This window comes from Benincasa hispida, chromosome 6 (assembly GCF_009727055.1).
Source record: "Benincasa hispida cultivar B227 chromosome 6, ASM972705v1, whole genome shotgun sequence".
Lineage (NCBI taxonomy): Eukaryota > Viridiplantae > Streptophyta > Magnoliopsida > Cucurbitales > Cucurbitaceae > Benincasa > Benincasa hispida.
The window spans coordinates 657,596-729,684 of record NC_052354.1 but is presented as its reverse complement, the minus strand read 5'-3'; the positions used below and the strand labels follow the sequence as shown (position 1 = coordinate 729,684).

At 34.0% G+C, this 72,089-nt stretch overlaps 2 protein-coding genes across 4 annotated transcripts; one reads left to right on the top strand and one right to left on the bottom strand.

Annotated features, from left to right (window-relative positions):
* The first annotated feature begins 32,186 nt into the window (after positions 1-32,186).
* LOC120079848 (probable disease resistance protein At4g27220) lies at positions 32,187-38,192 on the top strand. Its single transcript, XM_039034281.1, has 4 exons — positions 32,187-34,766; positions 35,498-36,028; positions 37,110-37,997; positions 38,151-38,192. Exons 1-4 carry the CDS (start codon positions 32,187-32,189, stop codon positions 38,190-38,192), a joined length of 4,041 nt encoding a protein of 1,346 aa, XP_038890209.1.
* On the bottom strand, positions 37,946-57,731 carry LOC120079774 (1-(5-phosphoribosyl)-5-[(5-phosphoribosylamino)methylideneamino] imidazole-4-carboxamide isomerase, chloroplastic). Of its 3 annotated transcripts, none has more exons than XM_039034154.1 (10): positions 57,489-57,731; positions 53,610-53,771; positions 53,455-53,513; positions 53,037-53,244; positions 52,611-52,696; positions 52,286-52,398; positions 51,920-52,045; positions 51,789-51,837; positions 51,453-51,614; positions 37,946-38,625 (listed from the first exon to the last, which is right to left on the bottom strand). In XM_039034154.1, the coding sequence occupies exons 2-10, from the start codon at positions 53,734-53,736 to the stop codon at positions 38,326-38,328; spliced, it is 1,230 nt and encodes a 409-aa protein (XP_038890082.1). In that variant the 5' UTR covers positions 53,737-53,771; positions 57,489-57,731; the 3' UTR covers positions 37,946-38,325. The 3 variants fall into 3 exon arrangements, with proteins under 3 accessions (XP_038890082.1, XP_038890083.1, XP_038890084.1); XM_039034155.1 differs by having other exon boundaries at positions 37,961-38,625; positions 51,920-52,053; positions 52,286-52,387; XM_039034156.1 differs by lacking the exon at positions 37,946-38,625 and adding an exon at positions 45,352-45,648.
* Between the last annotated feature and the right edge of the window lie 14,358 nt (positions 57,732-72,089).

The following is a 72,089-nucleotide window of genomic DNA, read 5'->3' as shown; positions in this document are numbered from 1 at the left end:
CTGAGAAAACTTGAGTGCTCAATGCATTTTCACCATTGCATTTCATCCACAATTCCACATCACAAAATAACGCATCAAGTTTTTGGCACACGATCGCATAGACGATCAGGCTTCGCAGCCTCGTCGTCGTCTACGTGATTGTTTACTTATGTTCCTATCGTCTAGTGCACGCTGAACAATCGTCTACCTGCAGAGTTTGCTACATGATGAAGACCTCCTAGCTGTTTAAGACTCGGTTCGCCTGTGAACCGGTTTGCTCGATGGAAAATGTAATAGATAGGTTTTTTTCATTCTGATTTTTGTAAAGGCTCATCCCAGTCCATTAATCCTTTGTTTATTACATGCAATGTATGTCTTTATATGTCATATGGTATGCACATATAGTAAATCCTACCTTATATTATGTAATGGTCATGCATCATCTCTTTATTATAATTGCTATAATTTAGAGAAGCGATTTAATTATGTAAGAGCATGCTCATGCATATAATATAAGAGTTATATTTATGCATGCATAAAAAGCATTGACATGCATTATCTTTATATTATAATTATTATAGTATAAGAGTAAATGATAGCATGTTTGCTTGGTTGTTACGCGTTATATTTAAAAGTTATATATAGTAATGACCGGACATTGCATGAAGCATGACACATAGGTTAATTTATAAATGTTATAAACGTCTCGTTGTGCACAATGTTTTTTAGTTGTTTCTTTTTAAAAGTTAAAGAGAAATTAGAAATAAAAGGAATAAGAAAGACATGCATGCTCACTTAGGTTTAATTCATGGTTTTAAAGTGTTTAAAACTTGGATCACATAGACCAAAGATCACGATTCTAATACGATTAGCAACCCTAAGGCTTTAATCTTTTAATCAGTCTAATAGGATTAAATTGGCTAACAAAAGGTTAAAGTGTAGTAAATCTATCTATAAGGGACCTTTTGTCTAAAGCGGGTTCTATCTAGGCTGAGGTATTTAAGTTGATGGAAACGTAACACCCCTACCTGGGAACTTACTTGAAAAAGTGAATTAGATAGATTTGATGCATGCATGCAAGTTAAGAACAGTCCATTAAAGTGTTTAAATATGACTACTTAAACTTGTTTATATTTCATAGACAAACGTTGTTTATGAGCAAAGTTTAAAAAGACGACTTGGACTAAAATTAGTAGTCGGATTGTCTAGGTTAATGAACCCCTAGGTAGAACATTTAGTGGGAGGTACTTGGGGCATAAGATACTTCACTTAAACCTTTCACGTTTCTTCTAAATAGTCCACACCGTGAGATCTATCCTCGGCCTCGCAGCACCTTTGGTGTGTCCCCCCAACGGATGGTATTTTGGTAGGTCAATATCAAGGTGGATGGAGAGAGTGTTCATAGTAAGTGGGAGTGGGAAGTGCGACAGCATATCCCTCGGTCTCCCTCGTTAGGTTGAATAAAGTTACTGCGTATCGCCTCGATGCACCCTGGGAGTGTCCCCTTAAAGGATGGCAGTTTTGCACATTTCTTAATTTGATCTCCTGTAAGAGGATAAGGTAACTTAGTCTTTTGTCCTAATCTGTTTTTTCCCTACGGTAAGCGCATTAGGGCGGGACTCTGGCACCGAAAGCGAGGGGTTACACTTATGTGGAATAATTAAAAGTTAACGATTTTGGACCGAAAAATGGTGGCTGTTAGATTCAGTTCCAAGAGTTGATTTTGCCTAATGGTTGAGAATGTCTCATCCCAGTGAAAAGGCAACTGATCACCCCACCGGTGGCGTTTGTCCTGCCTCACTAGGGCATCATTGCAAAATAAAAGACTATAACTTAGAGTACTTGAAACTGTTTTTCAAAACTGATTGGTTTAAAAGTGGTTTAGTAAAATCTAATAAAGTTTTGTTCGTATTTTCAGTAACATTTTCAAAATAGCAACTACCACGTTATCGTTGTTAAACGTCGAAAAACTAACGATAATTTCGCAATATGGAAACACATGATCATGACGATACTAATCATCGAGGATCTCATGTTCAATCTCACAGAGGCTTGTCCTCCTATTCCAACTTCTAATGCCACTTAAAATGTTCGAGAGGCATACGAGCAATGGACAAGGGTGAATGAGAAGGCCCGAGCCTACATCTTGGCAAGTCTTTCTGAAGTCTTGGCCAAGAAATATGAGCCTATGGTCTCATCGCGTGAGATCATGGAGTCCCTGTGGGGGATGTTTGGATAACCGTCTAAACAGCTTATGCATGAGGCTCTTAAATACATATTCACCTCCAAAATGCAAGAAGTCACCTCTGTTCGTGAACATGTGCTAAATATGATGGTCCACTTTAATGTGGCGGAGTTGAATGGGTCTACCATCGATGAGAGCAGCCAGGTTAGCATAATCTTGCATTCTTTGCCGGAGAGCTTCTTGCACTTTGTTAGCAATGTGATTCTTAACAAAGTGAAATATAACCTTACAACTCTCCTCAACGAGTTGTAAACATACCAATCTTTACTGAAAAGTAAGGAGAGGCAGAAGGGTGAGGCAAATGTTGCTTCATCCTCCAGGACGTTCTATAAAGGTTCGACCTCAGGAACGAAGTCTGCACCTTCTGCTTCTAACTCTGCAAAGGGAAAAAAGAAGAAGGGTGGTAAGGGAAAAGTGAAGGCGTCTACTAACCCACCGACTGTCGCCCCAAGTAGGCGTCCACAAGTTGCTAAGGGAAAGTGTTTCCACTACAACCAAGATGAACACTGGAAGAGGAACTGTCCTTGGTATCTGAAAGAGAAGAAAGTAGCCAAGGCTAATGCCAAGGCCGATAAAGGTAAATGTGATTTACTTATGCTTGAAATTTGTTTAGTGGAGAATGATGATTCTGCCTAGATAATTGATTCAGGCGCTACTAACCATGTTTGTTCTTCTTTTCAGGGGATTAGATCTTGGCGGCAGCTGAAGGCTGATGAGATGACGATCCGAGTAGGCACCGGGCACTTCGTCTAAGCTGTGGCAGTGGGAGGTCTCCAGTTAGCTTTACACAATAGGTTTCTTGTTTTAAATGATGTATATATTGTTCCTGAACTAAAAAGGAACCTTATTTCTGTAAAGTGTTTATTGCAATGTAAATATACTGTCTCTTTTAATGTGAATAAAGCATTTATTCATAAAGATGGTGTATTTATTTGCACAAAAAATATGGAATCAAATTTATATGTGCTAAGGACGTTAGCCAATAATTCCCTCCATAATACTCAAATGTTCAGAACTGTTGTAACTCAATCAAAACGTCGACAAATTTCTCCAAAAGAAAATGTCCAACTTTGACATCTACGTTTAGGGAACATCAATCTCAATAGGAATGAGAGATTGGTGAAGAATGGACTTCTATGTGAGTTAGAAGAAAATTCTTTACCTGTGTGCGAATCTTGCCTTGAGGGTAAGATGACCAAACGACCTTTTACTGGAAAAGTTTATGGAGCCAAGAAGCCTCTTGAGTTAGTACATTCTGACCTTTGTGGTCCTATGAATGTGCAAGCCCGAGGTGGCTATAAGTATTTTATTAGTTTTACTGATGATTACTCCAGGTACGGGTATGTTTATCTTATGCAACGGAAGTTTGAATCCTTTAAAAAGTTCAAAGAGTTCAAGGCTGAAGTTGAAAATGCATTAGATAGACAGATTAAAACACTTCGATCGGATCGAGGTGGAGAGATTTTGGACTCGACATTCCCAGACTATTTGATAGAACATGGAATCATTTTCCAACTCTCAGCGCCAGGTACACTTCAGCAAAATGGTGTAGCGGAGAGGAGAAATAGGACTTTGTTAGACATGGTTCGCTCGATGTTGAGTTACGCTTCCTTACCGAACTTGTTTTGGTGTTTCGCAGTGGAGACTACGCTGTACATACTCAACTGTGTTCCCTCTAAGAGTGTTACAAGAACACTTTTGGAGTTATGGAATGGGTGTAAAGCTAGTTTACGTCACTTCTGCATTTGAGGTTGCCCTGCACATGTGCTTGAGGATAATCCCAAGAAGTTGGAACCACAGTCAAGGTTATGTCTCTTTGTAGGCTGCCCCAAAGGTACACGAGGGGGTTATTTTTATGATCCGATGGAAAATAGGGTGTTTGTTTCAACAAACGCTACTTTCTTGGAGGATGATCATATAAGGGAGCACAGTCCACGAAGCAAAGTCGTGTTGCATGAGCTTTCCAATGAAACTACTGAAACTTTAACAAGAGTTGTTAAAGAGCCTGCTACATCAACAAAAGTTGTTGATGGGAGTTCATCCAAGTCGTTTCCACCTCAGAGTTGAGGAACCTTGACGTAGTGGAGGGTTGCGAACCACCCATTCGCTATCCTGGGTTTCACGGAAATCCTTATAATGGTAACAACGTTGAGGATCTGTTGCTATAGAAGGCAATGAGGATGTTGATCGGGATGCGATGTTGATGACCTTGTGTTACAAGAAGATCATCAACGCTTCAGTAGTCTCCTTAGTGTTGTACGTAGACGATATCCTACTCATGAATGATGTAGGTCTACTGACTACAGTTAAGAACTGGCTAGCGACCCAATTCCAAATGAAAGATTTGGGAGAGGCTCAGTTTGTTCTAGGTATACAGATCTTTCAGGATCGTAAGAACAAAGTGTTAGCATTGTCTCAGGCATCGTACATTGACAAGATGTTGCTTAAGTACTCGATGCAGGACTCTAGAGGGGCATACTACCATTTAGGCATGAAGTCAGTTTGTCTAAGGATCTGTGTCCTAAGACGCCTCAAGAGGTTGAAGAGATGAGACATATTAGTCTAACCCAGGCCATTTAAATGTTGCTGACTCGTTTACGAAGGCTTTCACGGCTACAGTGTTTGAGGGTCACCTACAGAGCATAGGTCTACAGGATCGCTAGCGGTTGGATTAAGGCAAGTGGGAGATTTTCTTGTACTGGGCTTTTATGCCCTAGTTTATTGTTTTGTACTAAGTTCGCTTTAGGAAAAGTGGGAGATTGTTGGGGTTGATGCTCTAAAGTATCGTGCCCTATAGTTTGTAAACAGTTTGTACGAACGCTTGTGTTGTTAATATATGATATTTACTTCACATCTTGATTTTTTGCTCAGTCACTTATTTTATTTGCTTTACCACAAACCAATAAACATAAAATCCCTGGTTATCTGTATGTGACTCAAGCATGTATGTGGTGACATACAAGTGGATCATGTCTTGAGTGATAACCAAAATGGACTGTAGTATATGGATATAGGAGGGAAACCTTATCCTGGTAACGCTACGGATGCGGCCCGCTTTGTGGAATGGTCACAAATGTTGTGACTTGTCACAGATGGTCTGATCCTGATCATTCGTGTTGGGGATATGCGAGCGGGGGCGTCCTATACAAAGAGTTTGTATAAGACTTGACCACGAAGTGTTAACGTCTCGTTATATAACACCGTTCATGACAGAGACTTCACTTCACTAGGATGACTATAGTTAGCATGATCTCAATCTTAAGTGAGTTGGGAACTCCTACCATTGAGGGCGGTCCTTTGATTTGTATGGGTGCGAGTGGCCAGGTCGCCGATTCAAACCTACCATTTTGGGACCCGTCTGATTTGAAAGTTGGGAACTCAACTACACAAGATGGAATTCACTCCTTCCCCGAGACAGGGGTAAGTAGATTGATGGCTCCCTTAAGGGCTGATTCCGGGGCTTGAACGAGTGGTCCACATACCTTCTCTTTGCCCCAGAGGTGTTCACACATGTAGGACTATGTTGTATTTTTCATTAGAGGAACCAGTGGTACTTAAAGAGTGAGATATAACTACAGGGGAAAAACGATAAATTGGCTCATCTGTACTTACGAGCATCTGTGAAGGGTCATGTACTCATGATTGGTTATATTCGATGGACACAGAAATATATCTGTGGTAAGAAGAGTTCAGTTGTTGGTCTTTAGTGAAATGCATGACAGTTAATGGATGGTGGATCTCGTGGCTAAAGAGTTTAGTTAGCTATTCACGTACCGTTGGAGCTTCGAGCCACAGGTTCATTAGGTCCTCTGGGTAGCTTGGATAAAGTCGAGAACCAGTATTTGGGTTAATTTGAAATGTTCAAATTGACAAGAGGAAGTTCGATTATATATGATATAATTGGACTGGTTAATTATATATGATATAATTGGCTAAATGTATGAGATACATTATATTGGAGGAAATTAGATATAAATATGATTTATATCAAGTAGAGGAGAAATACTATGTAGATATATGGTATAAAAACTATAGGATAAAAATATGATATGATTATATTTATTAATTAATTAATTAGTTGGTTAATTATAAGATAATTATACCAAATTTCACGTTCGGACGTGGGTAAGTGGGCAATGTCGGTTATGGTAACCGATGGGTTAAAATGAAAAATGTTTTCATATTTTAATCGTTCAATCGATCGCCTGGTCATTGGCCCAAGAGATTTTGTGAAGCGTGCGTTAATGAAAGAAAGCGATCGCTCGAGAGCTTATACGATATTCGTTTCTCTGCCTAAACGATCATACACTTAGTGCTAAATGATCGCACACTCTCGCTTACACTATCAGATAGCTTCTGTAAACGATCGTATAGTGTGTCGATTTAACTAAACGATCGTATACCTTTTCCTAAATGATCGTTCAGCAAATCCTACATGATTGTATAGCTTCTCTAGACGATAAGCATTTCTGTTATGCGATAGCAGCCTTCACCCTCCCACTTGCTTATCGACTACATGATTCGTGTTTCTTCCATCATCTACCAAATTCACCAAAGCCCACCCTTTAGGTTTTCATTCCGAGAATACTTGGGGCTCATTAATGGTGGTGTCGTCCTCGTTGCGGTCGTGAGTTCGCGTTGATCGTGCTGCTGCAGTCGACGTTTCCGCTGGGTGTTGGTAGATCACTTGGAGGGTTTCCGCTGAGTTGGAATTCTGAAATTTGAAGATAGTCTTCAACTGGTATGGAACTCTTTCCCTTATGATTTTGTTGTTCATAGCATGCCGTTAATTAGAGTTTATTTGTATAACTGTATGTGTTGAATGTATAATGTTATATTTAAGTCACAGTGAGATCGGAGCGATTCAAACACGCTCATGAAACTCATCGACATGAGATCCTATTATTGGTATCAGAGCCAGGTTCTGATACTTCGATTTCATTTTTTGCAACGAAATGAAATATACATTCATGGTAGGTGCATTTCTACGCAGTTTAATTGTTAAATCTGTTGTGGATGTACGAGATTAATCGATGTTTTCGGGATGATTAGCCTCGGTTTGATTTAGATCCTTTTACAGTTGCGGTTATTTGTAAAGGCCCCTACGTTTTTGGGCATTAATGATCGTTATAGAGTCTGTATTCAAAGTTTGATTGAAGTTTTGAGTCGTTCGTCGAAGTTCTGGGCATTCAAGGTATGACTCACATACATGTAAAGAATTTTGCATTCAAGGTATGACTCACATACATGTAAAGAATTTTCTTCTAATTTGCTTAGAAGTCCATTTTTGACCAATCTCTCAATCCTATTGAAATTTATGTGTCCTAATCTTAAATGCTAAAGATGGACATTTTTCTTAAGAGAAATTTTAAGTCTTTTATTTTGAATTACCACAGTTTTAAACAGTTCAGTATTTATGAGGGCTAACGGTCTTAACACATATAAATTATCTTCAAGATTAGCACAAAAAATATGTACTCCATTCTTGTAAACAAACACTTTATTTACATGAAAATTTAAAGAGTAATGTTCTTCTAGAAGACATTTTATAGAAATCAGGTTCATTTTCTATCCTGGAACCACATATACATTATTTAATAAAATATAAGATTTCTGTAAGTAGAGTCGAAGCCCTCCCACTGCCATAGCTGAAACGACATGCTCAATTTCAAAACGCATCATCATATTTCCAGCCTCCAGTTGCTGTTAGGGACTAATGTCCTGAAATGAAGAACAAACGTAGTTAGTGGCACTTGAATCTATTATCCAGGTTGAATCATCATTCTCCACTAAACAAGTCTCCAAAACAAGTAAATCAAATTTATTTTGCTTCGTTTTTTTCTTTTCTACCAAGTATTTGGGACAATTCCTCTTCCATTGTCCCTCATGGTTGTAATGGAAACAAATTTCCTTTGCAGCATTGGCCTTCTTGCCCCTTCTAGGTAGCAGCTGATGGGTTAGCTATCCCCTTTCCATCTTTCTTCTTGTTCCACTTTTTGGTGCCGAAAGAAGAAGGCACAAAATTAGTTCTAGATGACGATCCTTTGTAGAACTTCTTAGAAGACGAAACAACATTTGTCTCACCCTTTTGTTTCTTGGCTTTCATCAAGGATTAGAGAGTCTGTAGCTCGTTGAGCAAGGTGGTCAAGTTGTAATCAATCCTTTTCATAACAACATTACTACAAAACTGTAGGAAACTTTAGTTGAAGATTCCAGGATGAAGCTAACCTGACTGGCCTCATCGATGATAGACTCATTAATCTCAACTACGTTGAAGTGGACCTGTTGGGAATGTCCTAAACTCACAGTTCATAAATATGGTTAACATATTCTATTTATCAATAAAAGTATTATTGAATATATTATTCAATTGTTATTGATATTGCATTCTATTATAAAAATCCAATAAACGAATCCATGACTATAAATATGAATACTTTAACTTTATGTGGTGACAAAAAAAAGGATCAAGTTTTAGTACATAACCAAAATGGTTTTAAGTATATGGATAAGATTGGGTACCTCATCCTGGTGACACTATTGGATGCGACCCATGTTGTATACTGATACAAATGATGTGATCCAAAATCATTCATGTGGAGACATGTGAGTGGAGGCATCCTATGCAATGAGTTTGCATAAGACCGGACCTCGAAATAGTCATTTTTCTTTATAACGATTGTTTACTGTTAACACTGACTATTTCAAATTCAATGACCTAGGGTAAACTCGATCTTAATCCTGAGCTAACTATGAACTCCTGTTTATTCGAGATTATCCTTTAATCTGCATAAGTGAGAGTAGTCTAACAACACTACTCAATAAGCCTCCCATTTTGGAGATAAGACTGGATAGATAGCTGGGGACATAGTTCTACAAGATGGAATTCACTCCTACCTGACTTAGGGTTAGCAGATTGATTGTTCTCTTAAGCGTTGATTTCTGGTCTTGAACAACGAGGCTCCGACCTCTCATGATCGAGAGAGTTATAGTTTATAAGTTGGACCATAAACCAACTATTCAATGTAGGAACAATTGGAGCTTAAGGAGTAAAATGTATTTACAGGGGTAAAATGGTAATTTTGACCCAACTACAAATACGAACAATTTGTGAAGGATCGACTTACTGATTATGGTTAAAATGGACAGAAATATATCTACAGTGAGAAGGGTGCAACTCTCGAGCTATAGTGGTGTATCTCCATAGTTAACGAATATTGATCAATTTGGTCTAAAGAGTTTAGCCAATTAATCTCAAATCGTTGGAGCTCATGATCTGTAGGTCTATAAGGTCCATTTACTAGCTCGTAAAGTTATATCTTGGATTAGTGAGTTGAGCGGATTTGAAATGTTCAAATTCGAAATTAGGGTTTTGAATTTGAAGTGTTGAAATTCAATTAAGGTTTTAATTAATTGTATTTGATACAATTAAAACGTTTAATTTTGTGAAAATTGAACAAAATTGGAGAGTTTAAACATTTAAATGTTAATTTAAATATTAAATTACATGAATAAGATTCATGTCCAATTAGATGCTTGATTAATTTAATATTTGATATTAAATTATTATTTAATTAATTATATGAATTAGTTTAATGAATTATTTAAAATAAAACATTATTCCATTTATTGAAATTCAAATTTAGATTTGAATTTACAACACACATGGAAATAAAAAAAATTAAATGTTTTACTGAAAATTAAATTTAGTTTTGAAATGAAAATTTACAACACACATGGAAATCAAATTTATAATTGAAATTCAGATATATATGGTTTACTGAAAATTAAATGGAAATAAAAAAAATTGAAAAAATGAAAAAATGAAAATTCCACTTTGAGTGGAATTTTCCAAGTTTTTCCTTCAATTGGAGTGGCTTCATCCAAATCAGCCACATTTTCCACTTACTTACTGCTAATTGAAGTGTCAATTAGCAGCTAAGTAAGTGTTTTGCATGATTAGAGTTGATAAATAAGCTGAATTTCAACTTTGACGATCTCATGCTGTTGGAATTCTGAAACCCTCTCTCCATCTCTCAAACCCTCTCTAACCCTTCACATAATTGTCTCCAATTCTGAGTTCCACTTCTCAAATTCAAGTTAGAGGATAGTAGAGAAGTTTTTTGTGGTGGTCCACTGAAGTTTTGGAGATCAAATTCACGGAGAGGAACAAGAATCAAAGTTTTTCATCAAAGGTAATTGTATTCTTAAAACCTACTTTAGCATAAAACTGTTTTGCATGCTTTTAGACTCAAATTAAATGTAATTAGAGTGTTTATTAATTCTGATTTCTTCTGTTGCATGTTAGTTACTCTATCAGGACCATCATGTTGAGAACGTGTTCTCTAACAGATGCCTCCTCTTGCATACGGGCATTGAAGATGTTTTTCAGAGCGTCATGCCTGAGTTGTGCAGACGGTTGTCTGAACATTCCCNCCATGATCTCATAGACAGTGATCATGGGCTCATGCTTCTTAGCCAAGACTTCAGAAAGACTTTTGAAGATAAACACTCGGGCCTTCTCATTTGCCCGTAGGTGCCTCGAGGCCGAGCATGAAAATTTACTACAAACTAATCAAAGAGATCGATGGATGTACTAACACGTCTTGCTTTCACTTACTATAAAATCTCTCTCCATTCACCTTGGTATTAACTTATACAAACACCACCCGTAGGGGGAGCAAAGGTGCCTCGAGGTTGAGTATAGATCTCACGGTGTGAACTTTGAGGGAGAAACATGGAAACAAAAAATGAAGTATCATATATCCCATTTTCCTCCCATTGAGTGTTTTACCTAGGGTTATTTAACTTAGAAAAATACGGCTACTTATTTTTACCAAGTGTTTGTTTAAATTTGCCCAAAAGTAATACTTACTTTGGATAATTAAACAACTTTGATTAATTTTCATTAAACACTTTATTAAATTTTTCAATGATTGCATGCTTGTAGGAAATCTATCTAATTCACTTTTTCAGGTCAGTTTTCAGGTAGGGGTGTTCCGTTTCCATCTACTTAAAGACCTCAGCCTAGACCAAACTAGCCTTAGATAAAAGGTCCTTTATAGGTAGATTTGTTACAAATTTATTTTTTTAATTAAAAACAATTTAATCCTATTAAACTGATTATAAGATTAAACTTATTTCTAATATCAAGAAATGTGATCTTAAGTCTATGTGAATCATGTTTTAAAACTATTTGATTTTAATCTAAGGTTTGCATGTAGTTTTGAATTATTGATTTTAATTTCTAATTTCATTTAATTATAACAGTTATAAAAGAAATGAAATAAATTAAAACCAATCATTGCATGTGAAACCATACTTAGGTAAATTATAACAATTATAAAATAACCTAAAGTAATTTCATGCTTCATGCAATCTCATTTCATTGCTTAACATACATAACACTTATATAATAGAGTAATGAAATAATTAATAACATACATTCATCCACATTCAAACTATATATTATAACGTTATAATATAAATAATGCATGACTATGTTAGTAATGCATGCAAACATATATTATAACACCTATATTATATGATGCATGAGTATGCTATAAAATTAAATCATTCAACTATATATTATAACATTTATAATATAAATGATGCATGAATAATGTATAACTTATGGTAGGATTTTATTATATGGCATACATTATGACATATAATTATATAAATTAAACCAAACATCATATGCATAATTTAAACAATAGTTATTGGACTGGGATTAGAATGCTAAGCAATTAATTAAATTAATATAACAATTATATTAACTTAATTAATTTAAAAAAACTAATAATTACATAATGAATAGCCAAACCGGTTCAAAATAGGTGAACCGGGCCTTGAACCGCACGAACCGGACCGCCCAACACCCAAACCACCCTCAAATCACTCGAACCAAGCGAATCCGACGTGAACCAAATGAATCTCGAATTGAACCGCGCACGAACTTGAAAAGATTTTTGTCTTGGAGCATTGCAACGCTGTGACCTAGCGTTGTAATGCTACGAAAATTTTTCCGTTCTCCGTTCGCAGCATTGCAACGCTTGGACACAATATTGCAACTCTATTGAACAGTAGCCATTGTACAGTTGCGAATTCTATCAACCCTTCTCCGATTTGGGCCTTGTTTTCTCCAGAAAAACACTTGAAAACTCATGAACGACTCAAGACTTTCAAATTACAGTCTTTATAACATAAATTATGCCCAAAACAACAGGCTCTTACAAATCAAATTTGTAAAATAAAGTTTATCTAAAATCCAATCCCGAAAGTATCCAATAATTATAAACTATCATACATTCTATACATTCATCACATGAATAAACTTTACAGAATGGAACCACCAATTTGTAAAAGCAATTCTGAAAATTAAAAAAATTGGGACCAAAAACCACGCTCTGATACCAATTGAAGGAACGGTGAATTCCACAGCAGAAGCGACATCGTTCCCAATTTTTAATTTTACATAGAATTGAAATTTACAAAACCAAATTATGCATTAACATAGTTTTACAGCATGCTAAAAAGAATGAGAAAAAGGGTTAGGGTTTCAAGAAAGCTTACCCTTGAAGAACAATTTATTCTTCTTCACAAAATTCCCTTTCCAAAACGTTTACGATCAATCACGAACTGAGCACCGCCACAAAGAGGACACCACCAATAGAATTTCCTATGTATTCTCTATAGAGTAGGATGAGAATATCAGGAGTGTGTGGGCTCTGAAAATTTTTGGAAAGAGTGATTGAGATTTTTAGAGAGGAAACTTCTTTTGCAGAGAGATTTCTTCTGATTGTTCTCACTATGGCCTTCTGTAAAGAAGACAAAGTAATCGTCAAAAAACTAAACTACCCCTTTCCACGATCTGATGAGAGAATTAAGGAGGAGTGAGTTACAACTCCCTCCCAATATTAAATTCAAATAAATAAAATTATATATATATATATATACTATATATATATATTGATATATAATAATATACTATATTATAAAATAACTACCTTATAATATATTATAATATATTGGAACTATATGTAATACCAAAATTAAACACATAACCTATAGTTTTCTATATATTATCAAATATAAATAAACCTATAGTTTCTTTTTCTCTCATAGTGGGCATGGACATTTAATATAAATAACATTTATACTAAATTTAATTATATGAATCTCACCATTATAATTAATATTTGGAATCAATATTCAAATATATATCTTCTTATCAAGTAAAATTTATATTATAATGTATCAAATACATTATTAATTATATCATATATATATTAATTTAATTTAATTATATCAGCATATGAATAGATTTCTATTTGGTGTGTTTTGTATGTATTTAGTTGTGTTTATTATATGGAATTATTGGTATGTGGGGATAGGTTTGTTTGTCGGTCTTTAGTGAGTGACCCAGTTATAGATGTATGATAATTTATTAAGGAAGTTAATTAATTATTCGAGAGTACTTATTGGAGCTCCAAATCTACAGAGTTCCCGATAAGGTCCCCATCTGTAAGCCCTCAAACATCGGATTTTATGACAGAAAAGTACAATGAGTTTTAAGTTCTGGGGCGAGGTCGGCGAGCACAGGGACGAGAGTGCGGTTAGTGGACAGTTGGCGTGTCAGTGTTACAATTTCAAATTGAATTTAAAATTGATTTCAATAATCCATGTTGAGCTACAGAGGGGCACTTATGGACTTGTAGATTGGAGCTCCAATAGTACTTGAATAATTAATTTAAAACTCCTCTTTAATTAAATTATATTCTTATTAACTGGTCTTCACTCCACTAAAGACCGACAACTATACTATCCACACTGCAGATATATTTTTGTGTCCATTAGATATAACCAGTCAACAGTGTGATGACTCCTTCACAAATTGCGATAATAGTACAACTGGGCCAAAATTACCGTTTTGCCCCTATAGTTACATCTAACTCTTTAAGTACCATTAATCCCTCTAAATGAACCATAAGTCCATAGTCCAACTTTGACCAAAATCCCTCTTGCAAGCAGAGAGGGGTGTGGCGCCACATTTTTCAAGCCCCCGAATCACCCTTAAGGGAGTAATTTATCAACTTACCCTGACAATTAGGAAAGAAGTGAATTCCCTCTGTGTAGTTGTGTTCCCAGCTCCCCAATCAGATGAATCTCCAAAATGGTAGGCTTATTGAGTCGGCGATTTGCCAACGCTCACCAACAAGTCCAGTGATATAATTATATAATGTATTTCGATACATTATAAATTAATTATATCATATATAATTAATTTAATTTAATTATATCACATATAATTAATTTCTACAATTGAAATTAATTTAAAATTGATTTTCAATAATCCATGTTGAGCTACAGAGGGGACCTTATGGACTTGTAGATTGGAGCTCCAATAGTACTTGAATAATTAATTAAACTCCTTTAATTAAATTATTCAATATTCATTAACTGTCGGTCACTCCACTAAAGACCGACAACTGCACTATCCACACTGCAGATATATTTTTGTGTCCATTAGATATAACCAGTCAACAGTGCGATGTCCCTTCACAAATTGCGCATAAGTACAACTGGGCCAAAATTACCGTTTTGCCCCTATAGTTACATCTAACTCTTTAAGTACCACTAATTCCTCTAATGAACAATAAGTCATAGTCCAACTTTGACCAAAATCCCTCTTGAGCCAAGAAAGGGTGTGGCGCCACATTGTTCAAGCCCCCGGAATCAGCCCTTAAGGGAGTAATTTATCAACTTACCCTGACATTAGGAAAGAAGTGAATTCCCTCTTGTGTAGTTGTGTTCCCAGCTCCCCAATCAGATGAATCTCCAAAATGGTAGGCTTATTGAGTCGGCGATTTGGCCACTCTCACCCATACAAATCAAATGACCGTCTTCATAGGCAGAAGTTCACAACTCACTTAGCATTCAGGTCATGTCACCTATGGTCATCCTGGTGAAATATAAGTCTCTATTGTTAATGATGTTATACAATGAGACTAGTCATTTCGTGGTCTGATCTTATACAAACTTGTATAGAATACCCCTGCTCACTTGTCTCCACATGAATGATCAGGATCAGATCATTTGTAGCCCGTTACAAAAATTGTAATATCTACAAAGCGGGTCGTATTCGTAGTGTCACCAGGACAACGTACCCAACCTTATCCATCTACTACTGACTATTTAGATTATCACTTAAACATGATCCACCTATATGTCCCTACATACATGTTTAAACTACATAAGATAATCTTGGATATTAGTGTATTGATTTGTGGATTAATGCTACTAAATGTCGAATAAAACATCTCATACTTTATTAAATAAATAAAATTGTTTGTACAATACAATTACAAACTACAGGACCCACGAGATTTTGGGGCATCAACCCCAACAGGAACTACTTCCAAATCATTCAAGAATTTTGTAAGCCATACTACTTCTTTCGCTACTTCAGATGTAGCAACATACACTGCTTCCTTGGTGGAGTCAGCAATACAACTTTTCTTTATACTCCTTCATATTATAGCTCTTCCATTCAGAGTGAATACTGATCCCGAAGTAGATTTCCTAGAATCCACATCGGTCTTAAAATCAGAATCGATATATCCTGTAAGGATTAGATCCTTAGTACCATACACAAGCCTATAGTCCATCGTTCTCCAAATATACTTGAGGATGTTTCTAAAGGCAATCCAATGATCATATTGTTGGGATTGATGTCCGAAATCTCATAGAGTCCTGTAGTTTGTAAACACGTGTATGAACAAATATTTGTGATGTAATAATATGAGATATTTTATTCACTACTGTCTATGAAATATGAGATATTTTAGTTGCATTAACCACAAACCAATAAACTAAGATCCCTAGTTATCATTGTAACTTAAGCATGTATGTGGAGACATACAAGTGGATCATGCCTTAAGTGATAACCTAAATGGTCTGATATGGATAAAGGAGGGAACCTAATCCAGGTGACACTACGGATACGACCCCCGCTTTATAGATGTTTGCAAGTGTTTGTAAAAGTGCTACAAATGATATCCTGGTCATTCATGCGGAGACATGTAAGCAGAGGTATCCTATACAAAGAAGTTTGTATAAGACCGGACCACAAAATGTTTAGTCTCGTTATATAACGCCATTCATGACAGAGACTTTCATTTAATTAGGATGACCATAGGTAACATGACTCCTGAGTGAGTTTTGAACTCCTGCCTATAAGGGCGGTCATTTGATTTGCAAGGGTGCGAATGACCAGATCGCCGACTCAAACCTACCACTTTGGAAATTCGTCTGATTGGGGAGTTGGGAACTCAGCTACACAAGATGGAATTCACTCATTCCTCGAAGCACGGGTAAGTAGACAAATTGCTCCCTTAAGTGTTGATTCTGGGGCTTCAACAATGTGGCGCCACATCTTCTCATGGCCCGAGAAGTGTTCACTCATAGTGGGACTATGATGTATTGTTCATTAGAGGAATCAGTGGTACTTAAGGAGTTAGATGTAACTACAGGGGCAAAATGATAAATTGGCCTAGCTATACTTATGAGTGATTTGTCTTGGGCATCATACTGTTGATTGGTTATATCCGATGGACACATAATATATCTGTAGTGCGAAGAGTGCATCTGTCGGTCTTTAGTGGAATGCCCAACAGTTAACAAATGGTGGATATCGCGATTAAAGAGTTTAGTAAGTTATTCACGTACCGTTGGAGCTTTAAGCTACAGGTTTATAAGGTCCCCTTGGTAGCTCAATGGATTCATGTTGAGAATCAGTTTTTGGGTTAGTTTGAAGTGTTCAAATTAACAAGAGGGAATTTGATTATATATGATATAATTAAATTGATTCAATTATATGTGATATAGTTAATTTGATGCATTAGATACATTAATTGGAAGAATTAATATAAATATGATTTATATTAAATGCAATAAAGGAGAAGAAGAACTATGGTTTAAATATTACATATGATGTGATATTAAAACTATAGGTTATAAATATAATATGATAAATTAGTTATTATATTTATTTCTAATAAAACAATTATAAGCAATTGTTGGTGGTTAATTTCTCCTTTAATCGTTTAGAGTAGGAAGTTTTTAATCAGTTTTAATAAGTGATTAATAAAAGAAAAATGGTTTCAATTTTTCAATAAGGCAACTCATTTCGATCGGGTAAAGAAAAAAGCTATATGATAACCTTTGAGAGAGTGAACGATCAAGCATCGAGGCATTGAGTTTGCTAGACGATAGTTCCTCGTTACCCAACGATCGAGTACCAAGTCTATATGATAGACTTTCTCATTCTCCCACTTACTCGATCATATACTTTCTCCTTCCCTCTACCAAATCCACACAGAGCCCGCACCTCCTAGATTCTCACACCGAGAATACCAATGTAGCCTCTTGGTAGTGTCGAGTTGCTATTTGAGGGTCGAGGATTTGACAGTTCGTGTGATTCATTGGTTGTTCGTTGTGTTAGTGCATTTGATCGAGTTTACTTGGATGTGTGACTGGTGTTGATCGAAGGAATACTCGAAGAATAGTTCTTCAAAGGTATGTCACTCATTCCTCTTGTTTTAACTTAAAAGTATGCTGTAATTTACTCGATGATGCATAACTATTTCTTGTTTGATTGTAAATGTGTTGTTCTTTAACAATGGGTTTGGAACGATCTTGCTTCTGCTCAACGATTCTCTTGTTTAAGAGTTCCTTCACATATCTAGGATTCGACTAGAATATGCTAACTATTCCAATTGCATAACATATGTCTGGGCGTGTAGACAATATGAAATACATCAAATTTCTACTACTAAAGCATATGGAATTCATTTCATCGCCTCAACCTCTTAAGGTGTCTGAGAACACTGTTTTTTAGACAAATGAATTCCATGTTTGAAAGATAACAGATCTCTCTTGAAATTTTTCATCTTATATCTAGACAACATCTTGTCAATATAAGATGCTTGATATAATGCTAGCATTCTGTTCTTGCGATTCCAAACTATTTGGATTATAAGAACATACTGTGCATCTCCCAAATCTTTCATTTGAAATTGCAATGCCAGCCATCCCTTAATATCAACAAGAAATCCTACCTCATTCCTAATGAGTAGGATATCATTAACATATAATACCAGAAAAGCTACAGTCTTGTTGACAGTTTTCTTGTATACACAAGGTTCGTCAACGTTTTGTTCAAAATCATAAGAATTGATCACAGTATCAAATCTTATATTCCAGGATCGAGATGCTTGTTTTAACCCCATAAATGGATCTTTTAAGCTTGCAAGCCTTTTGCTCTTGACCTTGTTCAATGAACCGCTCTAGTTGAGACATATAGATACTCTCTTCAAGATAGTCATTCAGAAAGGCTTTCTTGACATCCATTTGCCAGATCTCATAATAAAAAAAGACAGTAATGGATAAGAGTATTCTAATAGACTTAATCATGATATCCGGAGAGAAGGTTTCTTCATAGCCCATCCCCTCTCTTTGGGTAAACCCTTTTGCCACAAATCTAGCTTTGTAGGTCTGTACCTTACTAGCTTGGTCTTGTTTTCTCTTGTAGATCCATTTGTAACTAATAGGTTTTATCTCATCTGGTTGATCTACAAATTTTCATACTGAATTGAATCATATTAACTCCATTTTGAGGTCCATGACTTTTATCCACTAGTCTCGATCCATATCTTCCATTGCTTGTTTAAAGGACAATGGTCCTCCAAGCCATCAACGAGTATGACGACCTGAGTTTTTATCAAACCCATGTAACAGTAAGGCTGTTGAACAACTCTCCCATTACGTTAAGGTACTCTCAACTCTTGAGAAGGATGTGATGGACCAGTTTCATCAACAACTCTTGTTGAAGGACCAACCTGATCAATAACTTTTGTTGATATATCTGTAGTTTCTTTAGTCATTTCACTCAATACTAGCTTACTGCGAGGTTGATGATTTCTTATGTGGTCCTCCTTTAAGAATGTAGCATTTGTTGATACAAATACTTTTTCATCTTGAGGATCATAAAATAGACCATTTTTTGTTTCTTTGGGGTATCCTAGAAATAGGCATACTTTCGAATGGCGTTCAACCTCTTTGGGTTCTGAGCTCGCACGTGTGCCGAGCATCCTCAAATCCTAAAGTGACGTAAACTACCATTACGCTCTCTTCATAACTCGTACGATGTTTTAGAAACACTTTTCGAAGGAACCATATTAAAAATGTAAATAGCAGTCTCTACTGCATGTCCCCAAAATGAATTAGACAACTGAGCATAACTCATCATTAAACAAACCATGTCCAACAGGGTTCTATTTCTCCTTTCCACTATACCATTTTGTTGAGGTATACCGGGTGCTGTGAGTTGAGACTAAATTCCGTGTTCTATCAATTAGTCCTGGAAGTTCAAGTCCATATACTCCCCACCTCAATCTGCTCGAAGTGTTTTAATCCTTTAACCGAGGTTCTCAACCTCTACCTTATACTCCTTGAACTTTTCAAGGGTTTCGGACTTATGATGCATTAGGTAAATATAGCCATATCTAGAATAATAATCAATAAAACTGATGAAGTATTCATACCCTCCTCATGCCTTGACATTCATCGAACCATAAAGGTCTGAATGCATGAGCTTTAAAAGTTTTTTGGCTCTAAGACCTTTTCTTGTAAAAGATCTTTTGGTCATCTTACCCTCAAGACAAGATTCACATAGAGGTAAAGAGTTGTCTTCTAACTGATATAGGAGTCTACTCTTAACCAATATCCCAATCCTATTGAGATTTATGTGGCCAAGTCTTAAATTCCAAAAATAGGCATTAGAAGAAATTTTTCGCTTCTTATTTTGAGTTTCAGTTGTTTAAACATCTCTATATTCAAAACAGCTTTTTTCTCAATTGGTTTTAACACATATAACTTGTTTTCTAGTTTTGCGGAAGATGTTTTAATTACTTTTGAAAGAATAAACACTTCATTAACTTAAAAAAAAAAACTTTATACGTTTGTTCTAGCAAACAAGAGATAGATATTAAATTCATCCTCATAGCAGGAACATGAAATACATTTTCAAGCAAAACGAATCTATCTTCAACAAATAACTTCATATCTCCTATTGCTTTAGTTGAGACAACCTCTCTAGTCCCGACCTTGAAAGTTGTCTCGCCTTCTGCAAATTGCCTCCAGAAACTAGTCTCTTGAGCGACTGCGCAAATATGATTAATGGCACCTGAATCCAATATCCAGGTTAACTTATCATTTTTCACTAAACATATTTCAAGAACCAGTAAATCATATTTACTTTGTTGTGCTTTATTAGCTTCCTCATTTATGACATTACTGTTTATTACTTTCAACATATCTAGAACATGTTCGTTAACAGAGGTTCTATCCTATATGTCAAAGTTATAAACATTATCATGAGTATTATGCTTGACTGATTGTCCAAACAATGTCTGTATCGAATCTATGATTTTTTTTGCGAAAACTATGCTCTTGTATTTCTTAGCTAGTATATTAGACATGCTTGCTGATATATAGATTCGAGCTTTATCATTTTTCCTAATCCATCTTTCATAAGCATTCCAAACCATTTGGTTTGAAAATGAGATGGGAGGACATTCCTCTGTTAAAATGAATTTTAAATCATCATTTGCTAGTATTACGTTTATATCTGATTTCCATGTTGAATATTTAAAACTGTTAAAGATATCAGAAGCGAGTGTTTTAGAAGAATTCGACATGCTGAAAACATAAACAAATTCTAAATAGTAAATTGCTTTTTAAACCCAATCAGCAAAAGTAATAATGTACCCAAATTTCATTATTTATTTACAACGATACGTTATTGAGTCAGAATAGATGCTACCGAGGGGCAATCAAGTACTCCTTCACTGAAGCAAGACATTCTTAACTAAATACTAACTCCAGAATAACTCTTTATTCCTATAGTTAATTAGTTATCATTTTCGGTCAAAAACTTACTAATACTTAGTAACTCTTGGAAGTGTAACCCTCAATTTTCAGACCTCAAAGGTCAGCCCCAATAATGCTACTGAATTTGAGAGTCAAAATTGGGAATTGACCTTATCCATTTCTGAAGTTTGAGTTGTTCTGAATCCCATGTTACAACCCTCCAAGGGGATAGTCGCTGGAAAATCGACTAGCTCATGCCGCTAAAAACGACAAGCAGATGCAACATAGGAATCTCACGGTCCAACCTAATGGAGGAAACCGTAGGATGTATTGACACACTTTCTTCTCCCACTTACTATGAACAACTTTCCTTATTCATCTTGATATTGACTCATGTAAACACTTTCCGAATTGAGGTCACTTCCAGGATGACTCAAAGCCGCTCACGAATCTTAAGATATGAACTCTTAGGGACGTGAGAGCTAAAAACAATATATCTTATATATTATTAATCTCCCACTAAAGTGTTGTATTTGTTTTGGGTAAATGTTTATTTAGGTATATTTCAGGTAATATATACAACCTAAGTCTAGGTTTTATCCAAGTATAATATTTATAATTGGATTTCACCTATGATGTCTAACTGATAAACCAATTTATTATCTCACATCATTCACGCATGCTCATAAAATTGGATTAACAATGCTCAAGAACCAACTAAAGTCCCCAAGTAGCAAGTGTTCCATAAACTGTCAACTTAAGTACCTCCAATCTTAAACAGGATTTTAGCTTGGGTGAGTTTGTAATCAAAGTTTTACAAGATAACGACCTATTTTAACTAATTAAAACAAGTTGTTATTTGTTAGCCCTAGGTGAGCATGCATCTTATCTTTGTTATAGATTTTAAATTTATAATTCCTTTTATAATACTTTATAAAACTATAGACATACTTTCAATCCATAATATACACCAAGCATTTCATAATTTAATATAATAAATTATATTAAACACATGAAATCCTAGATAAAGATCATGCATATTATATATTATAACAAATTATAACATACTTTCAATGCATGATACCTGCTTCCTATGGTAGATTTTAAATCTACATGACATACTATATGCACATACAAGATTTATTTAATTATAACATACATTCCACAATGCATAAATAATTAAATGTACTGATATGGATCAGTTTTGGCATCCTAAGCAAGCAAATAAGCTAAATTATTACAAGAATAATTCAAAAACAGCTTTGAACCGGCAATGAACGCATAAATCGACTCGAACCGGCCCCAAACTACCCGAACCGGACCTCCAAGGCAAGAAATTAGATGAATTGGCCGAAAAATGAGCTGAACCGGACCTCCTTAACCTGAACCGAACGAACCAAAGCCACCCGAATCGGACAAACTTTGCACACGCGTTTCTGGGTTGTCTGATGAATAGCGTTGCAATGCTGTTCAAGCAATGTTGCAACGCTGCAAAGGCAATAGCTATTCTGCTATTGTTTTGTCTGTGCATGTTTGCTCCTTCTTCCTATTACAACTTAGATTCCACTCTATTGACTCTAATAAATTTTCCACTAACAAAATAGTGGGCTAGGTGTTGGCTTATAGTGGAGACATTAAGCCCACTAAGATAGTGGATTATAGGTGTTGGGTTTTATGGATTTGGTTCATGCAATTGTTGCATGACTTTTTTCTATAAATTGGGCTTTTCAATTTAGTTGAAAAAGTTTTGATAATTTGCCAATTTTTGTTTTCAAAATTGGGCTGGAAAAACAAACCCAAACCCTACCCAAATTCCATCTTCTTTTCAATCTCTTTCTCCCTCTCGGGTTCTTCATCCACTGGGTCCCACAACCCGGTTCTGAGTTTAGAGGATAGTAGGTCAACTCTAGTGGTGGTCCATTCGTGTTCGGGTTGAGATTCAGCGAGGAAAAGCGGGTTTCAGGAGCTTCAAAGGTAATTTTTAATTACTGTTTTTCCTTCAATTGCGTGCATTTTTTCCTTTAAATTAAAAGCAATTAAAGTGTAATTAGGCCTTAATTCCACTGCGTATGTCTCGTGTTCCATCATGAGACCCTTACACACATTAAGACCCATAAACAAGGAGCCAATTACAACAATTTCAACATAAATTGAAGGGAAATCTAATGCCAAAGCTGTAATATATCCATATCAACACCCATTTCATATACCTTATGAAAATCACTCATCAAGCTAAAATTACATAAATTGAGTGTTCAAATCGTGTTCTGATACCAATTGATGGTGTTGATATTCAACATCCAGAATTAATCAAGATCTTAAGCACTCTAATATCATTAATTTTGGATCTAAAGCAAGCAAGTTCATAAATATAAAAGTAGGGTTTCAAGAAAATACCTTTGAAGAACTCTTCAAATTTCTTCAAATTTCTTCAAATCCAGTTGAAATCTTCACTTCAATGGTTAAAGACCACCACTTGATCTTCTCTAATATCCTCTTGGCCCTTAGACTAGATTGTGGGATCTAAAATAAGGTTGAATTTAGGGAATTATAAAGAGTAAGAGTATTTGGTGAGAAGAGGAGAGAAAACTTTTCTCTCTAAGATTCAGCTTGCATGTCTTAATTTTCCAGCATTTCTTCTTCTAATTTTAATGAATGCTTCATGCAACTCAATTGCATATACTAGTGACACACATGTGAGCACTAAGAAGTGGGATCAAGGTGTAAACTAAGTGGAAAAAGATGGAAAATCCCACTTATCCAATTTTTATGAATTTCCACAAAATTTTATTTTATTTTATTTTTAAAAATAATATTAATTAAAATAATTGATATTAAATAAAATTAATTTAATTAATATCAAATATCAATTAATTAAATTAATTAATTTAATTTAATATCAAATATTAAATTAATTTAACACCTTATTCCACATATGAATCCCTATTCATATAGTATATTTAAATCATATTTAAATATTTTTCAATACTCCAATTTTTTTTAATTTGATAATTAAACGTTTAATTATATCGCATATAATTAACAATTTTCGTAATTCAAATTTAAATATTTCAAATTCTCTCATCACACTATTCTAAGGTTTAGTTCGTTTATGAGCTAGTAAGGGAACCTAATGGACCTACAGATCATGAGCTCCAACAATTCGAGATTAATTGGTTAAACCCTTTTAACCAAATTAACCAACATTCGTTAACTATCGGGTCACTCCACTAAAGCCCAATAGTTGCACTCTCCTTACTGTATATATATTTTGTTTTACCTCTGTAATACATCTTGCTCCTTAAGTCTCCACTGATCCACTAATGAACAATTGGTTTATGGTCCTACCAAAAAAATCGAGTCCCTCTCAGTCATAGAGAGAGTGGACCCCTTGTTCAAGACTAGGAGTCAGTACGGGAACAACCTATCTACTATCCTTGAAAACGGGTATGAGTTATTTCCATCTTGTAGGACTATGTCCTTAGCTATCTACCCGACCTGACCCCTAAAATGGGAGGCTTGTTAGGGGCGATGTTGAGACATTCTCTCCATTGCGGATTAAAGGATAATCCCGAATAAACAGAAGTTCATAATTTGCTTAGGATTGAGATCAATTTACCTTAGGTCATCAAGTTGGAATAGTTAGTTTTAACAGTAAGCGGCGTTATAAAGAAAAGTTACTATTTCGTGGTCTAGTCTTATGTAAACATCTTTTACATAGGATGCCTTCACTCACATGTCTCCACATGAAAGATTTCGGGATCACATCGTTTTGTATCAAATACAAAACGAGTTACATCCATAGTGTCCTTATCCTTATACTTATAGACTATTTTGACTATATACTCAAACTTGATCCTCTTTTATGTGTCTCTACATAAAGTTTAAGTATTCATGTTATAGCTAGGGGTTCGTTAGTTTATTGGATTTAGACTTCACAAGTGCAATTTACATGTTCAATAGCAACTTTATTGAATAAACCTTAATAACCACTTTATTGTAAATAGAATGTGTTTAAAGATTACAAACTGCAAGTTTTAGGGCATACAACCCAACAAACTTGACCCAAACTATGCTAACATAAGTGATCAATTTAAGTAAACAATAATTCTTTAACAATCAATAAAAATAATAGAATGCAATTGTTGAGCACATTTTACTACCACAACGTGAGACTTTTTCCTCATTCAAGACATTCACATGTTTGAACCCCTAAGAAGAATTTAGCTCATAATGTTGGAAGAAATGGAAATGAGAAAGTAAAGAAAAGCAAAAGGATGTAGTGCATGAAAAGTGATGTTTTCGTTATGAAACGGGCCTTAACTTTTCCAACCAAAATTCTTTCAATTAAAAATTTCTATTTTGACCCTCATTCTACATCAAATTACTCATTTGGAAGAAAAGTGTATATTAGGTACATTTTATTCCGCTAATATTAGGCAACAATAGATTATAGAAAATACTTTTAGATAGTTGACATTTTAGTTTTGTATTTGCATTATAACCCATATGTATACATCAACATTTGTTTAAAATGAATTATTGGGTAAGTCCACAAAATTAATTAATAAATTATTATATCACAGGCAATATTTCAAACTTCAGTGATGGAAACTTCACACCTTCCTATTCCACATTTTAATTTATATGCATAACACAATTACAATAATGGACATGGCTTGAGAGGAACAGAAGAACTTTTCAAGGTATTGAAAAGCCTCATAATCATTTATGGGATGATATTATATCCCGACTGTCTTTTGGAGTACAAAATTCGTCTTGTTTTGTAATTATGATGTCTCTACTATTATATTTAATTAGAAGATTTTCCACTAACCTATTTCTTCTTTATCTGTTATTTGAGTTATTCTCTAGTTTTCTTTATACATATTGAACTTTCTATCCTTTTGAATGAATGCAGTATTGTTAGACTCGGGATATGATGAGGATGTTAATAATGTGCCAATTTCATGGAGATATCTAATGCACCTCATGACCTCATTTTTTTTTGTTAAGAAAGAAGAAGAAGAAATTAGCTTAGGGTAATTAAAAAAATGTTGAAGGCCAATATAATATTCTAAGTTATTTAATAGATTAGTCCCCTTAAACAAATCTCTTACTAATTTCATGATGTAAACTTCCTTCTCATCTTCCTTGTGTTTATCTAGACAATATATAAATGAATAGAAAATGAAAAATAGATTATGATCTCTATCATCCTTCCCCATCTCTTCCATACACAAATTTAAATATATCACAAAGTTTTCTCACTCATCAAACCACTATTTTTTCTCCCCCTCACAATTATATTTATTATACTTTTATGTCCTCATATCAAATAATGCTTTCAGAAAAAAAAATTCATCATTCAACAATATCTCTTTCAGGTGAGTAATATGCTTTCACAAAGTTAATTGTTCAACCATTTTTTATGATCATACTTCCAATTGATAAGAGTATCATAAATTTGAAGTTTTTTTTAGTACGTTTATGTTTGAGTTATTCTATGATATATACCTAGTTTTAAATTTTCATCGACATATCGATATTTTCATATTTCTATAGGTTCGATATCGATATAAGGATTTAATCGATATTTTCATCATAATGTTAAAAATCCATAAAGCACAAAGAATAACCATAAAAAATCACTAATATAAATAATAGACCTTTTTACTTATTTGAAATAATAAATATTTATTTACTAACTTAAATTTATTTATTTTTTTTGAATTTTTTGTTTTTATAAATTTCATAAACATCCATCGAAATCGATATTTTATTCGAAATTTTCGCAAATGAAGACCTTATTATTTCCGTCGGCATCGATCTTTTAAACCTTAGATGTATAAGAAATATTGTCCTCAAATATATAAATTACGTTTGAATTAATTTTAAGGTGTTTGAATAATTTTTATCTAAAAATATTTTTGAATATTTAAAAAGTCAATCCAAACATGAAATTATTACTAGCATTACATGAAATAGAGATTGATGGTTAATTGAAAGATTTGGGTATTAAAGGTTAGAAATGTTTATCATAGTCAAACTTTGATTTTCAAAATAAGTTTCTTCACCTTTTAATTGATTCAATGAATATTAACTTAAGATTTTAAAATTAAAAACATTTTAATTTTGATGTTGTGATTGTGTTGGAATAATATTTTACTAGTATCATTTTTCTTTCATGATAATTTGTGATTGGTGATAAAAATGTTTAGTATATTTACAAATTTAGATATTGTTTTTTTTCCTTTGGTTGAGTTTTTTAGATACAGAAAAATACTTGAAATCTAATTTCCAAAATTTAACTATTCTAATTTAACCCATGATTATACTTACTACAAAATATGTCAATTAACTAATACAAAATATATGGTTAAAAAAGACAAAATATATTCTTCTAAAAAAAATACAAAAAAATAATCGATATGCTTTGTACTTGGTTATATCAATTCCTTTTTAATAATATGTGGCTTAAGAACAATTTATAATGTTGGGTTCAAAGTTATATATTATTTTAAAATTTTTAACTTTTAAAAAATTTAGTACATTATATTAATTTTAGAAAAATAAATTATAAGGTTGAATCTTTTTTAAATATAGTAATTTCACAAACTTATTTTTTAAAAATATTTCAATATCGTTGTTGTTATTCGACCGTGATTACCTCATCTAAATTAGAACTTGTTGTAACTTAAAAAGATGATAGTGTCACGTCTAGTTGTCATTCAACACTTGCAAAAGTGTCCTTGTGATCTTTCATAAACGTGTTAAAATTAACTACCTCTAGATCTAAAATTTTGTGAGGATGACTACGAAACCAAAATTTGAATTGTCACGCATTTTAGGACATTACCACATTCTTTAAGTCCCAATTTTCATTTGATTTTTTTTTTTAAAAAAAAAACCACTTCAAACATACTTTTGAACTATTAATCAAAGTTCAAAGGTATTTGTAGTGTAGTCATCTATTTTTTTCCGGCCTTATTTAAAATAAATTTGATCATTAGATTAATTTGGTCTTAATTTTACTAATTTTAAAATTTATGACTATCTACCTATTTAAGTTAATTTTTACTACTTTGTACATAGTTTGGTTAGAGTAACTTAGTTGGTTAGTTAGAGTAACTAGTTTTGTTACAAAAATGCAAAATAATAATAATTTGTGTTTATTTTAAAATGTTCTTACCTTTTGGAGCTTTTGCTATCTTTAGCATGTTTTTCAAGTTAAAAAAAATGTGGTTTTTAAATATAGAAAAATAAAACAAAATATTTATAAAATATAATAAAATTTTATAACTATCAATGATAGACATTGATAGACTATCAACGATATTGATAGACATTGATAAAAGTCCATCAGCATCTATTATTGATCATTTTAAAATTTTACTATATCTTGTAAATATTTTCAATAGTTTTACCATTTGAAATAATTTCTCTTTAAAAAAAACTAGCGAGTAACTTTTTACTACAAATGGAGAAATAATTTTGGCTATAAAAACCTTCTTCTTCTTAAGCCATGGAGGATTTTTGGGGAAAAAAAAAAAAATACAGCACAGATAGAGGGAAAATCACAGAAACCGTAGGAATACAATGGGGGAAGATAGCCACAGAGAGAAAATATACAAACAAAAATTCTAAAGAGAAAACCCTTGAGATTTACAAAGAAATGATTCTAGAGAGACAATGAGCAAAATCAATCAGCTTTATAAATAAAAGTCAGCCACAAGAGAGGTCTAGTTTCGTATCTCATAAATCGGATGGCTTTGTATTGTAGTGTCCAACCTTCAATCTTGTTCCTTCTCCTTTAGATCTAAAAAAATAGAGAGAAAGGAAGGAATAAGGAAAATTATTTCTAATTTCTTTTCGTGTAATTTCTTTTTTTATTTATCTTTTTATTCTTTAATATTAATCTATCTTCATACATATTTAGTGTAGATCTATTACTGTTCATTTTATTTTGTTGTTTTATTAAAAAAAAAATTAAGAAACTAAGTGTATAAAAAAAAAAAACGGGGGAATGAAAGAAAAAATAGAGATTAACATACTTTGTAGAGGTGAAAGAGACTTTTATTATTATTATTATTATTATTATTTGGTACTCTTAAAAATACTGTTTTGAGGAGTAAGAAAAATACTCGAAGAAGAATTGAAAAAAGATGGAAGTTTAGAAAGAGAAAGTGAATGAGATGAAAAAAGTGGAGAGATTTTTTTTTTATCTTGAAGTTTTACAAGAGGATTTTCAAGATATGCATTTTATTTTGCTTGGTTATTATTATTTTATAGTTTTGTTTTTAAAAAGAAAGAAAAGTAAAACATGATGGGATTTACAATCACATCTAAGCCTTTAATAATTAATGGGTCTTTTTTAAAATATAAAAATATTTATAAATATTTATAATTTATAGTAAAAAAAATTTAAATATTTATTTTTTTTTATTATAAAGTGTAAATATTTTTGAAAATTTTTCATTAGTAAGAATTTTCTTTATACTTATTATTATTATTTTATTTTGTTTTGTTTTTTTAAAAGAGTATGTGCAGGTGTGTGTAAAGGTGATGGGCATCAACCCCATCAATTTAAATTATTATTAGTAGTAGTATTATTAGTTCAATTTTTTTTTTAAATTTTAGTTATATTTTAATAGTTTTAAGTTATTTTAAATGTTTCTTAAATAAAATGTTATTTTAAATTTTAATTTTTTTCTTTTAATATATTCAGTTTTTTTATTTCAAATTTCAGATCCTTATCTATCGACATTTATCCCTCGATATTTTTTATAGAATTGTTTTCAAATATAGGAAAATAAACCAAAATATTTACAATTAATAGCAAAATATTACAGTCTATCTATTATAGACCACGATAGACTGTGATAGACCACTATTATGTCTATCTGTTTCATGATAGAATAGTCTATCGCTGTCTATCGTAATCTATCACAGATAAACTGTGATATTTTGCTATTATTTGTAAATATTTTTAGTAGTTTTGTCATTTAAAATAATTTTTCTTTTTTATATTACATTTAATTTTATTTTACAAGTATGTTATTATATTATTATTTTGATATATTCATGCTATAAATTTTATTACGCTAATACTGTTAATGCTTAATTGCACTTTTTTCGTAAAAAATATTCCGACAATTGGATTCTAGAAATATTTGAAAATCCGATTTTCTAGAATCTGAAGGTGAGGAATCGATTATTTGGGAGTCTGAGATCGACTTCCAATATGTTTTTATTAAAATCTTAATATGTTTATTTATGTTTACTTAATTTATTATCATGTTTCTTAAATTATGTTTTTATTTATGTAATGTTTATATTAAATTTTATTTGATTTTTAATTTAAATTTATTTAAGCTTTTAAAATCTTTTTTAAAACTCTTTTAAGTTGTCTAAATTTTTTTCTTTAAATTATATTTTTCGGGTGTTTTTGAACATTTAAAAATCAATATATTATTTCAAAAGGTTTTCTATGATGAAATCTAGGAAATTTGGATGTCTGATTTTCTAGAATTCTAAGGTGAGGGATCACATCTTTGGGAGTTCGAGATTTGATCCGAAAAAAAATGAATTTAATTAATATTTTAAAAAAATTCTTTTATTAAAAGGCTATTTCTATGATAGATTCTAACAAATTGTAATAATTTCTCACATTCTTGATGTGAGAAATTTTCTTCCATACTAATATAGTCCAATTGATGAAATTTTATTCCACTTATTTTATGGGATAATTACTTCAAATATTGGAGTAACGAGAGGTAAAATAAGACATTTATTTTTTAAAAAAAATCTAAACAAATTTTATTTTAAAGAATAATTCTAATTCAAGGTTTAGATTTTGGCCACGTTTTCTAAATGAGTGTTGTGGAGGTGCTAATACCTTCCTCATACACAAATGACTCCTGAAAACAACTATAGTTTTCCCAGACCATTTTTGTTTTTTCTAATTAAAAATTGTTTATTGTACTTGGTGTACAATCACACCGTAAAAAGGATTGGTGACGACTTTTTTTTATTTTCCTTTAAAATTAATCATTTTTTAGACGTCAGTCGCTCCACGTCGGCACATGGCGACAGTATTTACAAAGGACGAAGGGTAATATTGCATATTTAGGCTTTTTTATATTAAAATTTTCAAGTAATTCTTTTGGTTTTTTCTTGTGAAGACTTGATTATATTGTAATACAATAACAATAAAGTTGATCGTTTTTAAAAATTAAGAATCAAATTGAAAAGAAAATTATTTTAAAAGATAAAATTGCTAAAAATATTTAAAACTAATAGCAAAATATTATAGTTTATCTGCGATAGACTACTATCTGTGCGTATCATGATAGAGATAGACACAAATAGTAGTCTATCGCAGATAAATAATAAAATTTTACTATATTTATAATTATTTTGGTTCATTTTCCTATATTTTGAAAAAAAAAATACCAAATAAATTTTGGTTTTCTATATTTAAAAAATAGGAAACGAAAACAGTCCCAGACGTATATGATTTTTGTTTTTAAAAACAGAAGAAAAAAAAAAACATAAAAACCAAAAAACAAAAAACTGAAATTGGTTACCAAGCCATATTGACATTATATGTTCCTGTTTCAATTTTGCACCTATATTTTGGATCTATTTTGTTTAGAAATTAAGATAAACCCTCTAACTGTACTTAAACGATCTAGATAATGAACTAAAGTTATTTATCCGTAAATATTACTAACACATTGTTTACGATTCACTCAAATCCATATATCCTTCTTTCTTGTTCTTTAATCCTTATAGACTTCCTTCCATAAATATTTACATATCTTCTTACTTTCTCCAAACACTACAGATAAAAGGATAGAAAAAGAGAATGATAGAAATTCTAATCTCAATTCTAGCCAAAGTCAGTGAGTACACAGTTGCACCCATTGGACGTCAAATAGGATATGTTTTTTCATACAACAAAAATACCAACGATCTCAAAGACCAACTTCAAAATCTTGTGCATGCTAAAACAAGGCTACAACACATGGTTAATGAGGCAAGAAGTAATGCATACAATATTGAAAGTGATGTTTCAGAATGGTTGATTCAAGTGGATAAAATCATTGAACGATCCAACATGTGGTACAAGAATGAAAAAGATAATGGATCAAATGGCAAGTATTTTTCCAATAAGCTTAACTTCATTCATCATTATCAAGTGAGTAAAAAAGCTAAGAAGATGGTGAAAGTAATTTCACAAATCCTAGAGAAAAGAAAGATGTTTCACCAAGTTGGTTATCCTGCCCCTCTTCCAAGGATTATTGGAAGTGGAAGTTCTACTACTACTCATGGTTATGATCAGATTTTGGAATCAAGAACATCCCTAGCCAAACAAATTAGGGATGCACTTGCTGATCATAATGTGAATAGGGTTGGAGTATATGGTATGGGAGGTGTGGGAAAAACTACATTGCTCAAACAAGTTACACCATTAGTAATGGAAGAAAAATTGTTTGATCAAGTGATTATAGTGAATGTAGGTCAAACATTGGGAGTAGAAGGCATACAAGCTCAAATTGGAGATAAGTTAAGGTTGGAATTAAATAAGAAGGTAGAGAGTAAGGAGGGAAGAGCATCTTTAATACAAAATAAGTTGGAGATGGAAAGTAATATCCTCTTGGTGTTAGATGATTTATGGAGGGGACTCAATCTAGAAGATATTGGAATTCCTTGTAGATCAGAGTTGTGTAAAAAGGGATGTAAGATACTCATAACAAGTCGAGATAAAGATGTCTTAACTAATGAAATGGACACGCAAGTTTATTTTGAGGTGAAACCTTTAAGTGAAAAAGAGTCATGGGAGTTTTTCATGAACATGATTGGTGGTGAGTTTGATAATAAATGTGTAGAACTAATAGGGAAAGAGATGGTGAGGAAGTGTGGAGGATTGCCAATAGCACTTGCTACAATTGTAAAAGCCTTGAAGGGAAAGGAAGAGGCCATTTGGAAGGATGCTTTGAAGCAATTGAAAAATCCTATTACAGTGGATGTCAAAGGAGTGAGTGATGTAGTGTATGCTTCACTTAAATTGAGTTATGACTACCTAAAAGGTGAAGAAGCTCGATTACTATTTCTTCTTTGTAGTGTATTTCCAGATGACTATGAGATTTCTGTGGAAGACTTACAAATATATGCGATGGGTTTAAGATTGTTAAACCAAGTGAATACTTGGGATGAAGCAAGAAATAGGGTGATTAAATTGGTTGATGATCTTAAAGCTTCCTCGTTACTTCTAGAATCCAATTCAAGGGATAATCATGTTAAAATGCATGATACAGTTCGTGATGTTGCGATATACATTGCATCAAAGGAAGCTAATATGTCCACGTTGAGCTACGGTTTCGGGTTGAGTGAATGGCAAGAAAAAGATAGACATGGATCTTATAGAGCAATATTTGGAAACTGTCACAACTTTTACAACCTTCCTCAAAACTTAGAGTTTCCCAAACTTGAATTGTTGATATTAGATGGACATGATTGGAGGGGAGAAAAACTTCAAATTTGTGACCCTTTTTTTGAAGGAATGAAAGAACTTAAAGTTTTGAACTTGTCAAGGATGAGTTTTCAAACACTTTGGAGGTCATCAATCTACTCCTTAGAGAATCTTCAAACATTATGCATGTCCTATTGTACATTCAACGACATTGATGCAATAAGTCATCTAAAGAAGCTGCAAATTTTGAGGGTTGATAAATGTTCGATCACATTGTTACCTATAAGCATGAGTCAATTGACACAACTTAAGGTATTACAAGTATCAAATTGCCCTTTGAAAGTGATTCCTCCAAACATTATTTCAAGTATGTTGAAGTTGCAAGCATTAGATATATGCACAAGCTTCAATGGATGGGGAGAAGAAGTATTATACAATAATAAATTGATCAATAATGCACGACCTTCAGAGTTAAAGTGCTTATCTCATCTTACAAATTTAAAGTTACATATCTTGGACATCAATATTCTCGCAGATCTATTATTTTTTAAAAATTTGAAGCTAGAAAGATTTGTTATCCATATTGGTGATTTGAAAATGTCTCAAAGATTACAAGGATGTGAACAATATGCAACAACTTTGATGCTTAAAATCATTACATCATCATCCCAAATTGTTTCAATTGATCATCATGAGGTACTTGAAATACTATTGAAACAAAGTGAAAATTTGTGTGTGGAAGGATCAATGATGGTTACAAATATTCATTTCAAACCAAATAATGGAAATAATTATCCATATTTGAGGCATCTTACTCTCACTAAAGATTCAAAGTTGAGACATTTGATTGGAAATGGTTGCTTTGCTTATTTTCCTTCTTTGGAGTTCTTGTCTCTTGAAAAAATGGAGAGCTTGGAGAATATAGTTCATGTGCAAGTATCTACAAATCCTTTCAGAAAGTTGAGATCCATAAAAGTAATAAGTTGTAAAAGATTAAGATATCTCTTCTCCTTCTCTATATTTAAAGGCCTTGTGGATCTACAAAAGGTTTTTATATATGATTGCAACATGATGGATGAGATATTTTTCATGGATAGTGAAGACTCAACAATTAAAGCTGAGTGCAATTGTGTAAGTTTTCCTTTGCAAACTTCATAACCTAGTATATCTTGTTTTTTGTAATCCATGTATTTTGGTCTGGTTCAATTTTAGTCCTTTTATTTTTTTTTTATACAACTTAAATTTCGTTCTTTCATGTTTAATTTTATTGAAGTTGGTTACATAATTAATGATAGTAATTTTCATGCAAGAAAATACGCTATATAAACATGCTTCAAAGATTTATATGGTGGAAAGACTAATAGATAATGAAATGTTTTAAGAAAAATCGGAAAAATATTAAAACTAGACAGTTAAGATTCTGTTCGGTAACTATTGTGGTTTATGAAAATTTAAGCTTTTAAACACTACTTCTAGTTAAAAGTTTCTTTATTTTGTTACCCAATTTCTACCAATATTGCTTTCAAAAACCAAATCAAATTTTGAAAACCGAAAAAGTAGTTTCCAAATTTTATTTTTTTTTTTTTAGAATTTAACTAAGAATTCAAGTGTTTTTTAAATAAAAAAAAAAAAAAAAGTAAAAATCATAATTTGGAAATCTATGAGAAAACAAACATATATTTCAAAAAACAAAACTGTTACAAAATACGAGCCTAAAAGTATAGGCACTAGAATTGAACAAGTCAAGGACCGAAATGATATTTTAGTCTAAAATTCACTATTTTCGGGAAAGAAAAAAAACATAAGGTGTCTTTTTTTCTTTAAGAAAAATCTTCAATAATCAATGGTTTGTTACATTGTAGGTTGCATTTCCACAGTTGAAGGATTTAACAATCATAGGAGCAAATAATTTGAAGACGTTATGGCATAAAAATGGGTTGGCTCCAAATTTCTTCACCAAACTCCAAAGGATAAGTATCAATGGTTGCAACAATTTAAGATACATTTTTCCTTCAAATGTTGTGGTAGCACTTGTTTCCTTAAACACTTTGGTGGTTGAGTCTTGTTATTTACTTGATGGGATATTTGAAATGGAAAACACAAGCAATTTTAAGCAAAAAGATGATGATGATGATGATGATGCTCAAGTAATTCCATTGGTAGAGGTAAATTTAAAGCATCTACCAAATTTGAAGTATGTGTGGAACAAAGATGTTGGCAAGTTTTTGAAGTTTCCAAGGTTAAGAGATGTCATTGCTATAAATTGTCCTCAGCTTCAGACTCTTTTTCCAGCTTCCTTAATCAAACATGTTCACCAACTCCAAAATTTAGTCGTTCTTGGGATTCATAAGATGTTTTCTGAAGATGAAACATCAAAGTCAATGTTCCATGAGGTAATGAATATTCTTTACCATTTTATATTTCTTGCTTTTCCTTCTAAATTTTTACTTTTTTTTTCTCGGTTAAATTACCAAGTTTAGTTTCTCAAACTTTCAAATTTGTGTTAAATAGTAATGGACATGACCTTCCTCTCTAGAGGTCGAAAGTTTGATCCCCTAATCCCATAGTTGTTGTACTGAACAAAAAACACCGAATAAAAAGTGTCTAATAGATCTTTAAAGCCTTGTTTGGTAACAATTTAGGCCCCGTTTGATAATCATTTGATTTTTTGGTATTGTTTTTGAAAATTAAGTCTATTTCATCTACATTTCTTACAATGATTTGCTTCTTTCTTAAGTATAATGGTTGAATTTTTTGCCTAATTCCAAAAACAAAAACAATTTTTTGAAAGCTATTTGTTTTAATTCTCAAAATTTAGCTTGATTTGTTAAACCATTGGTGAAAATAGATAAAAAAGAAAGAAATTTAGAGGTGAAAGTAATGTCCATAAGCTTAATTTTCAAAACCAAAAATATTAAACAAAATGGTTACCAAACGAGACCTTAGTTTTTTGTTTTTGACGATTAAGGTTACTTCCTTTCAATTTTCTTACAATATTTTACATATTTATTAAGTAAAAGAGTTAAATTCTTAGCCAAATTCAAAAAACAAAAATTATAAGTTTTCAAAAACTACTTTTTTTAATTTTCAAAACTACTTAGTTTTTTAAAACATTGGTAAGAAGTAACTAATAAAACAAGAAGTTTAGAGAAAATGATGTTTATAGGTTTAATTTTTTAAAAAACCAAAAATCAAAAATCAAATGATTACCAAACATGGCCTAAACATTGAACCTTATGTGTGTTTAATAAATTCTTAAGCTTGCAATTTTAGTCTTACGGTGATTTTTGACCTATTTGATATTTTTTTCAAATTCATGAACATTAGACACAAAAATTAAAATTTAATATAGTTTCAAGAAAGGTCGAATAATACATAACCTACTAGACACAAAATACATCGCTGTTGAACCAACATTTGACATTTTTAGGTTATGATTTACAAGGGAATTAACACTTTTTTCTTTTTTGTCAGATTTTATTCCCAAGCTTGACAGGTTTGTCAATGGACACAAAGGCGATGACGACAAATTTTTGGCTAACTCAATTTTCAAAATCAAGGTCATTTCCCAATCTCAGAAATCTTTCATTAATGGGTTCTTATGATGATGAGATGACCACTTTGCCCCTAGAAATGACTCAAATATTATACAATATTAAAGTACTCAATGTGAGCTTTGTGTCTCAACTTGTACAAATATTCTCAAATGAAGAGGAAATTAGTAATCCTATTCAAAGATGTGCAGATTTGAAGAAATTAACATTGTCTCATCTTCCCAACCTTAAACATGTGTGGAAGGACAATATCCAAATGACCATATTGTTTGATAATTTGGAAGCCATCCATGTAGAGGAATGTGGTAAATTAAAGTGTTTGGTTCCACCATCGTCAATCACATTCTCAAACCTCAAGTATCTTTCAGTCGATCGTTGCCATGAGTTGATGAACTTACTATGCTTCTCGATCGCGAAAAGTCTTTCGAAACTCGAGAAATTGAGGATAAGTGAATGCCAAGGAATGAGTTCAATACTTGCAAAAGGAGAGGGAGAAGAAGGAAAGGATGAAATTGTTTTCAGCAAATTGGTTGAGTTGAAAGTTGATGATTTGCCAAGACTAGAGAGCTTTTACTTTGGGAAATGCACAATTAAGCTACCATGCTTGAAGAAATTGATCATAAATAAATGTCCTGAAGTGAAGCTGTTTTCTCATGGAATTATAAGCACACCTGAGTTGCAATATTTGAAGATAAGACAACATGACAAAGTTCAAATATCACTAAAACATGATCTAAATTTCATCATTTACAACATTTGGTTGGAGGATGATTGCATTAGGAGCATAAAATCCTTGTTCACACAAGAGGTATATACAATCCTTTTTTTTATATATATATTTTTCTATATTAAAATCCCTATTTGATGAGAGAATTAGAAGATAATTAGTACAACGTTTAGTTTAGTTGATAATTTAGATTAAATTAATGTTCAATTAGTTATTTTCATATTTCCTTGTAAGGCTATAAATAGCCACTTTGGCGGTGTTTGTTTCAAGGGTTAAGTTTGTGAAATGTTAGATATCCTCAGCCCAACCCTTATTTGGAACAAAAGTTTAGGAAGTCAGGCTTCCTATCCTCTTCCCATGAGTTTGAATAGTAAACACTATTCAAATCCATGGGGTTACACTTTTTTTTCTAATTTAATTTAGGAAGTTTGTCGGCCAACTTCCAAACACCACCTCTGGTGGCCGCTATAGGCCAACACCGACTACCACCTCCGACGACCATCGTCGGCCACCTTCGATCACCACTTCCGACGACACCGTCGATAGACTTTCGGCTACCAACTCTAGCCAAACTTTGATCACCATCAGCCAACTTTGACCACCACATTTGGTGATCACTATCGGCCAACTTCGACGACCACCGTCGGCGACCTCTGCTAGCAAACTTCCGACCACTGATTCTGACCACACTTCGGATACCATCGATCAACTTTGAAAAATATTAATAAAAACATTTTTAGTATATAACAAACCAAACAAACTTGTGTATAAAAATACTTCTAAGAAAGATTTGTTAAACACATGTGTTTTTATTTTAAATCAAGACAAACAGACCCTTAGTTTAATGATGATAATATTTTTTAAATAAACTCGTTTTCTTCTATTTTTTTCATTTGGAGTTTTTTCCTTTTAATTATTATTATTTATTAGATTATCTTTTTTAATTCGCTCTCTTTCATTTATTTATATGTTTCCTTTATTTCAGGAAATTTCCTTTATTTTGTTTTCCTATTTCTCCTAGCTGTCAATCAATCACTACAAGAAGCATTCCTTACATGCTTTTCTTCTTCTTACTATTATTATTATATACACATTTTTAATAAAAATTAAATAGTAAGGAGGGATGAAAAGTAAATTAGAATAGATTTTTGCGTAATCAAGTATATTTATTTAAATTATGTGTAGAAACACCAATTTAAATAAGTAAAAGAGATAAATGTTTGTATAACATTTTATCTCAAAACCTAATAAAATCAAAATATCAAATTATAAAACAATAAATTAAATAAAATTATAATTTTAGTCAAATCTATATTTCAAAATTCAAAAAATAAATATTCTTCTAATTTTTTTTAGATTATTTTAAACTTAACTATATTAAAATAATTAAGATGACAAATTTGAACTAATCTAAAATCTAACCACTAATTAAATACAAGAAAATGTTTCATAAACTCAAAATTTATAAATCTGCACTTCATTCCCAAACTTCCTAAGCCTACACTCCAAACAAACATAGGTTTCTTAAACCAGACTTCCAAAACCTGCATTCCAAATACAGTTTTCTTAAACCCTGACTACCTAAACCTCCAGCCAGGCTCAACATTCTTAGGCTTTACATTCCAAACTTGCGCACCAAACGCCCCCTTTAGGGTCTATAATGGGAAGCTTTTGATTATTTATTTTGAATATAGAACCTTTGTTCTCTCTAGGGAGTCCTCTCTCTCATCTTTGTGATAGATTTCCTTGCTTGGTCATAGATTTGGTCTAAATATCTTTATCATTGTATCACTATTATTCACTATATATGTTAACTTATCTTCAAAAATCAAATTTTATTTCTGAGAATAAAAGTATAAATTTTATTTTGGGTAATTGCAATGAAATTAGGGATAATATTAAGTGTATAACAATATATTTTTTTTAAATTGCAAAAATAGTAAAATTTATCCTTTTGTAGTTTATCGTTGATAGACTCGAAGAGATAGATATAAGTTTTGCTATATCTGCAAATTCTTTTGTATTTTGATATACTTAATAATATTTTAAGTCTAATTGCTACATTTGCAACTACCTACTTTTATTTTTCATTTTTAGAAGTTGGGCTACAACAAATAGGGATCATAGTTATAGTAAAAAATTAAACCATACAAGCTAAAATTACAGAAAACTAAAATCATAATAATTATATATTGTATGTTGATTAATTGATTTCAAATCATATTTTTCTTTGTTTTTCAGGATGGAGAGGAAGATTATGCAGATTCTATAGTTCAATGATGGGATGTGCATTTGTTTTATAGCACAAAGGTAATTTCGTTATATGCTGCTAAAATTAGAATTTACAAGCTTTTCATTGTAACTGTTGAAAGTTAAACGTGTTATATTTCTCTAGATAAGTTATACATAGATTAAAGATGGAAGTGTTTTCATCAAGTTAATATGGGATTAAATGAGTTTCATAAATTTAATTAAGATGAGAGTTATAGATCTAGAATTGTCATGGATAAAAGTTATAGATCTAGAATTGTCATTGATAAAAGTTATAGATCTAGAATTGCTCAAAAAAATCCTATAAATAGGATTACATTTGAGTGTGGAGAAAAATACACAAAGAGAGTTCAAATAGAAAGTATGAACCAAGTTTGAAGAGTCTTTCAAATACAAGTGATTTTGTTTACTTCAAATATATATATATATATATATATTTTATTATTTATTTGCAAGTCTCCAACACACACTTCCAACAAAGCGGTATTAAAGCTTGAATTTGAAAAACAAAAATGAGTATCTCATCTTTACCAAAAATCTATTAGAAAATTGCCGATTTTGACCCAAAAACTTTTTTCCCATTCAAAAGTAACCTCGTCTTTAAAATCCACTTTTTCTAACCTTTTTTCCAATGTTTCAGACTTTAAGTGGGAGGACCTACCACGTAAAAAGATAGTTTTACCCCTACATAAATGGTCATTTCAAAGAGTTAAATCAAATCTCATCTTCCCGTGGAAATCTCTTCAACTTCCCGTGGAAGTTAGGATTTATTCTTCTTCTTCTTGTTGAGTTGTCTTCACCATTGTTGGACTCTCTTCTCGCAAAGATTCCCCAACCTTTGTAGAAAAGATCAATCTTTTCGTCTTCCGTTACCCCTTTGCCTGATTCAGATTTTGACAAAAGGTACCTTTTCCATTTTGTTTTCTAATGTGTAGTGAAAAACCTAAAATCCTTTTTTTATCATCCTTTGAACTTTAACGAACTTAAAAGAACCTGTAAAATATATGGGGTACGGGCCATATGTTCGTCTGGGTTTGATTTGTGCCATTTTTTGGGTGGATTGAACTTTACGAGACAAATATCTCGTGAAGTTGTTGTGAATATTTATCTCGTGAAGCACAACAGTTGAAAGTTTTTAAAATAGCTCGAAAGCTCTTTGTCATTTGTCTCGTAATGTTGTAAGTTTGTCTCTGAAGTTACTTCACGAGACAAACAATGAGACAAACGACAGAAATCAACTCAACTTCATGAGACAAACCACCACAGAGAGTGCAACTCAAGCTTTTTTACAAACTGCACGAGATTTGTCTTTTGGTCATGGCTTTCAGGCTTCTTTCTCGTGAAGTCGTCCTTTTTAAAGGTATTTTCTTTCACTAGGGATTTTTACATTGTACTGTATTTTGTGGCACATATAGGTAATTATTATAGAACCGAGGATCAAGCCAACAGAATACTTTAAGGTTTTGTTATCTTCGTGTTCTCATTTGGCTAAGACCTGTATGCTGATCCGGATGAAGTTAACAAGGGTCCAGTTAGACATATTTAGGCAGACCATATTCGAACCCATCTTAGATAGTACTCTCTCCCTCAATGGACAACTGATACATCACCTACTTCTAAGGGAGGTTATGGATGATAGGCCGAATGTAATTTCTTTTAATCTATTCGGGTCTAAGGTGTCCTTCGGTAAGGACGAGTTTGACCTCATCACTGGGTTTAGTGTACAGACGCGAGTGGTGCGAAATAATCCTAACCCTACTAGGCTTAGAAACTTATACTTCAACAATAGGCCTAGACTGAAACCGTTTGAAGCCAAGGAACATTTTCTTGTCATGAACTTTGAGAGCGATGAGGATGCGGTGAAAGTAGCACTTGCATATTTCATAGAGTTAGTCATGATGGGGAAGGAAGAAAAGGCAAGTGTTTAACCATTTCACATACTTGGCATTATGGATGACTGGGAGATTTTTTGCAATCACGACTGGAGTAATGTGATTTTTTAGAAGACTATCAATAGTCTTAAGAGAACTCTCACCAGTGCTATTGATCGAGCAGAACCCGGAGCTCTAGCTAGATACAGCCTGTAGGATTCCCATTTGCCTTACAAGTTAGTTCACATTCGTATTCTACACATGTTTCCTTCTTCATTATCGTCAATTACTTTTATGCTTTGACTCTATCTTCCTATTTGTAGTTGTGGGCGTATGAGACGAATTCTTCGCTCAGAGATATTGTGGCAACTCGTACTAGTGAGACAGTCATTCCACGCTTGTCTAGATGGGAGAGCAGGAAAAACCCAACATACGCCGCATTGGACAAAGATATTTTCACGACACGACAAGTAATGGATTGCAATTCTTTTGATATATTGTTGTAAGTTCATTCTGCTTATGATCCTAACCTGTCACGTGCAGAAGAACCCCATTATTACTGTACGACTAGTACGAACAGAGGAGGTAGCTCACATGCACCGTGTAGTTCCTGCCCCTGAAGTACATGTCCTCCCACCTAATCCTATTGTCGAGGGTGACGCTCGTTGTGCTGAGGCTAACGTTGGCCACGATCATGGTGATCGTGGTGATGAGGGTGATTCTGGCCACGATCGTCATGCCGAGGGTGATCACGTCCATAGTAAGGGTGATCACGATGACGATGAGGATGATCATGGACACAATGACCAACATAACCAGGACCAAGACTGAGTTCATGTTGATTTTGAGATGAGTCGGGTGAAAGAAGATCCCTCTCATCCAAACATCGATGTTCAGAATTCTCCGGAGCCCACTCGCAGACCAGATATCAACGCTCACAATTCTCCACATTCGACGCGTTGTGAAGTACTGGATGCCGAGACATCCCGCGTTGCGGGAGAGATAAGACGATTGGAGGGTCACGTAGATCAGTTTGAGGCCAGTGTTAAGTCCGAGTTTGACACCCTTCATTCCAAGGTCGCTGCTGTTCAGCGAGATGTCTCAGTTATGATGGGATATCTTAGGCAACTATTGAAGGTATGATTATCTTTTGAACCTATACGATCTTTACAAATTTGTACGTTCGCTTATGGTTTCTTTAACGCAACTGCAGCAAAAAGATGTTGCTCAGTCTGATGATGCCGATGTACAACCAGAAATTGATTTCCCTTATATCGTGTCTGAGGATGTTAGTGGCCCATCTGGAGTTAAGGGGGATATTGCATCAGAGCCCTCTAAAGGGAGGAGCTGAGGCAAAGGATGACTCAATTGTCCTCACTCTCCAAATCGTTCCTTCGAAACCAGTACTCGGAGGATAGGAGATGATTACACTTGACTCACAGGACGTTAGTGTCATGGAGATTATGCCTTCAGGTGCCGGTGGCACAAGCAAGGATGAGTCTGAAGAATCAAATGTACGTGAAACTCAATAGATCAAATTAGTATCTCGCAAATTCTGATTTCAGCTAATATATGTCAGGAATACAATACATCCATTATAGCCTCAGAGACCCAACCGATGAAAGATGCCACCTCGGTCATCATACATAATCGGCCTAAACAAGGCTCGGGAACAAAACGTCAACGAAAGGCATACAATACATCAGTTACCAATACCCAATCGGTACGTACTCTACATGTTATACGTACGTTGTTATATTAAGTTTATTCATTTTGGTCAATCTGATTTTCTAATTCAGACAGTAAAACTGGTGGACGATGAGGACAGGGATAAAAAGCAGGAGACAACCAGTCGCAAGGGCAAGGCAGCCATACCCTCAAATACCGAAGAAGTTGAGGTTTGTATTTTATGATGTTGATGTGTGCTTTTGAATGTCGTACTACGTTCTTAATAGTTATTTGGCAGGATACGTCCACGAGGAAATTGGATCGTTCAAAAATAGACGAGGAATGCCAAAAGCACCTTAAGGCATTGGAGGAACAGTGGGAAGCTGCTCGATTGAAGGTGAAGCAGGAGACATTTGTGATACTAGATGACCCAATTCCAGTTCTTGTACCTTTTCCAGTTATATCGAACGTTCCAGTGGCATCGCAGGAAAGCCGGTCCGAATTGGTGTGTAAACGTCGAGTCCTGTGGAAACTATCATCACCATATAAGGCCCCTGAACCTCAACGAAACAACGGTAAGAGGAAACATAAGGGGTATAACCCGATGGTCTCAGTTCCAAAACAGATGGAGAAGTACATGATGGAGTGGATAAATCATCCACAAGTAACACCGTCGAACTCATGGCGACTGTGCGTACTATCTAGAAAAGGGAATGATTGGTGGAAGTCCCTAATTCATCCGGGTCAATGGTCGGATGACGAGGTAACCATCTAAACTTTTTCATTATTTCCCCTTTTTTTTTTTTTTTTGATAGTCTTCGTTAATATAATTTTTAACATCCATAAACAGACTATGGATATCTTGTTCATATTCTTACGAAACAAGATACTAAGTGAAAAGTCTCCAGCCCAAAATATCCATTTGTTCACAACAGCTGATCGAGTAGTTACTGTAAGTTGTCATCAGTTAAATATAATAGTTTATATACAACATTTTGTTTATGTTGATCGTACCTAATTTTGTTGATAGAACTTATTCCGTCATCCACATACGTTGTACTCTGAATGGAAAAAGTCACAAAGCACCACGACATACGATTGGGATAAAGCAAGCACAGTCATGAAATATGTTCAAGGCGAGCTGACTGACTACAGCATTCCGTGGTTGACGGTTGATGCCATATATATGCCTTACAATATACTTGACGTACATTGGATACTCATCAAGATAGACATGGTACGAGGTAGGTTAGTAGTTTGGGATTCATACAAGAGACGATGTACTTGGCCAGAGTTGGGGTATCATTTAACGGTCATGCGGACAGTTGTACCGCGATACTTCATAGAGCGGGTGTGATGCTGGCTCACCCTAAACTACCACTGACTCCTTGGGAGTTGGAGTGAGTTAAGGATGCACCGCAGCAATCAGTTAGCGGAGATTGCAGTATATTTTGTGGCAAGATGTTTGAGTATGTTGTAACTGGGTGTGATATGTCCACTTTGACCCAATCAAATATGGATTTCTTCAGACGTCAGTTTGCTGTACAAATATACATGAACAAAGCTATTTATTAGTGCATTTTTTATCTTCAACAATGCTCGTTTTCTACGCCTTCTTTTGATACTTCGCTTGAGATAATTAAATATTACACTGTCACGTTAGTTTAATTACAAGATGTTACACCGTAAAATAACCCAATCAAATTTTAACATAAATTGGATTCACGTCGTTGTCAATGGTTATCGATAATTTACTCGATTGTGGCCACGCATACCGCACCTAGTACATTTGTGAATCTAAGTGACCTCTCCTACAGACGGTATTCTTATCTCCTGGCAGCGGCCAACTTGAGCAACACGTATCAGTGACAACATCTGGATGTCTCCGTTATCATCACCCCGAGGCAATTCTGAAATAGGGCCTACAAGGAAAATAGGTTATGCATATGATCCGTAAACAACCTGAATGTTGTAACATGGAGAGCAAAATGTGTATGGATCAATGTTTTGGTAACGGGCTACTGTAATTGCATGGGAGCATGGAATGTCGTAATAATCGAAATCCTTGCACGTACACATATGTGCATTCAAATCAACAACTCCACTAAGATGATTATCAACGACTTTAAAAATGTGTTGATCAATCGGCCTAACAAAATGCCTTCTAAATCTATACTTTACCGTCGCCATTTTCGCCCCCACGTAATTTGAAAGCATCGTTTAATGACTCAATGTGTAGGTTCTTCGCCGATGAACCCAATCTTGCAACAAACTCCTTATGTGGTCAAGAAATTTAGTTATTGGCAATGTTCAAACGTCCTTCAATACAGCGTTCAAACTTTCAGCCGCATTTGTAGTCATCTGATCGAACCTTCGTCAACACTGAAATACCCTGGTCCACTTTTCAAATCCAATCTCCTAAAGTATTGGCCCACTCCTCTGAATGGGGTGATTTTGGCCCAATGTACATGAAAAGTAGTCTCATGAGGTGATTTTGCGACTAGGTAGAAATTGGGGAGGAGAGCTTTTTTTCCGAAATGCTTGAGTAGGTTTATACTTATATGATGAATGCAGAATGGAAGGAAAAAGGAAATACTATACTGATTGCTTTGCTAATACTTGCTTTGGGATCCGATACAATAACAAGTTCAGATATTGCACCAACCATCTCCTTAACCTACACAAAAAACCATGTCCAAATGCCATCCGTTTCACCATCCAGAATGGAAAATGCAACTGGATATATTTGACCGTTCCCATCCACCGAATTCACAGTTAACATGACACCCTTAAACTTACCCCGTAAGTGTGTCCCGTCAACAACCTAAACACGCCTTCTGTAGTTTAAGAAGCCTCGTACTGACGGACCCAAAGCCATGAAGACATACTTGAAGTACCTATCATCTTGAAGCTTCAATTTGTAGACAGTACTAGGGTTCGTTATCTTCAAAGCTTCCCCATAAGCATGTAACTGGCCAAAAGACTCCTCCAGCCTTCGTCGAACCATTACTAAAGCCTTTTTTCTAGACCACCAAGCCCATTACTAAAGCCTCTTTTCTAGACCATCAAGCTTTCATATAACTATCATTAACACCATATCCTTCCCATATATCCTGCATAATATCCTTCGGCCTTATACGTCCTACCAACGTTCGTGAACTTGGACTTAATCAGATGACCAACTAACTTGCTTCTAGCTTGACGGTGGTCGTGATCCATTAATTGTTGAGAGCATGTATGGACATCTTGATACCTTGTTATTTTCAACAACTCCATATCCTTAAGCTTTCGAGCCCGAATCCTCCAATGATAGACAACGTGTCTACACTTAACAACCAATAGTGATTTCGTGGATTTGTCAACCCTATGTTCAAAATTCCGACGTATAGCAAAGAGGGACCATGCAAATGAAAGTTCTCCCTTTGAGAGATATATCTACCCTACCTTAATATCAATATCCTCGCTCTCAAACATCTGACCTAACACAATCATTGCTACTTTAGGACATACACTCGAAGGTTCCGCATGAGTATTTCCTACCTATAGGTTGGTATCTCTGCATTGACGGTTACTACACTCACCCTCCATTCAAACGTCTCTGTCATCCTCTTTAGTCAGATCATCAGACTTATTAGACTCATCATCCAATTCCTCTAGTAATTCCCATTCGTAGTTTGAATTATCTTCAACTATGTTCTCCTCTCCTACACCATGCTCAAAAACCCCGTACATTTTCATCTTCTGTCATTTTCCTTAAATTTTGCCCAAACCTCTCGTCTGCACAACCAATATCCTCTTCACCGTTTGAGGAAGATGGACCATTATCCTCAAGATTGTATGGATAAGCAAAGAAATTGTCATCAGATATGTTATATGGGCAACATTATTATCTAAAAGGGTTAGTGATGTAGCATAGTCTAATAGATAATTTTGTTCGAAGGAAGGTTGTGTAAGATAATAAAGGGATGGATATTATTAGGCTAAATTGTATGAAAAACTTGGTTGGTATGAGCAACTAGGGTTCTTTAAGTCACTATCGCCATACATAGGTTTGGATTTCATTGATAAATAAATAGAAGACCTACATGCATCCTCACCATTTAAAAAGAACCCAAGTTCTTGATCATTTCGTATCAAATACGTAGGAACCCTATATCCAAAGTTGTATAGACATCTTAGGGTGAGATTGTGGTTTTTTGGGTCAATCCCACTTAGATTATACAACTCCAACAAAAAGTCCTGAAAGAAAATGTCACCTCTTACATCCAAACCCCCTAGATTACCACCTACATATTCTTGTTCTTCTTTCTTCATAAATCTTCAAGCTAATTTCCAAGATTCCAGCCCCTCATATCTGACCCACCACTCATATACCAATTTAGACTCTACTACCTTATTTAAACGAGGCCCTTTGAAGACTATCTGGACCTTTCCATGCCATTTCGAACCATAAATTAATTCAAATAATTCAGAAGGAATGCTGCAACTTTTTCTAATCTCTGGCCCCACCACCTAGTTAGTGAACATTTGGTTGGCCTTCCTCTTTCGTTGATGACCATGTCCATCAACTTTCGTTGGTGCATCTTGCCATTGATGTTCGGCACAGTGTATTTCTTCCATCGCGACTTATTTCTACCAACACCTCGATTTTCTAACCCTATGGTTATCGGCGTACTTTCTTTTCTCCACCATTCCTCCTCCCCATGAACTATTTCCCTCTCCTTCCATCGAGGCCAACCGTTCTCTTTAAACTTTAAGCCGCAAACCTTTCTTCATCAGCCCATCCATGAGTTTAAGCACCCTTCAACTTCTTCTTTTCCATCTTCCCCTTTCGGTCCCCCCCGGATTAAGTCACTGTCGCAGCCCTTGCTCTGTACACCTTTTCTACCATATTCAACACTTCTAACCTCTTGTCGTATTCAATATCTCTGCACCTATTTTGCTTCTTCTTCTTCCTTTGCTTTTTCCAAAAACTGTCTCGATTTTTGCTCCTTTTTACCGCTCGATCGTTCTTCCGCCGCTTCCTCCTCATTCCCTTTCTCGTCTCACTAACTTTCACCACTTTTAGATTTTGAATGTTCTTACCTTCTTCTCATAGTGTTTTTAATTGTCTTCACTGAAGTTTCCTCTTTGGTCGTTTGATTCTTCCTCGCTTTTTCGGAGGCATTCTCGAGTAGGATTGACATCGTTCAGCAACCCTTTGAACTCGACCTGACAGTTTGGAAAATTTATACTCATGGGTCAAATTTCGAGGCCTACTCGAAATTTGGCCCACCTTTCAAAAACACTCGAATTTTGGCCTTCTGATGACATCAGCCACGTGTGAAATGTCTGTTTAGTCCCCAAAACGTTCGATGTCGCACACGCATCGCAGATTCTCGCTCGTTCATCTCGTTTTGGAATCATTCCTCTCGTTTTTCATCGAACAGATCAAACGTTTTAAATTTTAAATTTAAGTCCACCGGCTTTTTTCTCTCTTTATTCTGCCTTTCTTTTTCTTCTTCTTTCTTCTTCTTTCTTCTTCTGGCATTCTTTTCTTCTTCTTTCTAAATTCAAATGAAGGAAAAAATTCAAAGGAAAAAAGTACAAAATTGATGAGGAAAAGGTAGTGGAAGAAACAAAAGGAAGAAATGAGAGGAAGAACCCTATGGTTGTCGGCGTACTTTCTTTTCTCCGCCATTCCTCCTCCCCGTCCATTGCCATGAACTATTTCCCTCTCCTTCCATCGAGGCCAACCATTCTCTTTAAACTTTAAGAAGCAAACCTTTCTTCATCCGCCCATCCGTGAGTTTGAGCACCCTTCAACTTCTTCTTTTCCATCTTCCCCTTTCGGGTCCCCTCTTCAATTGAGTCACTACCGCGACCCTTACTCTCTGCACCTCTTCTACCATATTCAGCACTTCCAACCTCTTGTTGTATTCAGCATCTCTACCCTTTCCTCCTGCAAATAACCTCCCCTATTTTGCTTCTTCTTCTTCCTTTATTCTTCCAAACACTATCTCAATTTTTGCCCTTTTTACTGCTCAATCGTTCTTCTACCGCTTCCTCCTCGTTCCCTTTCTCGTTTCACAAACTTTCACCACTTTTAGATTTTGAATGTTTTTACCTTCTCGTGGTGTTTTTAATTGTCTTCATCGAAGTCTCCTTTTTTGTCGTCTGATTCTTCCTCTCTTTTTCTGAGGCATTCTCGGGTAGGATCGACGTCGTTCAACAACCCTTCGAACTCAACCTGACAATTTGGGAAATTCATACTGATGAGTCAAATTTTGATGACCACTCGAAATTTGGCCCAGCTTTCAAAAACACTTGAATTTTGGCCTTCTGATGATGTCAGCCACGTGTGAAATGTTCATTTAGTCCCCAAAGCGTTCGATGTCGCGCACACATCGCAGATTCTCGCTCTTTCATCTCGTTTTGAACTCATTCCTCTCATGCCTTCCTCTTGTTCTTCATCGAGCAAATCGAACGTTTTAAATTTTAAATTTCAATCCACCAGTTTCTTCTTTCGCTTCATTCTACCTTTCTTTTTCTTTTTCTTTCTTCTTCTGGCTTTCTTTTCTTCTTTTTTCTGAATGCAAATGGAGGGAAAAAAATTAGGGAAAAAACTACAAAATTGATTAGGAAAAGCTAGAGGAAGAAACGAGAGGAAGAAGCAAGAGGAAGAATTCAAAAGGCGAAAAAATCAAGGAAAAATGATGAAGAACAACATGAATTAGGGAAAAGGAGCGAGAGGAACGAGATGAAAGAACGAGAGAAAAGAGTGAGAAATCTGTGTTGCATCTGGTCTCGCGCGCATTCTGGGGCTAAAACGGTACTTTTGCACGAGACTCACGTCATCAGGAGGCCAATTTTCAAATATTTTTTAAAGGTGGGTCAAATTTCGAGTGGGCCTCAAAATTTGACCCATCCGTACGAATTTCCTTGACAGTTTTCGGACACGGGTTTCCTTCCGCTCCTTCATGGTTGCCAATCTTCTCTCTTCTCGTTGCTAGGAATCCTTAATCATTTGTTGTCGTTTGCATTGTAATCTTTCAATTCTTCCTGTATCTCCAACATTACTAATTCGAACCTATCCATTCCTAAAATTAAAAGCCTTGTTCCAGGATGAATAGGCTCTAATACCAATTTCTGCCACTTAACTATATTCGCGGTCCCATTCTAGCCAATGTGAGACAAAGACATCCCATACTATCCTAGTTCCTAATAATACCTCAGCCCCGTAAAGCCAACGTCTCAACGACTACTCCGATGGTACTTCACTCGGCTACACCCAGTCAAAACCTCTAATACCATTATTAGGTACTTAAGCACCTTGAAGAACCACACCCCAAAAGTTAGCTATTGGGTGAGAGAGCCAAGCCATTTAAGTATCACATTTGTCATCCCATTCTAACCAATGTGGGACAAAGGCATCCCATACTACCTTGGTTCCTAACATAGTCTCTTTCTATTAAATCTATGAAAAATTTTGTTTCCTTTCAAAATAATAATAATAACTATTCTTTGATTTTTGAAGAAAAATAGACCTGCCCACACATGTAATCAGATCTTATTCATGAATGACTTGGAACATTAAAGATCAATTAGGAGTTTGAGATGTTAAGATCCTAGGGTGAATAAAGAATATCCAAGGCACTCAGTCCTCTGGGTTGTGACCAACAAGGCAGTGATAGTTAAAACAGTACAAAATTATGCAGCAAACAAGAGGGTCCTAAACTGTTGATACCTTCTGCCTGGCATGCCATTCAACAACATCCTTGTATGCCATATTTCCTCCAAAAATATCCAAAGCACTTCCCACAGTAACGTCCACACGCCCCATGCCCGCATCTTTGATCCTTTCTAAGTCTGCCATCGTCGTAACCCCGCCTGCATATGTGACAGGAATCTGCCATTTTTAAAAAGCAAGATCAGTATTTTGCAGCAATACAGGGGCAGAAGTTTGTATGTACTTCAGAAGCAAGAATGGTGACATTAGCCCATCAATATCGGTCTTTCATCTTTTGAGAAGACAGACAAACAAGGAAAGAAATTTGAAGGCAATGTGTAGGAGTAGACGAACCGGTGAATACTTGCCGAGCAATGTCACTAGCTCTTCATCAATGCCGAGTCTATATTTAATCAAATAACATATGTCAAGATATATAAATTAAGATAACAACAGAAACATATTATTAGAGTATCATGACCTACTTTTTCCCTTCAACATCCACACCATGGACCAAAAACTCATCTGCATAGTCAGCCAGGAAAGCCAGGACTTCCTCCTCAAGAAATACATCGCTGAACTTCTGCCATCTGTCCGTCACAATTGCATATCTACCTTCCTAAATCGAACTAAATGTTAATCAATGCATGAGCATAAACAAATGTTAGTGAAGCCCAAAGCTGCAAGATGTTTTGTTCGTTTCAGTGCAGATGACTTCGGGTAACCTTTTAGAATGAATCCATGATAGATAATATGATTAGATCTAAAGGGTTAACCATAACTTAGGATGTTAATCAATCATGGCAGCTTCTAAATTGAAAATTCAGCAACAATAGCATAAAAAGAAGTACCTTTTTTCTACAACTGAGATCCAGCACAAGCCTCTGTTTCCCAACAATGCGAACAAGATCTTTAAGCCTTGTAAGATCCATTTGTCCATTATTGAACACATACTGTGACAAAACTAAGAAACATATAACATTTAAAGCCATTGTGGACCATTCGGAAACAGTTCACTTAAGACCAAATGAAATCTTTATTATCTTCTATATTCAAGTACTACAATAGCTCAACAAGGTTCAGTGTTACAGAATTTCAGAATCATGTTACACTGCCTCCATTTCGGCCAATACATTAAGCAATATCATCGTAAATAGATAAAAGGAAAGAACTTACTGAAGTAACAATGACATGGCTAGCTCCTTCTTCAATATAACTAGAAGCATTTTCTGAATTTATCCCACCCCCAACCTGTAAGCCACCTACATGTTTCATCACCACTTGCATTAGATTAAGCTAACGAACGTTCTTAAAGTTTTTAAATCTATGAGCACAAGAATATCCTCAAAAACTGTCATGACTACAAGAATTCAAGGGAAGTACAAACATCCAAAAGAAATTTAATAGACCATAAACAAACATTGATGTTCACTGAGATACCAAGTTGAACACATTTATAGATATCCAAAAGTAGATACAACATCCAAATGACACTAGAAATAAATAGAACTAATAATGACTACCCAAGATGAGCTAATATCATTAATATAGTTGAACTAAGCATGATAAGGTAAACAAAAAGAGAGAATAAAAAGGACAAACCAGGATAGGCATGCAATGCTTCGAGGGCAGCGACTATGCTCAAAGGATCTGCTCCAAGCATGATGGCATGACCGCCTGTAAGCCCATCTTGTTTATACAAGTTTGCATACTCTGCAGCTGATTTATCTGACTCAAAATTGGTGAGAAGAATTGATCCATCCTGCTCTGAATCTCGAAGAGTCGATCCAACAATTTGTTTCACTTTCCCCTTATAAAAATCATTTCTCAAAAAATCAGATTACAACCTGAGGAAACACAACATTTTCTAAATTTAAACAAGTAGAAGCCTCTTGATCATTATATTTGGTACTAAATAAGTTGTTTAAATTACAACTGCCACTAGTTTCACAATTCGAATATTCATAACACAATAAATTTCTCAACGTTGAGGAATGTAGCCAAACAAAAGATCAAATACCTTGTGTATATCAATACAAGGGCGGAAACTAACTGCGCAAACAGTCATTCTTGAGGATCCTGCCCAGAATATAAATGAGAGTCAAAATTTTTGCAAGTTACATACAATAATGCACAATACATGTGAGTATCTCAAAAAGGCCAATGCAAGATTACTGGAAGATAGCGAAGTCGTCACTCCAATGGTTCCAAGCTTCATAGCTCCAAAATGCGAAGAGCTTGAAGCTCTGACAAATGCACATAGACTGGAACTTTTGGTAGAACAAAGGTTTTGGAATTTCATTTCAAATTAATGAAACTGATTTCTCGCCTTTCAAACTGTAAAAGGCATTATAGATTCCATCAAAAATAGATTGAAATGCCATCCGTCAACAAATGAAGTTGGGGAGATTACAGTGTGAAAAGTGAAAAAAAGCAAACAGAGACCATGGACAATTGGGATTAGACAAACAATCAAGAAACCTTAAAAAAGAAAGGAAACTAAGATTTACGGAAACCTCAAGGCCGGCATAAAACCTTATATAAACCTCAGATGTTTCATCAAACACTTGCTACCGAACATCAACTCCTTAACGAATTCAAGTATTCTTCCAAATAAAAAATAAAAAAAATCAAACTGAAGTAACTGCCAGTGAAATTCCAAAACGAAATAATTCTCACTAATTGTCATCTCATCCAAATTACGCTGATCAAATTGTTGAAGAGGAAACAAATTCTAAATCCTACCTGAAAACGAGCTTCACTGATCAATGGCATCATAGCTTTGAGAGGAGGCTGACTTTAGCAGATTAAGAGGTTTGATGTTGATGGCATGATGGCACGATGACTAAGTAGTCGGCATTGGTGTTGGCAATGGCGAGAGGAAAAAGGCAGGTTCTCAAGTTCTAGTCTAGAAGCCCTAAAAAACCATACATCAAACTAAACTAGGTCGGGTCGGGTTGCATAGACGGGACACCTTTTCCAACAACCTCCAGCCCACATGCAACTGCTTTGCCTTTGATATTCACACAAGGCCTCGATGTTCCTTTTAATTCAACAGTGACATATCACCCATCGACCAGTTTTACTCAAGGCAAATGATATTCACCTTACTTTCCTCTACAAACTTAAAAGGGTCTCTAACCTCTTCCTCACACAATCACACTAGATATATGAGTTCCACAACATAACACAACTATATTCTGTGCCAAAACACATAAAACACAGCACGCCCTCAACTTAATCATATGGATACCTAGGCTTCTCGACAAGCACACATGCAAATAAACACAAGGCCACTTAATAACTCATCATATTGCAAGTTTTTTTTAAAAGGAAACACCACTTTTCATTGATGAAATGAAAAGAGACTAATGCTCGAATTATAAGAAACTATTAAAAATAAAAATTAGAGATCAACAGATGCAACTGGCTATCTTAATTAGGTTGACACACCCATAGTATCCTCAATATATCCCAAAACGAACATTTTGAATACAATAGAAAACCATGTGTCTAAAAATCTATTACATAGAATGAATGAAAGCATTCCAATTAAGACAAATATCTTGAATAGAATAATTCGAAAAATTCTTGGAAAGTGAACACCAAGAAGAAGCTTTAACCCTTGCAATCTCATAACGGTCAAACTATTGAAGAGACTTTTCTTGAAAAATACGTTGATTTCTCTCAAACACTTAACACAGCACCACAACATGCTTATATATATCCAAGACACATGATTCAAGAGTATCAAACCTTATGTCATAAATAATAAAATATAGGACAACTAAAGCACGTAGCATGCTAGCACACAACAAACAAACTAAACGGGTAGAATTTCTTCTCTTGGGTTTAATTCACCTTTTCAACTTTCAACAAAAATCTATTTTCCCAAACATCTGAAAATTTTAATTTAGCTTAAGGGCTGAATTAATATTCTAATCTTCTAGGTAAGAATTCACAAGCCAAAGTGAGCATAGTTCGACTGACATAAGAGTGTCTTAGGGTCCATTCAATAATGTTCCCATATTCTATTTCTTATTTCTGTTTCTAATTTTTGAGAAATTGACTTGTTTGATAATCATTCCCGTTTTTCATTTTTAAAATTTGAACAACGTTTCTAAAAAATGGGGCCAAATTTAAAAATGTAGTACATTCTCCCCATTCCGTTTCTATTTTATTAAACTCATTTCTATTATGAATTACAAAGCAGCTTTGGTTGGTTGGTATTAGAGATGCCCACAGGGTGGTGTGGGGACGGGGAAGCCCCCACGAAATTCTCTACGGGGATTCCCTGCAGGGAAAGTTTCCCATCTTTTTTTTTACTACTTTTCCGTTTAATTTTAACCAAATAATTTTTGTTAACAATCTCAAAAACAACAAAACAAGACACCAACGTGCTTATAAGCTTAAAATTCAAAAGCAATAAAATTAGACACCAACAAACTCAAATTAAGATTGCTCATGTTTAGGTTATAGATTCGAAGAGCATATAGTCAGAGCCAAATTAAAAAAATTAAATGATGCTGCCCAACTCTCCATGTGCTCAAATCATTTCTCTTTTAAAGCAAGCTTCCATCATCTGTGGCAAACTCTATGGAGAAATTATTCAGGAATTTTCTTTGGGAGGGTGCCTCATCAGACCGTGGCTCGCATCTTGTTAGATGGGGAAAGATCATCAAGACTCAGGCTAAAGGGGGCCTCGGATTACAAAGCATGGCTGATACAAACTGCACTCTCCAACCCTAAATGGGTTTAGAGATATTATCACAAGGATAGGGCTTTGTGGAAACAGGTTGTGGATGCTAAGTACGGGGTGACTTCTGCAAAGTCTTGGCCCAATACTAATTTCCCCGCTTACATCAAAGGACCATGGAATGCCATCTTGATGCACATGAACCTCATTAAAGAAAAAGTTACTATAAAAGTGGGAAATGGACAAAACACATCTATTTGGTTTGACACATGGATTGGTGCTTCTCCTCTCAATGAGACTTACCGCCAATTGTTCTCTTTATCTATTCATAAACGCTCCTCTGTACACGATCTGTGGGATGCTAGACATGGATGGTCTCTTTATTTTAGAAGGAACCTCAAGGAGGAGGAGATTGATGGATGGCTTGATCTTATGAACACCATCAATGATGTCCACCTATCCAATACTAAGGATGCTTGGCTCTGGCAACCAGACACTTTCGGGTCCTTCTCCACAAAATCCCTATCTCGCACACTGGGAGCCGATTCGGATTCCTCTGACCATCCTTTTTATGCTGCCATCTGGGATGATTTTTACCCAAAAAAGGTTAAATTCTTCCTCTGGGAAGTTAGTCACAATGCCATCAATACTTGTGACAAGTTACAGAGACGTCTCCCCCACATGGCCCCATCTCCTCACCGTTGCCTCATGTGCAAGTCTGGACATGAATCTATTATCCACCTTTTCATCCACTGTCGCTTTGCCGGGAGATTTTGGAATGTGATATTCTCATCCTTTGGTTGGTACACTGCTCTTCCAAAGGACATTGAAAGTACCCTAACCTACACTCTCACCGGTCATCCTTTTACCAAAAACAAGAAGCTCATCTTGATGCATTTGATTCGTGCTTATGGAATGCTTGGAAGGAAGGAACATCGTCTTTTCAAAGATAAGGGAAGCTCTTTTGATAGTTTTTTTTTAACTCATTATCTTTCATGTTATGAGTTGGTATAAATGCAATTCTTCTTTCAAATCATACACCTTCTCTTCCCTTATGACGAATTGAAGATCTCTTTTATAACTACTTTGGATTAGGCTTCGGCCCTTTTTGTAAATTCCATACATCAATAAAATTTGTTTCTTATAAATAAAAAGAAAGAAAAAAAGGAAAATTCATGTAGCCCCAATGAAAACCATTATTCATTTGGGCTGATTCAATGAAGAATTTCAACTCACGCAAACAAACTAAATTGAATAATAATAACAATAATAATAATAATAAAGTGTGTTCCTTTCATTAGCTTGCAAATTTACACAAACTTACAACCCAAAATGTAAAATAATTTCAAAATGAGTACCTTGGAGAAGATGAGACAGAGGAGAGAAGCAGCTGAAACTAAAAGAGGAGAGTGACCGGCGGCTGGTGGAATCGGGACTTGCCGGTGAATGAAAAACGACAGGACGTTCGGTGGCAGGCGGGGCGCTGGGCGGTGAACCGAAGACTGGGGAGAAGAGAGTGAAGTGAGAGGGAGGCGTGCGGCTGGGAAGTGGAGTGGGAAAAGTTTTACGCTATCCTACATCTTCATGGTCCTCGGATCGAATCCCAGTTCAGACAATTTTATTTTGTTAAATCTTGTAACATGCATGTTTATATATTACTTTAAATTTAAATACTTCAAGTTTTATTACGTCTAAAACTTATTAGAATTTTACCATATATAAATTAGATATAAATTTTGTTTAGTAAGAAATTTATTTAATTTCACTTTAATATTTTACCACCATGATATTTACTTATTAATATAATTGAGTTAGATTTGAGTCGACGTCGTTTTAGATAAATGATTTGAGTGAAAAATAATATTGAAAATCAAATTTTGAATGATAGAAACTATTGTATTATTATTATTAATTTTGTACCAGGCTTATGTGTATTTGACAATGTAAATGTTTTATAATTATTTTTAATATTTTAATGCATGTTATATATATATATATATATATATATATATATATATTATATTTATACATGAGAGAAAAAGTAAGAGGAAAAAAATACAAAAGGACGAGAAATAAGAAATAAGAAACCAAAAACAAGAAACAAGACATGTTTTACTATCCCATTTGTACTAAAAAAAAAAAAAAGGTAAGAATTCACGATAGGAAAAATCTAATTAACTTAAAATTAAGGGACTAGAATTAAAGACATATTTTACTTCAAAAGGCCTGAATTTTATTATGCAGGGTGTTATAGTGCACATGTTGATCTATAAATTTCGTATAGCAATAACATAATTTGGTATATCAATTTTATGAATGATATACTATAAATATAAAGTATAACCAAAGATTAAAATATTAATGTCCATATCGACATCGATATTTCAATTTAACGGATCTATCGACAAAAATGTCAATAAAATATAAATATCCGCGGATATTTATGTAAGTCAAAAAATTTAGAAAATTTGTTTAAATTAATAATTAAGTTGTTTTTACTCTCAAAGTTAGCCATTGACATTGTTATTAGTATTTCTATTCATATTGGATTCAATAGATGATGTTTTTTACATTTTACGAGTATTTATAAAAGATATTAAAGAAATTTGTGGATGTTTAATGTCGATGTTAAACCCTTTAATTTGTAGATATATCAACATATCGACATATATTTTCATCCTTGAGTATATCTAAAGGTAGAGCCATGTAGGGGCCAGGGGTCAGGGTGCGTGCCTTTAAATGGCCGTTTATCTAAGGGTGGAGCCATGTAAGAGCCAGGGGTCAGGGTACGTGCCTTTTAAATGACAGTTTTTCCTTCCGTTTTATGGTAATCGTGCAGACATTTGCAATTTTTCTTTCTATCTAGTCTAAGTAGAGGTATATATGGGTTGGGTTGAGTTGATAGGTTTTTTGGACCACCCCAAAAATTCGAGTTGGTCGGTTTGGCTACTCGAAAAACCCAAACAGGTCTCCAACCCAACTTTGGGTTATTACTTTTTTATTAATTTAAAATACTTAAATTTATCTAGAACCCATGAGTAATAACTAAAATCTCACAAAATTCAAATATTAAATACTAAATATTCATGATATCTATTATAAGCTTTAAACAAAGACAAACATCGTAACAATTTTAAACATATTAAACAAATATATATATTAGGTTTCGTTGGGTCAATCCAATTTTTTTTCCTCTAACTTGAGACCCAACCCAACCCAAATAAAATAGAACTAACTTCAATCCAATCCAACCCTATCTAAAAACAAAACTAACCCAATCAAACTTTTATGATTTGAGTTGGGTAGTTCGGATTATCGAATCAGTTCAACACCCCTAAGTTGCTCAAAACCTATTATGGCAGTTTTTATTTTTTATTGTAATCTTATTCTTTATTATTATTATGATTATTTTATTTTGTAAGTGGTATGAGAAGTTTAATTATATTTTAATTTTTCACATATGTATGCACATATACCTTTTTGAAAATTTTCACAAATAGAAAAAATGTCAACTATTCATAAAAATAGTACAAAAAAAATTGACACGATCAGTGTCTATTAATGATAAACTTCTATCAATTTCTATCACTGATAGACATTGATAGACTTCTATCAACCTCTATCAAAGAATATCAAAATTTTGTTATATATATATATATATATATTTTAAATCTCCCTACATTTTTTAATATTTAAGTATCGAGTTATTGTATAAAAAACAGACTTTTAGTTTGAGAAATTTGTCTAAGCTTCATTCTTTTCTTATATATTTAAGTGAATTGTTTTGTATAGGTTTATAATAATTTTGTAATTAATATTGTCATTTAAAATTATTTCTCATATAATAATAAATATTATATATCAAAGTTTTTTAAATTATATTTATATTTGTTAAATTATAAATTTAGTCCTTTAAGGGAGTGTTGAGGGTAAAAAGTTGAGAAGTAGGAGTAGGGAAGTAGGAATTTGTGAACTTCACTCCTTATTTGGCTCAAAAAGTTAGTGGATCTAGATCACTACTAAAAAAACATCAATTTTATATCTTATCAACTCCTTGGATTGTGGACCCAGGAGTTCAACTCCGTAGACTCCGTAGACTTCATAACTTCTTACTTTTCACTATTCCACCTTTTACTCCAAACATCCTCTAAATTTTTAAAATTGTGTATAAGCATCTAAATTTTTAATATTACATCTCATAGTCTGATACATTAAAAATTTTAAAAATTATTGTCTTATTATATACGTCTCAATTTTATGTCTAACTAAACCTTCAATTTTCATATTTGTAGCTAATTAGGGTTGGCAAAATTTTTCGCGGGGTCGGGTTCCCGCGAGATCCCGCACGGATCGGGGTGGGATGGGGTCAAGGGTCCCCGTATTGGGGTTGAAACCCTAAATCTTATAGGGTCATGTAGTTTGTAAACACTTGTATGAATAAATATTCTGTGATTTATAATATATGGATATTTTATTCACATTGTCTATGAAATATTTGATATTTTAGTTGCATTAACCACAAACAAATAAACTAAGATCCATGATTATCGTTGTAACTTAAACATATATGTGGAGACATACAAGTGGATCGTGCTTTAAGTGATAACCTAAATGGTCTATAGTATATGGATAAGGCTGGTTACCTTATCCTGGTGGCACTACGAATATGGCTCGCTTTGTAGATATTACAAATGTTGCAAAGTGCTACAAATGATTTAATCCTGATCATTCATGTATTAGACATGCAAGCGGGATATTCTATAGAAAGGATTTTGTATAAGACTAGACCACAAAATGTTTAGTCTCTTTATATAACGTCGTTCATAATTGAGACTTTCATTTCACTAGGATGACCATAGGTAACATGACCTTAATCCTGAGTGAGTTGTGAACTCCTACTTATGAGGGCGGTTTTTTGATTTACATTGGTGAGAGTGGTTAAATCGCCGCTCAAAAAGCCTACCATTTTGGGGATTCGTCTGGTTGTGGAGCTAAGAACTCAGCAACACAAGATGGAATTCACTCCTTCCTCGATGCAAGGATAAGTAGATAAATTGCTCCCTTAAGGGTTGATTCCGGGTCTTGAACAATGTGGCACCACACCCTCTCTTGGTCCGAGAAGGGTTTAGTCATAGTGGGACTATGGTTTATTATTCATTAGAGGGATCAGTAGTACTTACGAAGAGTTTTGTCAGTTATTCACGTGTCGTTGGAGCTTCAAGCTACAGGTCCATAAGGTCCTAGCTCAATGGATTTAAGTTGAAATCAGTTTTTGGGTTAATTTGATGTGTTCAAATTAATTAGAGGGAATTCAATTATATATGATATAATTAAATTAATTCAATTGTATATGATATAATTGATATTATGTATTTGATACATTAATGTTTGATTAGAGGAACTAATATTTGAATATGATTCAAATATATTTTCTATGAATAAGATTCATAGTTATTAAATTTAATATAAACATGATTTATATTTAATGTCATAAATAAAGAAAAATAACTATGATTTATATATTGTATATGATGCAATATTAAAACTATAGGTTATAAATATAATATGATAAATTAGTTATCATATTTATTTATATTTATTAATTATTTGATTAAATTTATTTTTCTCCACAACCACCCTTATGGCTAGTTATACTGTTTTATGGAAAATTTGGGATAAAAATCAAATTGGATTTCAAAATCACATACTACTGACATTATTAGTAATCGAGTAAGAAAGTCTTACTATACGATCACTTAAGAGACTACACGATCGAGTATATTGTCTATGTAATAGACTTCATCTTCTACACAACCGTGTTTTCGTTTACTCAGTCATCCTCTTCCTCCATGCTAAACTTTCCTCTTACCAAAATAAACCAAAGCACACCGCTTCTGGATTCTCATATCGAGAATACCAAGGTAATCTAGTGGTAGTGTCTGGTTCGTTCAAGGATCGAGTTGCTACTTGTTCGAGGAAGATCGAGTTATTCGCTACGTTCGTGAGCGAGTTTAAGGGATTATCTTGAAGAAAGGTTCTTCATGTTGAGTTGATGTCCTAAATTTCGTAAGGTCCAGTAGTTTGTAAACACCTGATGAACAAACATTTTGTGATGTAATAATATGAGATATTTTATTCACTATAGTCTTTGAAATATGAGATATTTTAGTTGCATTAACCACAAATCAATAAACTAAGATCTCAGGTTATCGTTGCAACTTAAGCATGTATGTGTTGACATACAAGTGGATCGTGCTTTAAGTGATAACCTAAATGGTCTGTAGTATATGGATAAAGGAGGGAGACCTTATCCTGTTGATGCTAGTGTTGTAAAGTGCTACAAGTGGTTTGATCCTGACCATTCATGTGTTAGATATGCGAGCGGGGATGCTCTATACAAAAGAGTTTGTATAAGACTAGACTACGAAATGTTTAGTCTCGTTATATAACACCGTTCATGACAGAGACTTTCATTGCACTAGGATGACTATAGGTAACATGACCTTAATTCTGAGTGAGTTGGGAACTCCTGCCTATGCGGGTGGTCCTTTGATTTGTATGAGATGTGAGTGACCAGATTGCCGACTCAAACCTACTACTTTGGGGATTCGTCTGATTGGGGAGTTGGGTACTTAGCTACACAAGACGTAACTCACTCCTTCCCCGATTCAGGGATAAGTAGATAAATTGCTCCCTTAAGGGTTGATTCTGAGGCTTGAACAATATGATGTCACACCTTCTCTTAGCCTGAGAAGGATTTACTCATAGTAGGACTATGATGTATTGTTCATTAGAGGAATCGGTGGTACTTAAGAAGTTAGATATAATTATAGTGGCAAAGCAGTAAATTGGCCCGACTGTACTTACGAGCGATTTGTGAAGGATCATCGTACTGTTGATTGGTTATATCCAATGGACATAGAAATATATCTGTAGCGCAAAGAGTGCAGCTGTCGGTCTTTAGTGGAATGCCCAAAAGTTAATGGATGGTGGATATCGTGATTAAAGAGTTTAGTGAATTACTCACATACCGTTGGAGCTTCAAGCTACAGGTCCATAAGGTCCCCTTGGTAATTCAATGGATTCCTGTTGAGAATCAATTTTTGGGTTTGTTTGAAGTATTCAAATTAACAAGAGGAAATTTGGTTATAAATGATATAATTAAATTGCATCAATTATATGAGATATAATTGACTTAATCTATTAGATATATTAATTGGAGGAATTATTATTAAAAGCTATAAGGGAGAAAAAGAACTATGGTTTATATATTGCATGAGATGTGATATTAAAACTATAAGTTATGAATATATTATTTATTTGTAATTAAATCAATTATAGGATAATTGGTTTCAGTTTTTTCTCCCAATAACTAACTTAGTGGGAAGTTGTGATCAGTTATGGTAACTGATGGATAAAATGAAAATAATTTTCATTTTTTAAAAATGCGATCATTAAACGATTAACAATCAGACGCATAAGAGAAATAGGTATATGATAGCTTGAGAGCATAAACAATCGTGCCATGAGTTTACTACATGATAGACATTTGTTTTCTAAACGATCGAGTACTCAGTCTATACGATAAACTTTAGTCATCTCCCATTTACTTGATCGTCTACACGATCTGCCAATTCCTCCTACCCTTTACCAGATCCATACAAAGCCCACAACTCCTGGATTCTCACAACGAGAATACAAGGTAGCCTTCTGGTGGTGTCTACTTACTGTTCGAGGGTCAGGTGGTATTTATACTTGTTCGAAGAGATTGCTAAGGTGTGACATCCGTGTTGGTGAACGATCATGCTATTAGATCGAGGGAACGAGAAAAAAAGTTCTTCAAGGGTATGTTCTCTTGATCCTTAGTATTTTCCTTTTAAAGCATACTATAATTTAGAGTTTATGCATAACTATTACTGTTTGATTGTAAATGTGTATGTTCTGTCACAATGAGGTTTGGTCTTGCTTTCGATTACTGGTCTCTTTGATAAGAGTTCCTTAAATTCAAAGGTATAATTTCTTATCCATTGTTTTTCATTTCCAAAGCATGCTGTAATTTTGATTTTGTTGCATAATATGTTCTGAATAACTATAAATGTATGAATTCATTCATAGTAGGATTTGGACGATCCACTTCCGCTTAAAGGTTCTCTGAAATTAGAGTTCCTTCACTTTGAACCAAGGACGGGGTGGGGATGGGGAGGATAACCTCGCCCCATTCCCGTCCCCGAACCCGCCTCGATTAGGTCTTAAATATACTAGTATTTACTATAGGTATTTTAACTTTTCACATTTAGCCTAGTTTTAATTTAGCCCAATCTAAGTCCAACTAAAGTTATTCAAGCCCAAACTAAATAGAATTTTAGGAAAAATAATTTTTTTAAAAAAAAAAAGTCCTCATAGGGAAACAAAAGGAAAAACCAGGGAATGGATCCCCGCAGGGACTCATTTCTTCGACGGGAATCCCCACCCTTGTCCCGCCTTCAAATCATAGGGGTGGGGGCAGGGAACCTCACCGCCCGCCCCGCCCCAGCCCCGTTACCAATCCTATAGCTAATAGCTGCATTAATTTTTGATAATGTCAAATGATACCTGGTGGATGCAAAATTAAAATTTATATCTATGATAACCATAGTTGAAATTTTCGGTTGAAATGAATTTTGATTTTTTTTTTTCAATTTTTTTAAATTTCAAAATTTTCAACAAAATTTGGAGTTTTTGTTTAAAATTTAACAATTAGCTATGCTAGTTCAATAGCACTTTTAACATAAAAATTTTATTTTCAAGAAACTATATATGTATTTTTTTAATTTCATTTTTTTCATTAAACTTTAACATCATTTCACCTCAAAATTGAATTGATGTGAGTTTTATTTTTTTTTTACTATCCAAAAACTTTCATTTTCAAAAAATAAAAATTGAGAAAAGTAACATATATTTATTTTTAGCTTTATTCAAATATTTTCCATTGAATTTTCACATTATTTCACCTCAAAATTGAATTGGTGTGAGTTTTGTTTTTTTTACTATCCAAAGCTTTCGTTTTCAAAGAAATAAAATTTGAGAAAAATAACATATATTTATTTTTAACTTCATTTAAAAATTTTCATCGAATTTTCATATCATTTCACCTCAAACTTGAATTGACGTGAGTTCTTTAATATTCCTCCCATTTTCTCTCAAACTCTATCTTATTGTAGAGGTTTCTTTTTCTTCTTTCTTTTCTGTAATGTGTTATACTTAATGTTATACTTTTTGTATGCCCTTTTATATTTAATGTGTTGAATGAGAAATTTCGGCAATTTTGGCTCAAAAAAGTAATTAGGTCCAAACCCATGTAAGGCTCATGAGAAACCTCTATAAATAGAGACATTATCTTTTCATTTGGGGGGGAGGGGGAAGAAATGAAGGCAAAATCTCTCTGAAGATTTGAAGTATAAAGCTCAAAGGATCTGAAGAACATAACTCCTCCAAAGCTTTTAAGATCAGAAGACACTAAAGCTCTGAAGATCAGAAGACATATCAAAGCTCTGAAGATCAGAAAACACTAAAGCCCTGAAGATCAGAAGACATATCAAAGTTCTGAAGACCGAAGTCCTTTGAAGATATAAGCAATCTGACCACGCTTGAAGACTGAAGTCTTTTAAAGATACATGCATTCTTCCAAGACTCGAAGCTCAAGAACATTCACATGCCCCGCTTCTATACATCAAGCGTACGCATTCAACTGAGAGAGAATCAGAGGATCAAGTACTAGAGATCGAACCACATCGCATCAAATCAACATCAACTTCAACACCAACTCAAGTTCAACTCCACGAAACAAGTTTCTCCGAAAGCTTCATGCGAGCACTGATCATCCAAGAAGATCGACAAGCTCAAAGGTCGATCGTTCAACAACAAGCCTAAAGGCCGATCATCCAAGAAGATCAACAAGCCCAAAGGTCGATCATTTAAGAAGATCAATAAGCCCAAAGGTCGATCATCCAAGAAGATCAACAAGCTCAAAGACCGATCATCCAAGAAGATCAACAAGCCCAAAAGCCAATCGTCCAAGAAGATCAACAAGTCCAGAGGTAGATCATCCAAGAAGATCGACCAGCTTAAAGATTAAAGTTTATTTTAAAAGCATCNATCCAAGAAGATCAACAAGCTCAAAGACCGATCATCCAAGAAGATCAACAAGCCCAAAAGCCAATCGTCCAAGAAGATCATCAAGCCCAAAGACCGATCTCCAAAAAGATCAACAAGCTCAAAGGCAAATCATCCAAGAAGATCAACAAGCCCCGATCATTCGAGAAGATCAATCAGCTTGAAGACTATAGTTTATTTTGAAAGCATCAAAATATTATGTATTAGAGATTGTACTCACTTTCCACAAAATTAATACAAGTTCCACGAAATAAATTTCTATTGAAATCTCGTGCAAACATAATATTATGATTTTTATATCGTTATTATGTTATGTTATGTTATGTAAGTTTAATGCTATGATTTTTGTTTATGTATCCACTTCATTTTATAATTATCAATTTATAGTCATTTTGTATATAAATATTTCATGTCTTTAATTAATTAATTAATTGTCAATATTTGATATTGTTTTGTACTTATTTTTTCATTTTCTTTTTAAATTTTTGCTCTCGCATAGACATTTACATATATATTTTACACTATACATCTAAATGTCGTTTTACGTTATAGAAATGATAATTGAAAATGGTCAATAATGGTCTAATTCAGCCACAATTAAAGTTTTATTAACTAATTATAACAATATTCTCATCAATTTCCATAAAGTTTATTGGAATTTCCCTCGATATTAATATTTTCATAAAATCGGGACCTCAATATTTTCATCAACATCAATGTTTAAACCTTAATTACAACATTTAATTTTTAATAATTTTGTTAATGTAAAAGAATTATTGGATATACAACCAAAGAAATGACTTACTGGATAAAGAAAATCAAGTTTAAAAGTGTATTAGACAAAAAATTGATAATTCAATGGCCTATTAGACATTTTTAAAAGTTCAAAGACTATACATAGATATGAATCTAAAAACTCATTGGCTAAAACTTCTAACTTCTTATAAATTTTATAAATTTGCGCCCCTAATGTGAAGTTATAAATCCACCACTAAATATATCATATCCACTATCGTTATACCTATTGATGCACCAACGAGGGTCAAACTAGAATAATGAAAGGGAAAAAAAAACGAAAATCACATTTTTTGTTACACGTACAAAATCTAAAAAATCATACGTAAATTTTTTTTTTTTTTTGGTAACCATTGAAATTCCCCATTACTTACTTCTTTCTAGACAAAACAAAATTGTTAAGATAAATTCAGTAGGAAAAAGAAAACGAAAAAGCAATACCATTTTGATATGATAGCATATATTCTCCAATGCTAGTAACTTTTATCTAAGATAGTATTTACTCACATGTAATAAATTTTGGTGATCGTCATGGGAATAGACTAGCTAGAAATGGAATTACTATTTGAAAAAATTCTCACTCCAATGTGTTTCTTGGAAAATTGATGATCTTCAATGATGATCTTCAACGATGATACACACCCAAATGATTTTGGATGTATAGTATTTGCTCCCACATGGTTGGACTTAAGCTTGAACCTATGAGAAGTTAATTTTTTATCAAGTTTAAAGGTACTGTCACACCCCCTTCTAAATTACCCTCTCAACCTTGAAGAGAATGTGACAGCAACAGTTACCAACTTTTTTGAACACTTACTGCCTGGCTGGTTTAACCTGTTTAGGAAACCCTAGATATAGTCATACATTCATTAAGCAACTAAAACTTTTAACACTTTTAACATCAATATGGTTTTACAATTACAACAATATGCAACCCAAGTCTCAATGGGCCTCAATATACTAAACTAGTCCCTATCTGACCAAAACATGTGTACAGACATTAACAGAGCCAACACCTACAAGTTAATTTGAGTCGGAGTCTTTGAGTGCCAACATAGCAGCGCAGTTATCTTCTAGGGAGATGACTGCTACCTAGGGGGGAAAACATTTAAAAACAGGGTGAGTTACTAGCCCAATGAGTGACTAAATTAAAACATAAATCTCATGCTTAAACTGAAAACGGGTAACTGAATACTGATAACTGAATATTGGCCAAGCAACATATATGTATAAAAAAAATATAACATTTTAAAAAAAAAACATAGCTAATCTGAACCTCAGTTGAGAGAGAACTCCTTTTTTCAATTTCCAACCATAAACCTGGGCTTTACATAAGACCTTTTAAAACATATCATACCTGAAAATATATTTAAATAAATTCTTAGTTGAGAGAGAGATCCTTTTGCTCAAATCCCAAACATAACCTACGCTAATGTGTGGACCCTTTTCCTATCACCTTACAACTGATCATCATATAAAGGAGAGACCCTTTTGTTCAGCCCTCCATGCTGATCTTCTTTTGAGGGAAATACCCTATTGCTCAGCCCTCCATCCTACACCTTTATACTTGACATACATGCGTATAACTAACCCGGATCCTGACGTCAAGGATCATAACTAAAACTAAGCTTAGATACCTTCTCCTAGTACTTCAGTATTAAGTTGTTCATACATCATAAGAAAATACTTCATAGAAAGGATTACTGAAAACATGGTGTCATAGAACATAGCATTCATGAGAACTTTGTTTCTAATGCATGCTCATAAACATTAAAAGCTTATTAACTAAAATCATACTCTATATCTTTATAACCTAACATGCGTCGAGCTCTTTGTAACTTTTAAGTAAATATTCCATTAACAATCTTACTAAAGTCATGGTATCATAACACATAACAACTAACGCATGCTTCATATCACCAATTATATCATTACTTTAAACATACTTTAGAAATTCTCTTTTTAAAACTAGCATGCATTAGCATCCTTTCTAGACTTGGTTTGCTTGGAAAACTTGCTGTAGATTAAGCTAGCATGAGAATAAACTTTTAACTAAAACATTCAAAACATTTATAAAACGTTTATAGTCACTCACAACCTTGGTCAATCCTCTTAGGGTTGATAAGCTTCTCCTATTGGTGTCAACCCTGTGAACATAACAATATACATAAGCTACTAGCTATGGTCTCTCTTTTTTAGACTAACTTCTATAATTAAGCTTAACTTTTATCTATAATAAGGTACTTTCATATCAATGCATACATTCCATGCGTCCAACACTTAGAAATTCCCTTAAGGTTTAAGTCTTGGCTATGCGGCAATCTTGCATCACCAACACTCACCCTATGTGCCCATCACATGTCTTATGCGTCTAAGCCTTTAACACATGGCTGCACAACTCAACACATGCCTCATGCGCTCGTCTAGTCGCGTGCCAACACACTCCAGTAACACCTTGCACCTAAATGTTGGGGTCGATGCCTTAAATCTCGTAGGGTTCTATAGTTTGTAAACCTTGTATGAACAAACATATCTATGATTAATAATATTTGATATTTTATTCACTTCGTATATGAAATATGTAATATTTTAGTTGCCTTAATAACAAGCCAATAAACTAACTTTCAAGATTATCGTTCTAACTTAAACATGTATGTGGAGACATACAGGTGGATCATGTTTAAGTAATTACCTAAATGGTCTATAGTATATGGATAAGGCTGGGTATCTTATCTTAGTGACACTACGAGTGTGGCCCACTTTGTAGATGTTATAAATGTTGTAAAGTGCTACAAATGATCTGATCTTGATGATTCATGTATTAGACATGCGAGCAGAGATATTCTATACAAAAGAGTTTGTATAAGACCAGACCACGAAATGTTTAGTCTCGTTATATAACACCGTTCATAATATAGACTTTCATTTCACTAGGATAACCATAGGTAACATGACCTTAATCCTGAGTGACTTGTAAACTCTTGCCTATGAGGGCTGTCATTTGAATTGTACGGGTGAGAGTGGTCGAATTGTCGACTCAACAAGCCTACCATTTTTGGATTTCGTCTTATTGGGGAGCTGGAAACTCACCTACACAAAATGGAATTCATTCCTTCCCGAAAGCAGGAGTAAGTAGATAAATTGCTCCCTTAAGGGTTGATTCCGGGTCTTGAACAATGTGACGCCACACACTCTTCTGACCCGAGACGAGTTTAGTCATAGTGGGACTATGATCTATTGTTCATTAAAGGGATCAGTGGTACTTAAGAAGTTAGATATAACTAAAGAGGAAAAACGGTAATTTGGCCTAGCTGTACTTACGTGCAATTTGTGAAGGGTCATTGTACTATTGATTGGTTATATCCAATTGACACATAAATATATCTGTAGTGCGATGAGTGCAGTTGTCGGTCTTTAGTGGAGTGCCTTACAATTAATGGATAGTGGATGTGTGATTAAAGAGTTTAATTAATTATTCATGTATCGTTGGAGCTTCAAGCTACAGGTCCATAAGGTCCCTTTGGTAGCTCAAAAGGATTTAGTTGAGAATTAGTTTTTGGGTTAATTTGAATTGTTCAAATTGATAATAGGGAATTTAATTATATATATGATATAGTTCAATTAATTCAATTATATATGATATAAATGACGTAATGTATTTGATACATTATTATTTAATTAGAGGAATAAATATTTGAATGTTATTTAAATATATTTTCTATGAACGAGATTCATAATTGTTAAATTTCATATAAATATGATTTATATTAAATGCCATAAAATAGAGAAAAATAACTATAGTTTATATTGTATGTGATGCAATATTAAAACTATAGGTTATAAATATAATATGATAAGTTGGTTATCATATTTATTTATATTATTAATTATTTAGATAATTAATCCCTTTTTCTATCTAATCGCCTTAGTGGGAGGTTAGTGGGTTTTATGAAAAAAGGAATAAAAAGAAAAACAATTTTTCTTCTTCTTCTTCCTAAGTCTTCTACGTGAAATTAAGAGCCTATATGATAGTCTCTAGAATCTACACGATTGAGAGGTTCTCTATGCGACAGAGTGTGTTCTTCCTTCAATTGTCTTCCTCCTCCAAACTCTTAAATTCCCTCTTAACCAAAATAGTCAGAGCCCACCGCTCCCGGGTTCTCACCCTGAGAATACTAAAGAAACCAAGTGGTTATGTCCTTTACACTTTTGGTTCGAGTGTTCTGGTTGCTGTTTGTTCGAAGAGAGTTTGTTACTGTTCGAGGAGTTCGAGGGATTTACGTGAAGAAGAGTTCTTTAAAGGTGTAATAACTTGAACTCCTTTTTTTGCATGTTGTAATTTATGTTATGATGCATAATCTGTACTGTTTTGCTATAAATGTTTGTTTTCAATCGAAATGGGATTTGGACTATCCGCTTTCGATCATAGATTCTCTGTAAAATGAGATCCTTCAATTGGTATCAGAGCTAGGTTCTGATTCCAAATTTCATTTTCTGTATTGAAATTGTTTACAGTTTGGTGGGTTTTATTTTTTGCATTGTGTTCAATTGTTAAATGTATGTGGATGGCTGTTGATGGATGTTTTGGGGGAGTAATCTCAGTTTTGGCTTAGTTACAAAAGTTAATTTTTAAGGGCCCTTACGTTTTTGGGCATTAATTCTTGCAATCGAGTCTGTATTCGTTTAAGTTTTGAGTCGTTCGTGAAGCTTCAGACGCAAAGGTTGTAGTGTGTTTCGATGGAGAAGACGAAACAGTGGTCGCATCGTGTAGCTGAAGTTAAACAATCGTTTAGATTTTGTAATGCGTTCGTGTAGAGTTCTCTATACGATCGTGTAGTATCTACTAAACGATCACATAGTTAATGTTACGCAATCATGTAAAGGTTTTATATGGTCATGTTGTGATGGCTGCATGATTGCGTAGGCACTCGAGGAGTAAACGATCGTGCGATATTTGATACTCGATGCAAGGCATGCATGTTAAACGATCGCGTAGACTATCATGCTCATCA

Coding starts and splice junctions, on each gene's coding strand:
- LOC120079848 (XM_039034281.1), top strand. CDS start 32,187: ATGGTTAATGAGGCAAGAAGTAATGCATACAATATTGAAAGTGATGTT. Junction 34,767..35,497: donor TTAAAGCTGAGTGCAATTGT/GTAAGTTTTCCT, acceptor GTTACATTGTAG/GTTGCATTTCCACAGTTGAA. Junction 36,029..37,109: donor CAAAGTCAATGTTCCATGAG/GTAATGAATATT, acceptor CTTTTTTGTCAG/ATTTTATTCCCAAGCTTGAC.
- LOC120079774 (XM_039034154.1), bottom strand. CDS start 53,736: ATGAAATTCCAAAACCTTTGTTCTACCAAAAGTTCCAGTCTATGTGCA. Junction 53,245..53,454: donor CTTGTATTGATATACACAAG/GTATTTGATCTT, acceptor GATTTTTATAAG/GGGAAAGTGAAACAAATTGT. Junction 51,615..51,788: donor TGCTCGGCAAGTATTCACCG/GTTCGTCTACTC, acceptor TAAAAATGGCAG/ATTCCTGTCACATATGCAGG.